Genomic DNA, 72,089 nt, shown 5'->3' on the forward strand with positions numbered 1-72,089 from the left:
GAACTACTCATAGAAGAAAATCTATGGAATTAGTCAGATCTGAATCCCATGTTCACTATCCAATTCAGGGATCATACCAACTCTTCAGAAACACAGAAATGAGAATAGAGAAAGATGATCACACACACACACACACACACACACACACACACACACACACACAGAGAGAGAGACAGAGAGAGATAGAGAGAGATAACAAGAATGGTAAATATGTACTATATATAGAAAAAACGAAGTCCATTGCATCCACTCTGAAGACAGCTCAACATTTTCACATGCCTTCTTGAAAAACATGCAAACACCTTTAAAAGTCCCACATCTATATGAGAATATGCATTGCAGCTGAAAATAGAATCACCACTTTTCTGAACAAAGAAAATTCCAGATATCAATTTGTTATTTGATCCAGTCTTAAACCTTGGGTCTTTATGGGATATATATTCCTCTTCAAAGAGTTTGGATACAGTATCTCATTATCTAAGTAAAACAATTAATCATTTCCACTACAGCTAGTATATATTGGTAGAAAAAAAAAGATGTGAAACAAATGCTGAGCAATTAAAAAAAATCAAACACTAATAATACCAGCCACCCTGGGATGTGCCAAAAGATTTTATTTCTTTTCAATCTAAAGGCGTACCTAATAAGAAGTATGTATGCTTCTTGTTTTCTAGCTGTCTATCTATCTATCTATCTATCTATCTATCTATCTATCTATCTATCTATCATCTATCTATCTATCTATCATCTATCTATCTATCTATCATCTATCTATCATCTATCTATTATCTATCTATCTATCTATCTATCTATCTATCTATCTATCTATCTATCTATCCTTTCCCCTTATGAACGCAGACATAAAATAATAGAGAATTTAGTTTCAGTTTTTCTACTTCCTTTTCTCAAAATAATACACAGTTTCATGGAACCTAAAGTCAGGGTCAGGAAGAGTACTTTAAAACTGGTCAGATGCAAACTTGAAATAAAATTATCTGTTTAATTTATGAACCAAAAGGTATGTACCTTATTACATTTATATAATCTGAAAAAGTTATATGTCACTAAATGAGTAACATCACACCACTCCTCTGCTTAATAGTCCCTAATAACATCCCATTCATTCCCAAATAAGGGCAACATCTTTACATTATCTATAAGCCCTACACAAACTAGACTTTTAAAATTTTTCTGACTTCTTACTCTCACCCAGCTACAATGTTGCCCAAGCCATTTCACACACTTGCCATGCTACCTCTCACTCAGGCATTTGCCTGAAGTATCTTCCTTCATATATTTGCACAACTACCTCTCTTGTTTTTCAGGTCTTTGTTCAAATGACACCTGCTCAGTAAAGCTCTCCTTGAAAATTAAATCTCACTTCTAGAAATCTTTGTTCCTCTAATATTCTCCATAATTCTTATCACCATGAAGATACTATACCTTTCCTTACTTACTTTAATATCTTTCTGCCTCCATTATACTGAAGCTTCTCCAGGGCACACGTTTTTGTCTATTTTGAAAATTGTTGTATCTACAGTGTCTAGAACAGTCCTTGAAAGAGTATTGATGTTCAATAAATATATATTTTTAAAAATTATATTATTGTTGTTTTATTGACGATTCAGAATTATGTAAGAATCCCTACATATAGTCTCATAAAACAGCAGGTTACTCAACTTTTATAATACTTAATTTTGATCTTTTTATAATGGGAATTATATTTACAATTTGTACAAATGTTAATGAGATATATTTAAAGCTTTTTGTGTAAAGGATATGACATAATATTAATAAATATTAGTAAAGTTTTAAATATTAATAGATTATAAACATTTTATTACTATAAAATTAATAAATATTAGTTTATTTTCTTTTTTCCTGCCCCACATCTATTAAAAATCATCTGTATTGATCACTTAATATATGACTGTTTTAGTTTGCTAGCACTGTCATAGACTTGTACCACAAACCGGGTGGCTTCAAAGGACAAACATTTATTTGTTTAAAGTTCTGGAAGTTAGGAATCTTAAATCACATTGTCATTAGGGTTAGTTCCTTCTAGATTCTTTGATAGAGCATCTGTTTGTACTTCTCTCCTAGCTTTCGGGGTTACCAGCAATCTTGGTATTCCTTGGCTTATAGCTGTACCAACATAATTTCTGACTTTATTGTCATACAGCATCTTCCCCGTATCTCTGTGTCTGAATCTTTCTCTGCTTTTTCTTTTAAAGATAGCAGTTATTGAATACAGTGCTCACCTTAATTCAGTATAACTTCACCTTAAATTAATTATGCCTACAGAGACCTATTTCCAAATAAGGTCACATTTACAAGTGCTGAGGGATAGAACTTGCATATATCTTTTTGAGAGACACAATTCAACCTACTCCACTGTCTTCGCCTGCGTATCTCTCTATTGCTGAATCAATAAGGTCACCCTCTCAGTATTATCCCTCTGAGAATGACTGTCGCTTCTCCAGGATGGTGAAACTAGAAAGTTAGAAAACTAGGTAAGATATAAATTCCTATCAGATACCATCAACTACATTTTGTATTCAAAGGAGCTTTTAAAATTCATGGCTGCCTTTGAGAATTTTTCTGATATTTATATGATAAACAAATTAAAAATTTTCTTACAAATTTAAATGTACATATCACCCGAATAAAATATAGGTAAATATTCAGCTTTGCAATTGTTAAAAGAAATACAAATGAAAATCATCTTAGTATGACTTTTTCACCAAGAAAATGGCCAAAGACCAAAAAGAAGAGACAGAATCTGCCAAGTTATGTAATCTTCCTCTCTTATACATTAGAGTTAATGTAGAACAAAAGGTTTGAAAAGCAATTTGACAATAGACATTGAGAATTTTAAACTGGAATCTATCCCAGCAACATGACCCAAAATTTACACAAAGGCACAAGATAGTCAGTTTGATTACAGTAGCAAAAATCCAGAAGCAAATTAAATATTAAAATATAAGAGACTAGTTGTATAAATTAGGTTAGGACTTTATGGTATGCTATTATGCAGGCAGAAATTTTATTCATGGATGCTTTATTTCAAAATAAAAATAACTTTATAATTTCCTTAGTTTAAATATATCTTTGTATAAAAAATACACACACAATAATTCTGTCTAATATTGAAATAGAAAAGTATTCATAATTCCATGTTCAGAAGTACTCACAATTAATACAGGAGACAACTGAGATGTTTAATGACCACAGTGGCCCTTGTTTTGGTACACAGGTGGATCACTTTGGTCTAAAATCACATCTAAAGAGTAGACACCAACTGAGTCAGCATTTAAGTGTTTTCTTCTAAACTTCTAGGAGTATTGTCTTTTAAAATTGACCTGTGTTTTAGCTTCATAGCTATTTCGTTTAGAAATCAGCTAAACGAAAGAGGGATTCTGCACCTCTGTCAACTTGAGCAAGGCCATCAAGACAGGTTTTATTTTGTTTATATGTTAGTTTACTTTGTTTTGAATATAAATGTTACATGAGCTCACATTAAAACATTTGGAAAGTATGTAAACTTCTAAAGAAGCAGAGAAAAAGATTTTGATCCTCATAATTAATAGATAAACAATGTGATAATTCTGCATAGCTGTTTCCTTGTTTGTGCTTATATTACCAAGTTTACCTTTCTAGACTATTAATGTCTTATCCTTTCTACTTAATATCATGGACTAGGAATTTTCCTGAATTTACACAAATTGTGCCATATCATCATCTAAAATATCCAGAGATTAGAATTTTAAATTCCAAAAAGCTAGAAAAAGTATGGTCATATTCATTTGGACATGAACATTTCATAAATATGCTTTATTGGATAAAATGAATACATAAGATAAATAGTTAAATAGTGCAAAGGGTATTTATTACGATGTTTTTCCCTATGATATTTATAATTAGAGAATAATTTTTATAAACACTAAATGTTCATAAATGAACAGTGCTTAGTTATGACAGTCTACATGTAATAAAATAAAAGATATTATAAATAATTTTATATTGTCAATGACAATCCTCAAAATATACATTGTTGCCTGAAAAAATCTGGCTGAAAAAACAGCATATACAGCTTGGTCTTACTTTAACATATGGGTTTAAAGTGTATATGTAGTCTTCATCAACCACTATTTTCTTCCAATTTTAGGTGATTATGACCTCGTTCTGCTTGACTTCACTTTTCTGATCCTTTCCTCCACTTTTGGACTTCGCCAAATTTACCTCATCGGTATTGACCTTTTTTTCCCTTCCTCCAGCTCTCCCTGTTCTGAATGATCCTGCTAACTACATTTGCATTAACCCACATCCATACTTGTGAACCCCGCCAGGCCATTAGCCTACATGCATGGCATTCCTTCCAGGATTGCTTCAACCTGTGTAGAAAGCTATTTTAAGAATTAAATTACTTAGAACAGAATTTATTTAAGAGATTGGACCCATACTTAGTTATCACTACCAACAGTAACTTTGTAAAATAGTTATTCAGAGTATGCTTCAATTAAGAAAAATATTGCAGCAATCATTGACAATTCTACATGGATGCCCAAACAAGCTAAATGTTCCAATTCAATCATCTGTGACATTTACACTGTGTTTGACAAACTTTTTCTTTCTGAAATTAGAAAATTACTAGTCTGAGACAGCTGATGAAATTCACTATAAGCACATTTTAAAGAATGCTTTTAGTCTTTCCTTCGACTATGAGTCCAGTCAGTATAGTGGACACCTTTTGATAACTTTTTATTAATGTAATTTGTTTATTTAACAATCAAACTTTGTAGAGTACAAGAAAAAACAACAGCATCATTTCTGCAATTTCTATGTTTTTCTTCCCTGCCTCTCACACACCCCATAGCTTTTCTAATTATTTTGTTGTAAAGGACCACTCTCATTGTTTAAGTTTCTAAAAGTCAACTCAATCTTACATCAAAGCTTCAGTCTCTTATTCAGTTTAAAGCTTCTCCTCATTCAGAGACTGATACAGAATGTAGAAGAGAATGGGTGTTGGATGTGTGATTGTCTTTTTTTGTTTTCACTATTTTATCATAATTGAAATAATGAGTAGTTTAAAAATGTTGGCTTTTCTTGTGCTTTTTCACTTGGTTCAAGCCTCCTTCCCTATTCAGTATTTGGTCTGTGGGTTGCTTGTGTCTTGAGAGGAGTGCTTATTTGAGAAGGGTGAGAATAGGAGAAGAAAAGATCTTACTTCACTGCTATAGTCATAATCTGGCATTGATATACCTTAGGTGTGAATGAAGCCTAATTTTTCTTCTCTCTTTCTTTCTTTGTAATACTCTTTTATGATTTTTCTGGTGGAGAAATAATGCATGTATGCAAGAACCATCAATACCTATTAAAACCACTATGTGATAGTTAATTCAGAATTTATCATAACATCCAAACCACTGATCCAACTTAACAAAACTCACAGTGGAAAAAAAAACAAAGCATTTTATGCCTTTTAATATGCTAGAAGAGAAAGTATACAGTATCATCTATGCAGTAGCCTTGAAAAAAAAATCAGACTTGAAATTAATTCAGCTCTTGCTTAATTTATTTTTTTAAACAGTAGAATCTCTATAACCATAAAATTCACTATTTTGGCAGATATTCTCATTCATTATTTTATTCTGGAAATTATTAGATCCTTTTACACTAAATCTTTTCTTAAAATATAAATTATGATTCAATGTGTCATACATTTAGCCCAGGAATCTGCATTTTAAGAGATTTAAAGGTATTTCTGATGCATTTGTATAATAGGCCTGATTTTGGGAAATGTAACCTTAAGCATTATCTGTTAAATTAACTGTATTTGGCTAAATTGCTTTGCATTTTGTCTATTAAATTTTTGGCTTGTTGAATTTGTCCATTTTGTTATAATACTCATCTCAGCATGTTCTCATCTTTCTGTTACCCAAATACCAGAACACCTAATACATATTTCAGCTGATATTTCTCTGTGGCCATTTAGAATTAGACTATCATCAATCTGCTCATTAATATAATGGTTTTTAATACATAAGGTAATATTATTCTGTCCCCAAAGTAAAGTCAATCTATAGATTCAGATGGTATTTGACGTTCAGTATTTTGGATTTCACCCTAAATGAGTGTTCTTTACGATTCACTTTATTAAGGATATTTACATTTCGCATTATTGGTCTCCTGATGCATGAGTATGCAGTTTTCCAAGCTAGGTTTTTTTTAAAGGGCTCAAGATGTACAGAGAAAGACTTTACTCATACCATTAGCAACACTGATCACATGAAACTGTATATAGGTGCTGTTCTTGTAGTTTTAAAATGTTTACTTTTTTGTGTTTTTTTTTGGTCTGCAATCGATAATTGATCCTTAACAACTAGATTAATCAAAATAGCATAACAGCTGATGATGGTCTTAAATGCTTCACTGATTATATTCTAAAATTCTTTTAAGCATTTTTCAATTTAATATTTGAAGCTCAGCGAACAAGACAGATACAAAGACATTTAGAAGGCTTCATTTAAAAAATATATATCGGCCAGGTGTAGTGCCTCATGCCTGTAATCCCAGCAATTTGGGAGGCCGAGGCAGGCGGATCAACTGAGGTCAGGAGTTCGAGACTAGCCTGGCCAACATAAAGAAACCCTGTCTCTACTAAAAATAGAAAAAAATTAGCCAGGCATGGTGGCGGGCGCTTGTAATCCCAGCTACTTGGGAGGCTGAGACAGGAAAATCGCTTGAACCCAGGAGGTGGAGTTTGCAGTGAGCCGAGATCATGCTACAGCCTGGGCAACAGAGCAAGACTCCACCTCAGAAAAAAAAAAAACATATATATATGTATTCACTAGTGAATTTCCCAACATATCATTTATACTGACAAAAAACAAATATTTGAAGTTGCATTATTTTAGTTTTTTAAATTTTTCCCATATGTATTTAATTATGTATATATAATTAAAATATTTAAACAAAATTTACTATACATTCATTGTTGATTTTTTATCATGATCAGGAGTTTTACTTTGAGTGGAATTAAATACTTCTCAGATAATGTCCCACTATAAATATGTCTTTTACTCAAGATGATAAGTGGTATTCGGTACATTCAAATACAAAAGCTCAAAGACTAGTTGAGCCACAGCCTTGATCTGAGAAATTGCTAACATTTATGTGCCCCTTATAGGGAACATTTAGAATTCTTTGATTTATTGAACAATGAATGAACATTTGAACACATGAAAATTCAATCAGATTTATTTCTTATGGCACTTGATATCAATGAGACCATATTGGCTTTCCAAGAGATTCTTAGCCAATTTGTTTTTTAGCCTCTAATTATTTTAGTTGCAGACTTAAAAAAATCATTAAATTTTGTTAATGAGGTTGATCTACTTTCATATCATGTAAGTGTCTGCATTAAGAAAATTTCTTCCTTAACTGATTCTGTTTTCGATTTTCAAACCTGGATCTGCATTCCTTATTTTATTTCCCCTTTCCTTAATTGATTCTGTTTTTGATTTTCAAACCTGGATCTGCATTCCTTATTTTATTTCCCCTTATGCATTTTGCTTTCTAAATTTTACTCTAATATCACTAGCAGTCATGATATAAACCAGACACCACAGTGCTCTGTTAAAATCTTTCCTTTACATAATCTTTCCCTATGGATAGCAGAGACAACTCATGTATAGGAAGTGGCAAAACTGTGAATTATTTGGTTAATGATTGTGAATTTCTCAACATATCATTTGTACTGACAAAAACCAAATATTTGAAATTGTATTATTTTAGTTTTTTTAAAAAATTTTTCCTGTATGTATTCTAATAACATGAAAGGATAATAAAACTGAATAGCAAAACATAATCTGTGTGCATGTCTAGCAAACAGTTGGTGCGCAGTAAATATGTTTTGAATAATTTTTCAAATTCTTTAGAACCATTATCAAGAATAACCATGAGTATAAACACTGATGACTTCAGAAAATTTATTATTTTCCTACAATTAATTCATATAAGTATTAATTCAAGGAGTATTTATTGATCTTTTTATGAGCTAAGACACAGTTCAAAACGTTGGTGAATGAACAAATAAACTTCCAACTCTCTAGCTTTCATTTTAGAACCCAGCATTGGTTATGTCTTATAAACTAGATTTATCTCATTCCTGTCCTCATGGAACTTAGGTTCTAAACATACCAGAAATCATGTAGCAAGATGTTACCCCTAATCACATGATTCACATTTTAATAACATTTACATTTACATTTAATAACATTACATTTAATGGTTAGGCTAACTGTGTGTTGGCCATTGTAATGCTAATTTAATATGTGGCCCATTTTCCAGATAATTTCAGTCAAATAAAATGTTCCACTTACACACCCACTTAATGATAGTCTACTTCCATTTCTTATATTAATGTTGAGAGAAAACATTTTGAGTTACTGTAATTATGAGCTGATAAGGTAACATTGGGGTCTCTTCCATTTCAGCTAGAATCTAATTGCAAAGTGTGATTCAGTGACCTCTGGTGTCTATTTACTCCACATGGGTTATAGTATGCATGTATGTATGTATGTACTTATGTATTTATATTTTGAGAGATGGAGTCTCATTATGCTGCCCAGGCTGGTCTCAAACTCTTGGCCTCAAACAATTCTCCTGCCTCAGGCTTCCAAGTAGCTGGGACCACATGTGTGAGCAACCACCCCTGGTGATCATCTAATTTCAATTAGTATTTCTCATAGAAATATTTAGTCATGTAACTACTGGAGAACAGTTTATCCACCATTTTTATTCATTACATATGAGATGTCATAGAGTGGCTTTTTTGGTCAAAGGATTTTGTGAGTGTGTCCCTTAGGTGAAATGTGGATATTTTTAGTGGTCCATAGCTTAAAAAGAAAATGAGAAAATAGCTTCCCAAGAAATCTATTCATGTATACAATCACCTGGCTCTAATTCTCTCCTTTAATGGGTTTAGTATATATCAACATATCAGAAGTACTTCTGTTCTATAGACAATTCATTTCTCACTATAGGTATGTTTTCATTTCAACACATTATTTCTTTTTTCTTGCCTTAAATGCAGCATGGATAGAAGTATAAGGAATAAGGCCAGGTGCGGTGGCTCATGCCTGTAATCCCAGCCCTTTAGGAGACCATGGCAGGGAGATCACTTGAGCCCAGGAGTTTCAGACCAGCCTGGGCAACACGGTGAAACCCGGTCTCTACAAAAAGTTTAGAAATTAGCTGGGCATGGTGCGCACACCTGCAGTCTCACATGCTCAGGGGGTTGAGGTGGGAGGAGTGCTGGAGATTGGGAGCTCGAGTCTTTAGTGAGCTGGGATTGTGCCACTGTACATCAGCCTGGGTAACTCTGTCTTAAAAAGGAAAACAAAATGAAACAAACAAACAAAAGAAATAAAAGGAAGCCTCATTGTCTTTATTCTGCAAGACCCGTTTCTCTGCAAGACCCAAGTTTTTAAAGAATGATGTTATATATTTTTTCTTCTCTCTAAATTACTTATCCTTTAAACATTCATGTTGACTTCTGAAAGAGCCTTTCAATACAATCTTCCAGCTCAGTAATTCATTCTTTGACTGCATTCATTGTGCTACTTATTCTTTATTCCAATTCTCACTGTATTTAGAATATTTCTACTTTAAAAAGTCTAATTTCTGTTTTGAGGATCGTCATTAAACCTTTTTAAAATTGCGGTTTGCCTCTATCAGTAATTCTGCTGCATGTGGCATATATTGTTCAGATTTTTTTGCTTGTTAGTTTGTTAAACAGGGATTTCTGTCCTCTGGTATATAAACTAAAGTTTACCTGGGAGAATTCAACTTCCATTGCACAACATACATTAAGTAAGGGTTGGAAGTTAAGGCCGGGCACGGTGGCTCACGCCTGTAATCCCAGCACTTTGGGAGGCCAAGGCGGGCGGATCACGAGGTCAGGAGATCGAGACCATCCTGGCTGACACGGTGAAACCCCGTCTCTACCAAAAATACAAAAAATTAGCCGGGCGCCTGTAGTCCCAGCTACGCGGGAGGCTGAGGTAGGAGAATGGCGCGAACCCTGGGGGGCGGAGCCTGCAGTGAGCAGAGATCGTGCCACTGCACTCCAGCCTGGGCGACAGCGAGACTCCGTTTCAAAAAAAAAAAAAAAAGAAAGTTAAGCTCCACTTTGCACTCCTACATGTGACATTAAGAAGAGATGTGGGGAGGATCCCCAGATGAAGAGGCTTGGGAAAAACTGAAGCACTGTTTATTGCCCTTGCCTATTGACCACTGTCAGGTATTTACCTTAAATCCTTCACCTGTGAGAACCTTAAATGTTTATGAAACAGTAGTATTGGGTAGAGCCAATCTTTTCAAGGTATAATCAACAAGTCATGGTGGGTGAAGGGCAAGAAGATAGAAGGGTAAATAAACATCAGAGGGAGGTTGTCTTCATCTATTTTAATCAGCCTCGCTCATTAGCAAGACTTTTATATGTTGTAATATTGTACCAGGGACACAATTCAGTCTGAACTGCTTTCTGTTTCTGCTGCAAAGGGGCAGCCTTCAATCATTGCAAACAATTCACAGGAAAGATAAGAACAAAGTATAAAAGTTTTTTCCTGATAGAGACTAAATGTCTGTGTCCCATCAAAATTCGTGCGTTGAAACCCTAACTTCCAATATGACTACAGTTGGAGATAGGTTCTTTACAGAAGTAACTAAGAGTAAATGAAGTCAAAAGGGTAGGGTCCTGATCACATAAGATTACTGTCCTTATAAAAAGAGACATTGTTCGCAATAGCAAAGACTTGGAACCAATCCAAATGTCTATCAATGATAGACTGGATAAAGAAAATGTGGCACATATACACCATGGAATACTATGCAGCCATAAAAAGGATGAGTTCATATCCTTTGCAGGCAGATGGATGAAGCTGGAAACCATCATTCTCAGCAAACTATCACAAGAACAGAAAACCAAACACCACATGTTCTCACTCATAAGTTGGAGTTGAACAAGGAGAACACATGGACACAGGGAGGGGAACATCACACACCCGGGCCTGTAGTGGGGTGGGGGTTAGGGGAGGGATACCATTAGGACAAATACCTAATGTAGATGACGGGTTGATGTGTGCAGCAAACCACCATAGCACGTGCATACCTATGTAACAAACCTGCACATTCTGCACATGTACCCCAGAACTTAAAGTATAATAATAATAAAAATAGTATGTGTAATATGGAATAAAAGTTAACACTAAAAAAAGAGACATTATATATGTATTTTTCTCTCTTTCTCTGTCCAAACCTACCAAAATGAGAAGTCATGTGAGCACACAGCAAGAAGGCCATCTGCAAGCCAGGGAGAAAGTTGTCACCAGGAACTGAATCAGCCAGCACCTTGATCTTGGACTTCCCAGCCTCCAAAACTGTGAGAAATAAATTGCTGTTGCTTAAATCACCCAGTCTGTGGTATTTTGTTATGGCAGCCCAAGATGGCTGATACATTCCCCTACCTGTCTTCCAACCCAGGCTACCACCAATGTCATCCCCTAAATGCCTTTGCTCTTCTCAGTGACTTTTTATTTTTTATGTTCCTTTCGTGCTTGCATTTATAGCAAGCTGCTATAGGAAAGAGAGCCAGCTGCATAGGCTAGTTCTCCATCTTGTCGGTGTCCTTTGCTTTCAAAGCAACAGTGCCTTGTGCTTTCTCCACATGTGTCATGGTGAAGATCGTATGGTCCTAATAAATTATTGAGCGTAGTGATTAAATATGCTTTCATTCCTGTCAGAAGCAAACATTTCAGCAACCCATGGACTTCAGCATGCTCTTAAAAGCTCTGGCCAGCATGATTCTTGTACTTATTCTTGTTATTATCCTAATTAGGAGGGTAGTTGGTTTTTATTTTCCTGAGAAAGACCATCTCGTTTAAGAACCATCTATGAAAAACACTCTGAAAAAATATAAATTATTCCTCAAGTGTTTTGTGTACAAAGGGACAATATGACTTTTATAACATAATTGCTACACATACAATTGAGAAATGGAAAGTTGTAATTTTAAATATAAACTCCTTATATTTCATTTGGGGATCAAATTCAACCATAATAAGTTGTCATTTATGTGGGAAATATATCACTCCTCTAGAGTTCTAATTCACAATGCCTTTGCATAATGGTCACTTGAGGGAGAGTATTCTTTTTTGATTTTTTAAGGCCATATTCTCATTTTTGTATATTCTTAAGCATATGTCAATGTACTCTTACCTTCTTTAGATTGCAAATATGAGTCCTTCTCTGGAGTTATGTGATATGAATATGTAAGCCAATATTATAAATACTGCATGCATTGATATATGTAATGGAATTCAAATTTTGCCTAACACATAGTAAATGCTTAAAATATATTTCCTCTAATATATCTTTTATATTTAAAATCCTAAAGACTGATGCTACTCTCCTCCCTTCGCCTTGCAGATTCTGAACTTTTGCTCAGAGGCAAAAGTTTGTTCTCCAAGGCAGAGACTCTTGTATGTTTCAGGAAGCCCATTTCTCTAACTGCTCTGTTCAGCTTCCTGCCTCTCCTGGATCTGAACTGATCCCTGCCAGGCTCAGATGTGTGGTAGGTGTAACTTTCAGATCTGAACATTATCTTCCTGATAGAGGCAATCTTTGCCTTTTCTGGCAAAACCAATTTTTATCCTTGAGTAAGTGGTTGGATATATCTGAAAGCCTTCTCTAGTCTTTATGTGGAGGGAGATTTGCTTCTCAAACTTTACAACCTCAGAACAGCTCAATTCATCTCTCATCCTGGGTGGCTGAAGAGAGACCAGGTTACTCTTCTTGCTTCCTCAGGGCTCAACATGTGCAAACACCAGGTGAGTTGCTATCTGTTTATATTTTTCCTGCTGGTAGAATGGATTAGGTACAGGCTCACAGTGATTATGCTAGGTATCTATAAGAATTCTTGCCCCATCCCCTCATCTGAGTAACCACCTTATTCAAACAGTGCACAAGGATCCAGTTATTCTTGTCATCTGCTTCCTAGTGTTTATCATCCTGGTGAATCAAAAGATCAAAAACTGCAGTAAGTTATTTATTTACTTTCTCTCTCCTCATACTATGTCCTCTAAAGACCTTCTGTGTTGGGTACCTGGGGGAGGAGGTTGTGAGAATGTTTAGGTTAAAATTCCCTAATTTCACCTCTATAGATCTAAGGCTCTACCTTTCACTCTGTGTATCTATTACAACCTGTTTATCGGTGAATGCTATAGAAACCATTCTTACTACTCTCCTCTGCCAATAACCATTCCAATCCTACATTCATTCACTAACTTCCATTAATAGATAAGAAAACAGTTAGGTAACTAGCTTGCTCGCTAAACACAGAGATATCTATCTATCTATCTATCTATCTATCTATCTATCTATCTATCCATCCGCCTTTAACATGACTTTACGATGAACATAATTTACATACTTTGCTCTTGATAATGTAATACTTGAATTTTTCCATGACTACAAATAGAAATCTACATTGTCATTTTCATTATTGAGTCATATTCATTGATATGATTATACATTTGCAATTTTGTAGGCAATCTGATTTTGTCGTGAATTGGTTTTCAATATCAAACTATTTAAAGAGCCCAACCAAAAACATTTTTCTACATATCCTCTTATACATTTGAAATTGTTTATTTAAGGTATATTAAAATATTAATAATGCTAAATATTGTGGTTTGTAATGTCAAATTGCCTCTAAAATGTGTGTATCAAGCTATATTCCCAACAGTAATGTGTGTTATCAATATTTTAAATTGTAGAAAAGATTGGAATATTTTAAAATTCAAGAAAGGAGCTTTACTGAACAATTAAAAGAAAAATAGGTAGATAGATAAATGTAGCTATAGATATAGATAATATGTATATCTATAACCTCTCAAGTGCTTAAGTTGGTTCAAGAACTTAAAATTTACTGAATCAAATATTTTATATATCCGTAAAACAGAAAATTATTTGACAATAAAAGGTAGAAATTGTTAATAAATGTTGTAAGATGGACAAACTTTGAAAACATTATGCCAAGTGATAAAATATACTTCTAATAGATAGCATATTGTATGATTCTATTGTGAAGCACAGGAGCATCTACAGAGATAGAAAGAACAATGGTTGCTATGGGTAAGTAGGGGTCAATGGGGAATAAAAAAGTGTTCTAAGATTAGATTTTGGTCATGTGGACACAAATTTGTGAATATAATAAACAGCATTGATTTGCACAATTTAGACAGGCGAACTCTACATTATATAAATTATATCACAACAAAGCTGTGAGTAACATTCTGCTTTGAATAGATTATTTATCACCCCAAGTTGTACTTAAAAAAAATCTTTTGTCTTTCTCCATTTAGAATGCAATGTATTTGACAGCAGAAACCACATTGATCCTGATCGTTTTAGTATCTCCAGCATCCTATACAATTTTGGCATGTAGTATGAGCTTCATGAAATTAGTCGAATAAATCTGTTGAGTGAATGTCATTAAAAAAAAAAGAAAAAAGAAAAGGATACCACTAACCAGTAGGAAAGTGAGAAGGTGGACTAGGTTGTCAGTGGAGAGTCAGTAAGTTAAGATTTAAACATATTGTGTTTACAGTGTCTATTGTAACTCACGTATGTCTACATCTAGGTGAGTTGTTCAATGGAAATTGTAATTATGAATCTACATTTCAAGACAAGACTAAGAACAGTGGCTTCTTTATATAATGACTATTTGAGGTTACAAAACTTAGGCACAGATAAGAGAGAAAAGAGGCATACTATGACTCTATGCAATATTATTTTATGATAAAACATAATTATTTTGAAATCTGCACTCTTAACTAGATCATCCAAAGGCATATCATAAAAGATTAAATCATCATGATTGAGGCATTAAATTACTGATATTGTATTGTCGTGGTCATGAATGATATCCTATTTAAAATATTTCAGTTTTGTTGAGCTTATAAGATGAAGAGATTTAATCCTGGAACACTAACTGACTTAAGGCAGACCAACTTTTATAAGTTGCCTAACCCTGCGTGGAAGTGATAGTTAGATTGGTAAAAGGCAATAATATTCACATGGAGAGCTTGCATCAAAGTTTGGCCTGAAGTCATTTTAGCACCATTGTGCAATCTGTTTATTCTTTGAATCAACAGTAGTAAAGCCAAAAAAGTCTTAACCACGTCTTACACATTTCTATTCTTTAATCCCATCTACCCTCTTTAGTGAATGCCTTTCAATTTCAAATGGCTTGTGTCTGCATAATTTGGAGCAAAGTCTTAAAAGCGCTGCATTCTTAAGTAAGATTCTTTACTTGGTCTATGGGAAAAGAACTTAGAGTTTGAATAAATTGAGTGTATTTCCAAGGGAAATGAAGTACTGGGAGATATATATATACATATATATATATATATATGTATATATATATAATCACATTAGCTTCAAATATTTAAAGTGAATAAAACACATACAAAAGCAGATTCTTAGTAAATGTCATTATGGGCTTACCACATGCTTTGAATTATGCTAAATACTTTACAAACATTATTGTATTTAATCCCATTAGACCCCAGTAAATTATATATTTTTAGATAAGAGAACGCAAAAACAGAAATGGTAGGGGAACGATAATATCACACACTTACTGAGTGTTGCTTCTAAGAACCAAACATAGGTCTTGTGATTTCAAAGTCAACACATTGCCAATAATTCACCAAAAAGTTGGCTAGAAGGGTTTCTTGAATTTGATGGAGGTTTGGAAGTTTCAAACCTACAGACTTAAAAATATTATTGTCCTTTGGATGAACCAGATGGAGGACATTATTGAGGCAAAATTCAATTGAAGAATATAGAGTCGTGACAAAACAAGCAAAATATGTTTGCTTTTATATGTATATAAATGCGTGTATATGTATTATACATATTTTTAAATTGACTTTTATTTGACTTCATTTATAAAAGAATTTTCATGAATATAGTTTCAAATGATACTCTACATTTGTTATGAAACAGGTAGTAGTATTTTCATAAATTCCCAACCTCCAGAAGGCTCATGTCATCAAGTGATCACATTCCTGTACCTTCCCTAAATAAGGCTAGCAAACTGGGGATGGCAGGGAGCAGAGCCCAGAGCACCTTGGTAGTTTTGCACAGATTTTTTAAAAGCCAGTAACTTCCTTCTGGCCTTTCTAAAAGACAAACACTTTGGAGAAAAGTTGTGCAGTAAAGGAAACTATCAAAAATCATTCTCGTAGAACAGTGAGGCAGTGAGGCAAACACGATTTCCCTCGTGATTTTACAGTCTGTAATAGAAATTAACAGTGCCATCTGCAGCCCGATTATGCACTTTAAGATCCCCGCATGGTTTATAGCATGCATTATGGTATACAGCAGCAATTTTTGCAAAGCTAGTCACAATTATATTCGTTTCCAGAAAATTAAAATATCCTAAGGACATAAAAAATAATAAGACAGAGGTGCGGGGAGAGGCTATGTGAGCATAAGAAAACCTTCTTTATCTGAGTATCTGACATTCTCCAAGCCACTGGCATCGATTCTCTCTAATTCTTTCCTGCTATCTTCACCCTCTTTTAGAAATAAATTTTGTGCCGCTAAACTAAATTATATTATCTGCTCCAATGGCCTAAGTTAGCAACTTATTCCATATGTTCATCATCTTTGTGTGAAATAAGTCTCTAAATTTCCTACTTGCTGTTAAACTCACTAATTATCGAAGATAGCCCAAAACTCAGCATAGCTAGAATAGGGGAAAAACACTCAGTGGTTCTGTAAAAGATTCACACCATGATCCACAGATAGAAAAACAAATAAACAAACAAACAAAAAAACAAGAAGTTTTCTTTTAAACTTACTTAAAAATTAATTAACTAGTTTATTTTACCAATTTTGCCAGAAGGTTTTTGATCATGAATGTTCATTTATGATATGAAGTAATATAGTTATTTAAGAATTAAAGCATAAACAGGTATGTTAGAGTACAGCATTACCTGTATTCCATGCTCATATCATAAAATTTGCACTGTAGAGAAGATTTTGCCCAACGTTTTGTGCTCAAAAAGCAAAATATATATTATAAAGCATATCTATATGAAACAATCTGCTTTACTGAGAATGGGAGAAAATTAACTTATTGGACTCCCACTCTATAAGCACTTGACAGGTATTTTCACATTTATTTAGTTTAAAATGCATAGTAATTCTCTTAGGTAAAATTATTAACCTCCACTTTCCAAATGAAGAAAATGGAGACCCCCGCAACTTGCTGTAATATTCTGCACCACGTTGCTCACCAGTGTGGTTTGAATTTCTGTGTGCCCACTTACCTTTCCGTATTTTAACTTTCCTGAAGTTTCAAACCTAGTGAAAGGGGACCATTTTCTTTGATGAGCTTTGATGAAAGCTGTAACACACAGCTTATACCTTTATTTATATACTCTTTAGACAAGAGTACGTAATAATTAAATACTCTTTAGACAAGAGTATATAAATGAAGGTATAAGCTGTGTGTTACAGCTTGCAAATAATTTACCTAAGATTACATCGCTAGCAAGGACTGGCCAAGATTGGGTGGCAATTGTAACCTTGATCAGAAACTACAGTAATCAGAATGATCTTGAAGCCATACAGTAAAGAAAACAGAGTTTTCTTCTATCCTTTCAAAGAAAACATCAAAATTATGTTTGAAATCTTGCAAATGCAGAGAATTAAGTAGCTGGAGATATTACAGTAATGGCAAGTCTCCAATATCAAGTGATGAATTCATAATCAAGTTATGAATTATAAATCAAGTTATGATATTATATTAATGGCAAGTCTTCAATAATCAAGTGACGAATTTCTACCTTAACTTTCCAAATCCCAAACAACACTAACATTTGTCTTTTGTTCTGTTTTGCCTTTTTTTCACACGCTCTCATACCGTACCTAGGTTGGAGAGCAGTAGCGTGATGTCTGCTCACTGCAACCTCTGCATCCCAGGTTCAAGCTATCTTCCCACCTCAGCCTCCCAAGTAGTTGGGACTACAGGTGCCTGCCACCACACCCAGCAAATTTTTGTATGTTTTTGCAGAGATGGGATTTCCTCATGTTGGCCAGGCTAGTCTCAAACTCCTGAGCTCAGGCGATCCACCTGCCTCGGCTTCCCAATGTGCTGGGATTACAAGGGTAAGCCATCACACCTGGCCACATTTGTGTCTTAATAGCTACTCTGTAGTAGTTAAATGCTAAATTGAGAGAACACTGGTTTCTAAATATATCATATTTATAGTTGCTGCTATGTAATATCATGACATAAAAATGATTTTTAAATGCACAATAACCTACCATGATTAATATCAATATTTTAAAAATTTTCAGTAAGAAGACAGATTCATATGCAGTAAATAAATTTCTCAGGGGAATATGGAGAGTAAATGGTAAACCTTGGATTTGAATCCAGGTAGGTTTTCTTCCAAAAACAATTTGTCTTTTTATTATACATGTAATTCCTTTGCTTATTACTGAATGAAATTTTACTGATTTTGCACGTGTAAATTTCCTCTTCATTTGCTCAGAAGAATGAGAGTTGAATATTCTGGAAGTATGAGAATCATACATCATGTTTTTTAAGTATCCAATTCTACTTTGTTGCAATATTAATCCATAAATGTGAGATATGTTAACTATTTAACCATAAAAAGAAACGAGATGATGTCCTTTGCAAGGACATGGATGAAGCTGGAAGCCGTTATCCTCAGCAAACAAATATGAGAACAGAAAACCAAATACTGCGTGTTCTCACTTATAAGTGGGAGCCGAACAATGAGATCACATGAACACAGGGAGGGGAACAACACACACTGGGGCCTGTCAGGGGGGTCGGGGGAGGGAGAGTAGCAGGAAAAATAGTTAATGCATGTGGGGCTTAATATCTAGGTGATGGGTTGATAGGTGTAGCAAACCACCATGGCACACATATACCTATATGACAAACCTGCACACTACACACGCATATCCCGGAACTTAAAAATAAATTATTATTTTTTGTTTTTCTTTTTTTTAATTATACTTTAAGTTTTAGGGTACATGTGCACAACGTGCAGGTTTGTTACATATGTATACATGTGCCATGTTGGTGTGCTGCACCCATTAACTCGTCATTTACATTAGGTATATTTCCTAATGCTATCCCTCCCCCACTCCCCCCACCCCACAACAGGTCCCTGTGTGTGATGTTCCCCTTCCTGTGTTCATGTGTTCTCATTGTTCAATTCCCACCTACGAGTGAGAACATGTGGTGTTTGGTTTTTTGTCCTTGCAATAGTTTGCTGAGAAAGATGGTTTCCAGCTTCATCCATGTCCCTAAAAAGGACATGAACTCATCCTTTTTTATGGCTGCATAGTATTCCATGGTGTATATGTGCCACATTTTCTTAATCCAGTCTATCATTGTTGGACACTCGGGTTGGTTCCAAGTCTTTGCTATTGTGAATAGTGCTGCAATAAACATATGTGTGCATGTGTCTTTATAGCAGCATGATTTATAATGCTTTGGGTATATATCCAGTAATGGGATGGCTGGGTCAAATGGTATTTCTAGTTCTAGATACTTGAGGAATCGCCACACTGACTTCCACAATGGTTGAACTAGTTTACAGTCCCACCAACAGTGTAGAAGTCTTCCTATTTCTCCACATCCTCTCCAGCATCTGTTGTTTCCTGGCTTTTTAATGATGGCCATTCTAACTGGTGTGAGATGGTATCTCACTGTGGTTTTGATTTGCATTTCTCTGATGGCCAGTGATGATAAGCATTTTTTCATGTGTCTTTTGGCTGCATAAATGTCTTCTTTTGAGAAGTGTCTGTTCATATCCTTTGCCCACTTTTTAATGTGTTTGTTTTTTCTTGTAAATTTGTTTGAGTTCTTTGTAGATTCAGGATATTAGCCCTTTGTCAGATGAGTAGATTGCAAAAATTTTCTGCCATTCTGTAGGTTGCCCGTTCACTCTGATGGTAGTTTCTTTTGCTGTGCAGAAGCTCTTTAGTTTAATTAGATCCCATTTGTCAGTTTTGGCTTTTGTTGCCATTGCTTTTGGTGTTTCAGACATGAAGTCCTTGCCCATGCCTATGTCCTGAATGGTATTGCCTAGGTTTTCTTCTAGGGTTTTTATGGTTTTAGGTCTAACATTTAAGTCTTCAATCCATCTTGAATTAATTTTTGTATAAGGTGTAAGGAAGGGATCCACTTTCAGCTTTCTACATATGGCTAGCCCGTTTTCCCAGCACCATTTATTAAATAGGGAATCTTTTCCCCACTTCTTGTTTTTGTCAGGTTTGTCAAAGATCAGATAGTTGTAGATAAAACCACAAAGATGGGGAAAAAATAGAGCAGAAAAACTGAAAATTCTAAAAATCAGAGCGCCTCTCCTCCTCCAAAGGAACGCAGCTCCTCACCAGCAATGCAACAAAGCTGGATGGAGAATGACTTTCTCGAGTTGAGAGAAGAAGGCTTCAGACAATCAAACTTCTCCCAGCTAAAGGAGGAAGTTCAAATCCATGGCAAAGAAGTTAAAAACCTTGAAAAAAGATTAGATGAATGGCTAACTAGAATAATCGATGCAGAGAAGTCCTTAAAGGACCTGATGGAGCTGAAAACCATGACAAGAGCACTACATGATGAATGCACAAGCTAGAGAAGTTTAGAGAAAAAAGAATAAAAAGAAACGAACAAAGCCTCCAAGAAATATGGGACTATGTGAAAAGACCAAATCTACGTCTGATTGGTGTACCTGAAAGTGACGGTGAAAATGCAACCAAGCTGGAAAACACTCTGCAGGGTATTATGCAGGAGAACTTCCCCAGTCTAGCAAGGCAGGCCAACATTCAAATTCAGGAAATACAGAGAACGCCACAAAGATACTCCTTGAGAAGAGCAACTCCAAGACACATAATTGTCAGATTCACCAAAGTTGAAATGAAGGAAAAAATGTTAAGGGCCGCCAGAGAAAAAGGGCTTCCACAAAGGGAAGCTCATCAGACTAACAGCTGATCTCTCAGCAGAAACTCTACAAGCCAGAAGAGAGTGGGGGCCAATATTCAACATTCTTAAAGAAAAGAATTTTCAACCCAGAATTTCATATCCAGCCAAACTAAGCTTCATAAGTGAAGGAGAAATAAAATCCTTTACAGACAAACAAATGCTGAGAGATTGTGTCACCACCAGGCCTGCCCTAAAAGAGCTCCTGAAGGAAGCACTAAACATGGAAAAGAACAACTGGTACCAGCCAATGCAAAAACATGCCGGATTGTAAAGACCATCGAGGCTAGGAAGAAACTGCATCAACTAACGAGCAAAATAACCAGCTAACATCATAATGATGGGATCATATTCACACATAACAATATTACCCTTAAATGTAAATGGGCTAAATGCTCCAATTAAAAGACACAGACTGGCAAATTGGATGAAGAGTCAATGCCCGTCAGTGTGCTGTACTCAGGAAACCCATCTCCCGTGCAGAGACACACATAGGTTTAAAATAAAGGGATGGAGGAAGATCTACCAAGCAAATGGAAAACAAAACAAGGCAGGGGTTGCAATGCTAGACTCTGATAAAACAGACTTTAAACCAACAAAATTCAAAAGAGACAAAGAAGGCCATTACATAATGGTAAAGGGATCAATTCAACGAGAAGAGCTAACTATCCTAAATATATATGCACCCGATACAGGAGCAACCAGATTCATAAAGCAAGTCCTTAGAGACCTACAAAGAGACTTAGACTCCCACACAATAATAATGGGAGAATTTAACACCCCACTGTCAATATTAGACAGATCAACGAGACAGAAAGTTAGCAAGGATATCCAGGAATTGAACTCAGCTCTGCACCAAGCGGACCTAATACATATCTACAGAACTCTCCACCCCAAATCAACAGAATATACATTCTTCTCAGCATCACACCACACTTATTCCAAAATTGACCACATTGTTGGAAATAAAACACTCCTCAGCAAATGTAAAACAACAGAAATTATAACAAACTGTCTCTCAGACCACAGTGCAATCAAACTAAATTTTAAAATACATATATGAGAGGTATTTTATAATTTGACTTTTGATTTTTTCAGATGATTGTTAATAAAATAATGTAATAAATACATTTTTTCCTCTAATGCTTTCCAATTATTAATACAAGAAAAAATATGTTAATTAGGACAAACCATTAGTTTTTTATCTTCTATTTCTTACCCTATGTTTCCACCTCTTTTTAAAATTCAGATATATTTTACATTCAACAAAATGTAGAGATACTAAGAGTCTAGTTGGGTTAGTTTTGAAAATTTTATGTACACAAAATAATATAAACAGTTCAATAACCCACAAAGTTTCCTTCATTTATTTTTCTAGAAATTTTGACTATAATTCACCTGTTATCCAACCACTTTCTGATTTCTATCACCTCAGACTAGTTTAGCCTATTTTTCATGTAAATATGAATCATACAATGTGTTGCGTCCAGCTTCTCTTGCTTAATCTAATATTTTGAGTAATTTTATGTGTCAATAAGTTGTTACTTTTTATTGTTGAGTAATTTTCCATTGTATGAATGGGATGTATCAGCATTTTCCTATTCTTTTGCTGTTAACAGATTTTGGCTATTATGAATCAGTCTTATATAGATAATTGTATAGAAGTCATTTTGTGGATATAGCTGTGAATTTCTCAAGTAAATACCTAGGAATGAAATTGTTATAGAATATGTGTCTATTTAGCTTTAATAGAAACCTCCAAATAATTCATCATAATAGTTTTACTTTCCCATCATTAATTTATGAGAGTTGTAATTGCACCATATATTTGATATATTTGCCAACATTTGTTATTTTCAATATCATTTTTTATTTTGAAAAGCCTCATAAACATTTATTGGCATTTCATTGTTATTTAAATTGGCTTCTTTTTGGTCACATGTAATCTTGAGAAGTTGAAGATTTTTTTTCTTCTTTTTTTAAATTATACTTTAAGTTCTAGGGCACATGTGCACAACGTGCAGGTTTGTTACATATGTATACATGTGCCATGTTGGTGTGCTGCACCCATTAACTCATCATTTACATTAGGTATATCTCCTAATGCTATCCCTCCTGCCTCCCCCCACCCCACGACAGGCCCCAGTGTGTGATGTTCCCCTTTCTGTGTCCAAGTGTTCTCATTGTTCAATTCCTACCTATGAGTGAGAAGTTGAAGATTTTATGTATTTATTGGTCACTTGTCTGTCTCTATTTTTCTACTGGACTGTTGCATTTTCATTATAGATTTGTAGATATTCTTTGCATTTTCTATAAACACATGCATTGAAATATATATGTGTTGTGCCTTATATGTATTTCTCACAGTGTGTTACGTGATTATACAACTTCTTAGTCATGCTTTTTTTTCAGAAGTTTTAAATTTTAATGCAATCCAATTTATAATTTTTTTATTGTAAGTGCTTTCTGGACTCTAAGGAGTCCCTATCTACTACAAAATCACGTATGTTTTTCATTATAAGCTATCAATTTCTAATGAGCCATTTAGGTATGTGATGAATTTCAAATTTATATTCATATATGGAGTAAAATAAAAATAAAGATTATTTTTTTTCCACAGAGATATCCAGTTTATTCAAAGCCATTTGTAAAATAGGTTTTTCCCCTTTTACTTTGCATTTGAAAATAAAAAGATTATATACATATAAATCAATTTCAATATTCTCTATTCTGACACATCAATATATTTGTCTATCCTTCATACAATACTACAGTGTTTTGGTTACTATAGCTTTATAGAAAGTCTTGGAATCAGATGGTATAAGTCCTCTAACTTAGTTCTTATCAAAACTTGTTTTGTGCTTTCTTGACTTTTGCATTTTTATATACATTTTAGAATGATTGCATGAATTTCTTCACAAAGGCCTGCTACAATGATATCAAATCTATAACATGGATATATAGAGTATCTTGAGTCTTCCAATCTTTTGACATGTTTTAATTTTAAGACAAATTGTTTCAGCAATATTTCAGAATTTTCAAGGTGAAAACCCATTTTTATTAGATTTATTTCTAGAAGTGTCAGGCTTGGATACAATTTTAAATTGATTTATTTTTAATTTCAAGTATTTCTTGTTCATCACTAGTATACAAAAACCTAAGTGCTTGTTATATACTGACATTGTATCCTTCAATTTTGCTATAATTTTTTATTGTTTCTAATATTTTTTCAATGAGAACACTTGGACACAGGAAGGGGAACATCACACACCGGGGCCTGTCGTGGGGTGGGGGGAGGCGGGAGGGATAGCATTAGGAGATATGTACAACATCATATCTTCTGTGAATAGCAGCAATTTTATTTCTTCCTTTCTTTTTTTATGCCCTTTATTTTTTCTTCTTTTATTGCACTAGCTATGACTTTCAGTATATGTTTGTCTACATATATGGGAATAGATATTTTTAAATTTTTTTCCATTTATTTATATAATCATGATTTTTAAAAATTGATCCCTTTTATATAGTGAGTTACATTTTTTGCTATTTTTGAATACTATATCTTACATTACTAGAATAAACTCTATTTTTTTATAGTACCAATTTTATATATTCTGGATGTAGAATCCTTTTGTATATTGCTGGATGTGATTTACTAATAGTTTTATTCAGAATTTTTGCATGTATGTCCATGAAAACTATTGATCTATAGTCTTCTTTTCTTATATTTTCTTATGATTGCCAAGTCTAGTAAAAAATTAGATTATTATATATTAGTGAATCTCAGTTATATGAATAATTCATCTATGTTTACTTAGGTAATTTCCCTTACTAATCCTAAAATAATACTTGAGGTAGCAGGAGATAACCAACTTTAAAATTCTGTATCTGTGTTATGATTTCCATTTCTTATATAAGATATTTAAATATAGACATCTGAGATGCAGTCTTGCTCTGTCACCCAGGCTGGAGTGCATTGGCATGATCTCCATTCACTGCAACCTCCACTCCCTGGGTTCAAGCAATCCTCCTGCCTCAGCCTTCTGAGTAGCTGGAATTACAGGTGCATGACACAACACTTGGCTATTTTTGTATTTCAGTAGAGATGGGGTTTCACTGTGTTGGCCAGGCTGGGACTACAGGCACACACCACCACGCCTGGCTAATTTTTGTACTTTTAGTAGAGATGGAGTTTCACTATATTGGTCAGGCTGGTCTGGAACACCTGACCTCAGCTGACCCACCTGCCTCAGCCTATGAAAGTGCTGGGATTACAGGTATGAGCCACCATGCCAGGCTACAAAAATGTAAAATATATTTTTAAAAAGCAAGACTTGATAATCATTTAAGCAATGCTGTAACAGCTGCTGACATCATTATCTCTTTGTTGTTAGTATTTTTGTTATTTTGATGACTAATATCTGCCTAATTATTAGGATATATCGTACAGCTGACATGACTTGGATGATAAAATGCCAAAATATTACTTTGTTTTAAATGACTCTTGCTTTATAGTCATAGCCTGCACATAGCATGAACTAGTCACCAGTATTCACTTCAAAAATTCATGTCAACACCCGATATAAAAATCAATAAATGGAACATAGAATTGGAAAAAAAGTTTCATCTCTCACGTATTTTCTAACTTTGTTTTGATAATCTGCTCTGGGTGAATGCTGATACTATCCAGTTTGTTTTGAGTTTGCTTGATGTGCCAGACTTTGGTTAAGTGGTTTTCAAGCACTAATTAATTTAAACTAACAAATTCATGAGCTTGGTGCTACTATTATCCCCATTCCTCATGACAAAACTTAATATCAGAAAGCTTATATACCTCAACCAAGGTCACACAATAAGTAGTAGAACAGGAATTCAAACCCAGGTCTTTCTGAAATCAAGTCTGTGCTTGAAGTGTCTCTAAAAATTACTAAGAGATCATATTGATCTTATGATTTGGAAGGTCTAGAGCGCAGCATGAATTTCTTTGTTTGTATCAAGCTCTCATGTGATGTTGATGCTTCTAGTTTTTAGGCATTTAAAAAAAAAATGTTTCACCTTGTCTCTCTGTCTCTCATCTCCCACCCTAAGTGTTTTGTTCACCTAGTTTTATTGAAGTATAATTCATTTTTTTATGCCTCAGACTACATTTGGGGTAGTAAGGCTCTAAAGGTACATACTATCTCCACATTTCTGTTACATGTATCAACAGGAAAACAATTGGCTTTTCTAGGTGAAAGTAAAATAAATAAGAATTACCTTTTTATACACTTGCTTTTACTCCAATACGCCAACAAGCCCCTCCCCATCACCACCCACCTCATCTGTCCACCTTTAATCACTGAGGAACCTAATATCCCTACATTATCATGCTTTTGTTTTTTAATTTGTAGTTTTCATTTTGTTTTGCTGACAGTATACCTTGCCTCTCCTCTGCAAAGACTTAATCTCTCTGGTCATTTTCGTATATTGAAAAAACAATTGATTAATGCCTCAACTTCATCAAAAACCCCCTTGTTTACCATGGAAAAACTGATATTTTTTAGCAAGAAGAAAAAGCTGAATATAAATCTATTCATTTTAATTACAATGAACAGAAATAGAATTAACAAGTTAATTCTGTAAGTTATGTTAGCATTTGTAAAAGGAGGCTTAAAACTGAGTCTCATGAGATTTGTCCTTGCTGGAGTTGTTGGAGATGAGGTTAATCCACTAATTCTTAATGTACATCATGTGAAGTACCACGTGGGTCAACTCTGATCATACTTTATCCACAGAAACAGATTTTCCTAAAACTGAATCAGAAAAGAAGTAATAGAGGGAGAGTTTAATCCATACTTTTAAGTTTTTAACTGGTGGATATAAGCTAATCTGTTTAACTTCAATAAGATTCTGCTTACCTGCCTTGTTTTTTGTAGATTTCAACAACTCTATTTGTTATTTGGCCTCTAAAGCATCACTGGACGTTTTTCTTTCTTTTTTTTTTTCAATACAGATAGACTTTAATAAAATGCCTTAAGTAATATTCTTTGTCCTTTTCCTCTTAGTTGTTTGATATGTTCTTCCTATGTCATTTTCTCTTTTGATGGATTCTGCATATACCACGTTTCTGATAAGCATTCTCTAAATCACTTTGTCCTCTCCCACAGTTGGCATTTTTTTTGAAGTCTGAAAATTTTCTGTTGCTTCCCTTGGAACTCGGCCTCATGAGCATTTTAAATCTAATGATGTTATGATCACTCGATCTTAGATGTTCCCAGTGTGAAGCTTATTTAACATACTTGGCACTCTTTCAGGGACGAATTCCAGAATTCACTGGAGTCATGTTGGCTGCTCAACAGACTACAGAGAAAAGTAATCCTGATATACAGGCCCTGAGGAAACATGGAGTCTCTTCTTTCTCTATTGCTGCCAAAGCTAGTTTCTCTAATAATATACCAGCAATGGAAATTCTCATGCAGATCCTATTTTTAGCATGAATCTTGGAATATAACCCAGTTATCTTGCTCTAAAATCTTGGGTGGGATTCCAATGAGGAAGCCAGTCCTCTGCATCTGTTTCTTTATAACCATCTGTTGTTCTGGCTGGCCCTGTATCTTTGATCTCCTTTTTAGTTTTCTTTGCTTTTCAGAATCAACAGTCCTGCACTTGAAACAGCTTTTCATGCCCCTTGAACTCTTAAACGGCCAGTGGCATGGGTTTTCAAAAGTGGGTTTGAGGAAAATATGCATGCAATAGTTATATTGACTTCATTATTTTCCCACAAATTCCAATGAACACATGCTGTCAATAGAAATCCAGACTCCAGTCCATGTACTTGAACATTTAATTGTTTGAAAGTAACACATTTTATTATGAAGAAAAATAATCTATATTCAAAATTTAGCAAGTATACCCTGGCAAAAAAAAATAAAGTTGTTTTCAAATTTTCCCATTCAAGAATGGTGATATTTAAATATATTTTCTCCTTGACTTTTTCCATATCTATTAATTATATTAATGAATATATTAATACCATATTATTACATATTATATCATGTTATAATAATATATCTTGTAATCCCCATGCCTTTAAAAATGCCTTATTGTTCTGTCACTCAAACAGTTATTTTGGACTCTCAATTGCTGTTTTGACTTCTAATGTTGCAAAATCATCTTGAGCCAATAACATTCATAATTAAGGGAGCAGAGTTCTGAAAATTGAAAATGAAACCTGTTTGGATATGAAAAATCAGAGAGTTACAACTTTTTCCTTAAATAGATGTGAGTTGACTTTCATTAAATGGGGAATAAAAGAAAGAACAAACATTTTAAGCAAACGTTCTAAACAAAGGTTGCAAAATCTTATTATCTAAGGCATGGCTGCTCAATTGGATCTTATTGAGATTTACTGATAGGTCATAAAGGTCAGGACATATTTGAAGAACTTCCTGACATATAGATAATATATTATGTTTAATGTAATACTGGATGATATAATAAAGATATTTCAAAATGTTAGTAGCTTGACACAATAAAGTAAGTTTATTGTATTAAAAAAATGTGGACTTCCACAATTGGACAAGTTGGAACAAAAAAAGAATAGATTCTTTGGTGATCACCATTCTAACTGGTGTGAGATGGTGTCTTATTGTGGTTTTGATTTGCATTTCTCTGATGGCCAGTGATGATGAGCATTAAAAAGTCAGGAAACAACAGGTGCCGGAGAGGATGTGGAGAAATAGGTACACTTTTACACTGTTAGTGGGACTGTAAACTAGTTCAACCATTGTGGAAGACAGTGTGGCAATTCCTCAAGGATCTAGAACTAGAAATACCATTTGACCCAGCCATCCCATTACTGGGTATATACCCAAAGGGTTATAAATCATGCTGCTATAAAGACACATGCACACGTATGTTTATTGCGGCACTATTCACAATAGCAAAGACTTGGAACCAACCCAAATGTCCAACAATGATAGACTGGATTAAGAAAATGTAGCATGTATACACCATGGAATACTATGCAGCCATAAAAAAGGATGAGTTCATGTCCTTTGTAGGGACATGGATGAAGCTGGAAACCATCATTCTCAGCAAACTATCACAAGGACAAAAAACCAAACACCGCATGTTCTCACTCATAGGTGGGAATTGAACAATGAGAACACTTGGATGCAGGAAGGGGAACATCACACACCGGGGCCTGTTGCAGGGTGGGGGGAGTGGGGAGGGATAGCAATAGGAGATAAACCTAATGTAAATGACGAGTTAATGGGTGCAACACACCAACATGGCACATGTATACATATGTAACAAAGCTGCACGTTGTGCACACGTACCCTAGAACTTAAAGTATAATAATAATAATAAAAAAAGAATAGATTCTTTGGGAGGCCAAAGCAGGCGGATCACAAGGTCAGGAGATTGAGACCATCCTGGCTAACACAGTGAAACCCTGTCTCTACTAAAAATACAAAAAAATTAGCTGGTCATGGTGGTGGGCATCTGTAGTCTCAGCTACTCGGGAGGCTGAGGCAGGAGAATGATGTGAACCAGGGAGGTGGAGCTTGCAATGAGCCGAGATCATGCCACTGTACTCCAGCCTGGGTGACAGAGCGAGACTCTGTCTCAAAAAAAAAAAAAAAGAATAGATTTATTTTACCATCTTAAATAAACAAACAAAAAAAACCATATAAAACAGTGGTTGTTCAGACATGAGCCATCAGGCAGTACAGACTAACGACCTCTGAGTGGGGGAAACCAACAAATCTGACAATCCTCAAATTTGCCTCTCTATAGAAAGATTCCAGATGGTGGTGAAGTGAGATAAAGCCCAGACTCAGTGAGTTATCTATGTTAAGAAGACAGAGCTGATAGTTTAGGAAGGCTAAAAGGCTAGAATTCATAGAGCACAGTATTGGAGAACAACTTAGAGTGATAGTTCCAGAAATCTGCAGAGCATTCTCCTTGAGTCATCAGCTAAATACAGTTAAGTGGGTGCATGTGGGACAACTATTTGAGGCTAGAAAAGAAATGACAGAAAGGGAGCAGGATGAACAATATATGCAGCTTACACAGTGCCAAATATATTTCCCTTTTCTAACTACTAGAGTAAGGAAATCTCATAATAATAAACTATTCAACAGAGTAGTCAGGATCTTACTTCCTCAATTTTGGGACCAAAAAGACCCACAATTAAAGGTTGCTCTGGTACCATGCAAGAATAATTTAAAACAAATTTTCAAAAAGTAAATTTCCTTACAATTAAGTTATCTTAGACCCAGGGAGAAAGCTCAAAAACACTTATAGTAAAAAGACATCTAGAGAAAAATAGAGTAAATTCACAGTGTTTAGCATCCAATCAAAGAACATCAGAAATATATAGAAGAAAAAAATAAAATGAATGAGGAGGAAAAAAAGAGATCAATCAAAACCAATGAATAACTAACATAGATGATAAAATTGGTAGATGAGGATAGAAAAACAACTAAAATGAATGCATTTCATATTTTATTATGTTAGAGAAATCATGAGCCTGTTAAGAAAAGACATGGCAGGTATTTATTATAAAAGGAAATTCTAGAGATAAAAACTGTAATGTCAGAGATAAAAAAATACAATGATAAGGCAAATGGCAAAAGAAATGCTGCAGAAAATTTAGTGAAATTGAGAACATTGCACTATATATAATCTAAAATGAAAGAGAGAAGACCAAAAAAGTCATAAGTTCAGAAAACTATAGAAATCTTAAATAACAATATGTTTACATGTAATTTAAATTTCCAGAGAAGAAAACGGACCAAAAAATTGAAATAAAAGTAACCACAATTTTCCAAGTGTGTTGAAAATGATAAATATATAGATTTGAGAAGCTCAACCAACCCCTAAGTCAAAGAAACATGAAGAAAACTATACCAACGAGCATTATAAATAGATTAAAAGCAGGCATAAAAAGAAAAATGTTGAAATATTCAGAGTTAAAAGAAATATTTTATACAGAACAACACAGATAAAAATGACAGCTGACTTTTTCTTTTAAACAATGAAAGCCAAAAGGCAAAACAGAATAATCATTAAAGTATTGAAATAATATTTTTTAAAAAACTCTGTCAACTTAGAATTCTGTTTTCAGTGAAGTTGTCTTTCAAAGAAAAAGGCATCCAAAAAATACGGGCAAGGCCATATCAAAATCACAATCGCACACTACTACCACTACCCACCTACTAGAAAGAATAAAATTTAAAAGACCAACAAAGGATGATTGACAAGAATGTGGAACAACTAGAACTCTCATTCACTGCCCCTAACAATCTAAAATGATAAAACCACTTTTGAAAACAGTTTGAAAGTTTCTTAAAATGTTGACCACATATCTCCCATTGGGTCCGTTCATTCCACTTCCAGATATTTACCCAAAAGAAATGAAAGCAAATGGAGTGTAAAAGTTGTAGATAAATGTTTACAGGAGCATTATATATAAAAGCCAAAAGAGGCAATGGCCCACATCAACATGGAAATGGCTAAACAAATTATGACACATACATACAATGAAATTGATTCAACAATGTAAACAAATAAATACCCAACAGTATAAGTGCCATTTTCATCATATCATATCAAGGATACATATTATCAATATGTATTAGTGTTTATGTCAACCTTTGTCACCTGGGAGACAGAGTTCTTCATTGTAATATTACCCTTTCCCTCCCTTTCCTCTTTTTCTATACTTGTTGGAAGAAAGTCATGATGAATAGCTAACATTTACGGAGTAAGGAGTTATGCTTCACCTCTTTTAAGGCAAAAATTTATGAAGTTATGTTTAAGTTATGGATTTCTTCTGCATGGAAGATTAGTACACTCTCTTGCATGTATTTTTATTCAATAATTCATATCAGTGTGGTCTCATGTATATATATTTTATACCCAATACATTTTACTTATTTTTAAGTTGCTAAGATTTTTTCCAGTTTTGGCCATGGGAGCTTTCATTGCCTTTTGTATCTCTTTGATATAGCACCATCATTGTGGGTATATTGATGTATTCATTTATTGGCTGAACTTTTTTGAGCACTTCTTTATTGTTTAGCACAAGACATTCCAGGACCATCTTGTATATTTCCTGTTCCAGTCCTAAAATTAGCCAGTTCTCCAAGTAGCTTTGGTTTCTTCTTATTAGAGAATGTTATTAGAAACCAAAATTTAGGCATTAGGTAGACTCATTCCACTGGAGTGTGATTGCCTCTAGGGCCTCTCAGCTAACAGAAAAAAGATATATATGTGTGTATACTAATCTGCATGTTCACACACAAACACACACACTAATTATATATGTGTGTGTATATATTATATATAATCAATCTTTATTATACAAAACATGAGTTCACAATGATGCCTCCAACTCTAACCCATTACTGCATAGATTATTTCAGTTGTCTCCCCTTGTTTATCTGTAAACTCCTATTCTAGAAGTGAGAAACATGCCTCCTACCATCTGATATACATGCACTTAATTGTTTAATTCCAGTATACATGTATAGCAATATCAGCACTATTAACTCTACTCACATGGGAAACAAGTTTATCATTTAGCACCCAGTACACCTTTCTCCCATGATTCTTGTCAATGAGCTTGATAACATATAATTGTAACACAGTCAGTTATGTCACATTGTGCATTCCACGCTAGGATCTCCTGACCTCCTAAGTGAATTTATTTTTAAGCTACATAAAGTTTATTTTTCGTAATTTAAAGTTCTTTTGGCTTGACAAATGAATGGTACCATGAACCTTTCGTTATAATATCATACAGATTGTTGCACTACCCTAGTTAATTCCCTGTGCTGCACCTAGTCACTGTAACCACCCCCACACCCCCACACGTACACACACATTGAACCCCTGACAATCACTGATCTATTTACCATTTCTATAGTTTGACTTTTCCACATCATAGCATACGTAATCATTTCCACTGGCTTACTTTTTAATCATTATGCACTTAAGTTCTCTCCATATATTTTTGTGAGTTGATAGTTTATTTTTTTAGATTGTAGAATAAATAAGTCATGGTGTGAATGTACCATAGTTTTGCTTATCCATTATCTATTGAAGGATACCTTGGTTGCTTTCAATATTTCATGATTATAACTAAGCCTATTATTCATATTTAGGCATTGGTTTTTGTTTAGACTTGTGTTTTAAAAAACGTTAGGAAAATATCTAAGATTGCTATTGTTAGATATTATAATACTATTAGTGTTGCAATAAACTGTCAAACTGTCATCAAAATGGACTGTGACATTTTGCATTCCCACCAGCAATGAATGAATATTCTTGTTTCTCTGCATGATTGCCAGCAAGGGGAAGTGGCATTTTATTTTAATTCTAATCGATGTGAATTGTATCTTATTGTTGATAATATCTTTTACTTATTTTTTATTAGGTGGTTTGTTTTCTTATTGCTAATTCTTAAGGATTGTTTCTATATTTTGGATATGAGCCACTTATCAGGTATGCATTTTTAAAGTATGTTCTCTTAGTCTTTGGCTTGTGTTTTCATTTCTTAATAGTGTCTTTGATATAAAAGAGATTTTTAATTTTAATAAAGTTCAAATTATCATTTCATAGATTGTGTTTTGCTGTTTTATCTAAAAACTCATTGCCAAATCTAAGGTCACTAAGGTTTTCTTCTGTTTTCTTTTAGAAGTGTTACAGTTTTGTATTTTACATTTAGGTCTATGATCCACTTTGAGTCAAGTCTTGCGTAAGGTGTAAGGTCTGTGTTTAGGTTCACCTTTTTGCATATCAATATTCAAATATTTTCAGTGCCATTGGTGAAAAAAACTTTCCTTTATTCATTGATTTTTCTATGTTCCTTTGTCAAAAATCAGTTGCCTAAAAAGGATACATAACACAAATGTCCTTACTAGAGTTTTCTCATTTCTTGTCATCACATTTTAGAGTGATAATGTTTAAGAAAAATAAGTGACATATAATGATTGATATTTTGAAAAAATAATTTTCTGGACTCTAAATTATATGGGTAGTGCCATTAGAAAAAAAAGATTTCCTTACATAACTGGTATTGCATTGTATTACCATAATTTCACACTTTAAAAAATATTTTTGACATATTTTCAATTCAAGGGGTACATTTGCAGGTTTGTTACATAGTATATTGTGTGTTGCTGAGGTTTGGGGTACAGTTGATCCCATCACCCAGGTAGTGAGCATGGCATCCAATAGTTAAGTTTTCCAACCCCTTCCCTCTTTCCTTCCCCCTCTGGTAGTGCTAACACATCATAGGCATGAACATTTCTAAAGGACCTAGTACAGCCTGTATATGATTAGATGTTAATTACAGAGTATAGATATCTAATTATCTATTGTTATATTTATGGAAAAGGTAGCATCTTATAGAAATGTGGTAGATGTTAGGAAATTGTAACAATAGTGAATAATTTTATATGCAATACAAGATAAAAAATACTTATACTGTGAAATTTTCAGAGACTGCAGAAAATCTACTTTCCAAAACAATCGTGAGTATACAAAAATAAAGTGAAGACTGCTGTATCTTTTCTCATAACTAGAGAGTCAACCATCCTGTTACAAATATAGTAAGAATCCATTTACTGAACACAGATAGAAAATGATAGTGACTCTATTTTTCCACCAGGAATCAATGGAAATGCAGAAGTTTAGGAAGTACTTTGTCAATGAAATAATATCGAGGTTGAAGTTGAACTGCTTGAAGGAAAAAGCTGTCACTTTGAGACATGTACATTGAGGAAAGGTGTTTCAAAAATGATATATATAAAGTAAAAATTACATGTTCAGGAAAAAAATGAAGCTGAAATATAATGTGAAGAATTTATCAGATCTGAGATATTGATCCTGATAACACACATTTTGGCAAAATATTTTCCAAATTATCTTTTGTTATATCTAGATAGATAGATAGATACATACATACATATATACATATTTGGAATATCTATCTATCTATCTATCTATCTATCTATCTATCTACTTAAAGAGAGGGAGTGGATCCAAAGAGAAATTTCAAATAAATATTCAGATGTTACTGATTTTATTTATTTATTTATTGCTCAAGCTAGATCAAAAGTTTGAAATTTGTTTAGTATTATTTTGCATGAAAATTGTTGCAGATCAAAAATTCCAACACTTCTGAATTAGAATTTTTCTTTCCATGTACTTATTACAATTATTTTTTCCACAATACAAATCGATTCAGTTATCTCTCTTGCTTAAAAATCATCTATGCTTACTTAATGTTGACAAGGATTATATCCTTAGTATAGCCATAAAAGCTCTTTCGATCTTGGCTGTAGTTGATCTTTGAGGAATAAATTCCAGTCATTTTCAGTCACAATCAAATATGCTCTAGATCATAGATTCTTTACTTCTTTGGATATGTGGCACACTCTCAAAATCAAGGACTCTTGGTAGGACTTTCAAATAAATGGAATATATTTAAAACAACACTAACATCGGCGATAATTATAGTTCAATCTTCAATGTAGTATAAAGATGTCTCAAACACTCTATAAAAACTTTCACTATCATGACACAAGTTATTTTTTTCACTTTTAGCAACAAGCTGACCTACTGTGCTACTTAAACTTCTAGAGGTAGAGCTTATCCTACTTAGATATGCCACTTTTTTTTTGTCAGTGCTCGATTGCATACAGATTTACAACTCTTGCTTCCAGAAAGCTTTATCTTACCCTTTAGTGAAATAAAATCTGGAGATATGACACCCTGCCAGAACACACTTAGTGAGAACAACTATTCCAGACAAATTGAACTGCTTAGTTTGGCTTAAAAATATATTATGTTCTTTCTCTGCCTTGAGCTATTGCTTGAATCAATGTCCAGTCTTTTATATCCTCATCCAATCAACAGAGACCTGTGATTTGAATGAATAAATGAATGACTAATGATAGTATTTTGAGTGAAACACATATTGAAGCACTGAGGTAAGAAAAAAATTAAAAGACAAAAAGTTGACCAAAAATATTGTCCTGAAAGCTAAAAAGTAGTTAATTTAAAGTAGTGATTGAGTGATTGTCACTGCTTTATCAGGTTGAATAATTTAATGACTTAGAAAATACGGTTTTTCTAACAAAATGATCACTGATCATGGTCAAAGAATAGTGTTCATCAAATAGTGAGAGGAAAATTAGATTTCAAGGGATCTGGAAGGAGATCCTGAGCATGAAAAGGAAAAATAATTCTCCACTGCTAAGGTTCACATAAGAGAATTCCATTGCGAATAATTAGAATTATTCTAATTTATTCTGCTACAGAGTCAGATACATCTTGCTGGTGTCTTGCCTCAATTTAGGAATTCATAGACTTTTGATTTTGTATACATTTTTCTTCTCAAACACTACACATTCTTTCCACAAACTATTCCCCCATGAAGCACTAAAGATTCTGTATACCATCATTATTGAATGATAATAGTCTATAAAATTTGTGGGAATGGCATGTTTTCTCCAGATTGCCTTTTCTCAACATGTGCTTTGATCTTTCTTTTTCATTACACCTTCAGATTCATTTTAGGCAATTCCTCAAGGCTCTCTGCTACTTTCTGTGGAAGCTTTGTTCCTTTTCAAATTACTTCCAAGACAAGAAGCGAAGAAGACCAAGCCAATGACCTACCTACTAGCATGCATTTTTAGGATAAAAAATAAATTGCATCTTACTTGGGGTAATATTCTAAGTCAACCAAAAAATGGGGGAAACAAGCCTATGATCAAAACTACCATCGAAAAATCCCTTATGTAGCAAAAGAGACTTAGTTTTGTATAGACAATACATATGGAGACTTAGTTTTGTATAGACAATCTTACAAAATAATATGTTAGTATGTTTTAAATGTATCAAGCACTCATTAAAAGTGTGTGACCTTAGGGTTATAGCTAAACACCACATTCTTCAATTTTTTCCATATGCAAAATCGGGTTAATAATAAGAATATATATCTCATAAGACAATTGTGGAGATAAATTAGCTAATGGGTATAAAAACACCTACAGCAATGCTGAGCACATAGTACATCCTCAACCTATTATTTAAAAATATATAATAAAGGGTATCTAATGTAAAATGTAAAAAAATTACACAGTATTTTTATCACATGGAAATGACATAGTTAAGTCCATATGTTGGAATTTTTGTAGGCTAATACGAACCTAATGTGTTGTTAGTTGGTAGTTAATAGAAACCTAATATATTGCAACAATAGTGTCTTCTTAACAAATTATTCTTTTCTGAGATGGATTTTCAAGAGAAATAATTGAAATTTGTCAGCTTAGAACTATCTGTCTCTAGGCCTGTGACTTTCTCATTGTTAGCTTTATGCGTACAGAGCGCAAAAGTCCAAATTACAGCTCAGATTAGTGAAGGAACTAGAGTAAGTCCAAATTACAGCTCAGATTAGTGAAGGAACTAGAAAGTCTATGATTTGATGCTTTTTAAAACTACATTGAAGTTGCATTTTTTTCTATCTTGTGGGTCCTCTTCTTTTGACTATCATAATTTTTGCATATGTCCAATTCCCTATGCTTTAATCACACACAATTTATCAGTGTTTTCAGTGCACAAAGGGCAGAAGCAGCTTCTTGATGAAGTGCATGGGGTTGTCTCTGCTATGAATTATTTTCTTTATCAGAAGAAACGATCTGTTTAGCATTTAGGAATAATGAAAAACTCAATGATCTGTTTAGCATTTAGGAATAATGAAAAACAGAGTTCTCCATGCCTCTTTCAGAACTCCTTCTAGGAGCAGATCAATGGCAAAGGGGAAAAAGAGGATTTTTATCCTAGGACATGTTTGTCAACTCTTGAGAAGATTTCTAGCTTAGTGTACATACTTCTAAAATTCTAAGAAAAATTTTGATGTAATGGTCTTCTCTTTTACTCTTTGCTTATCTTTTGTGGAATTATATGCCATTATATATACCAGAGTTGAGCTGTTCTTACCATTTGTAGCATTAGAGTACTAGCTATAAGTAGATGTCATGCACAAATTAGGATAAGTTGAAGAAAATATTACATTTAATAAAGGAAATTTTGCAAAGTTTTAAAAGATGTGAGCAGAAATAGCAAAAGCACTAGTAATGGGGCAGTTCCCAAAGACTTATAACAATGAGTCTCTGCTGTCATCGTTAGCCTGAAGGAGGAGAAGAAGAATCGCTACCACAACTGACAGACAGAGAAGTACAAGTGGAGGACGACTATGAACAGGAGTAGCCTCTCTGGCAAGGGACCCAGTCAGCCTAAGGCCATCCTGCACGGAGGGAGCCAGGAGCTGGGCTAAACAAGTAATTTGTGGGTGCAAAATGAAAATGAGAGGCTCCTTGTTAAAAACTATAAAGAATTTTAAGATGGTACCAGCAGAGAATTAAACCAAGCAAGGAGCCTTTCTGAGTGTGAGGAGGCTCTGAAAGACTGCACAATTCTAACAAACCCATGAAGCCAGGCTTGGGCCAGAGAAGAAAACAAACAAACAAACAAACAAAAATCAAAAAATAACACACCCAAAGCTTCACTTTCTTCTCTCAGAATCCTTTCTGTTGTTCCTACTTGCTGAATGGAGTGAGGATCTAGAAGGCAAGTGAACCCATTTATGTAGGCAGGCCAACATGCTGAGACAGAGTGGAAAGCGGGGATCCAGAGGGACAGAGATGACATTCAATACATTCAGTCTTTTCAATCAGCGAAAGCTGTTTATCAAATACCAGTTTAAAAATTTCACAATCCCATTGCAAGTGGTGAAGAATTGACTTCTGTAGATCTGCTTGAAATAAATAGAAACGAAATAACATGGCTGAAGCAAAATGCAAATTAAATGTTGACAAGAGAGATAGATAGAAGCTCATCCTGCTAAGAACAAGCTGTACATGTTCATCAATTCATTATGGCATCATAACTTCATGTTTTACAACCTCTTGTTTGTATACAATAGAATCTTTACAAACTTTGTTGCTTTCATTGTATTGTACGGAACACTAAATAATCCTTTAATATAGACACATTTATTTTGTGATCTCCTCTAACAGAGTAAGGATTAGAGAATTAAATGGTGAATTTTTTTTTTTTTTTGAGACGGAGTCTCGCTCTGTTGCCCAGGCTGGAGTGCAGTGGCGCAATCTCGGCTCACTGCAAGCTCTGCCTCCCGGGTTCACGCCATTCTCCTGCCTCAGCCTCTCTGAGTAGCTGGGACTACAGGCGCCCGCCACCACGCCCGGCTAATTTTTTTGTATTTTTAGTAGAGACAGGGTTTCACCGTGGTCTCAATCTCCTGACCTCGTGATCCGCCCGCCTCGGCCTCCCAAAGTGCTGGGATTACAAGCGTGAGCCACCGCGCCCGGCCTAAATGGTGAATTTATATTTTCAAAACCATAAAATGAGGGAAAATCAAACTTTTATTTTTTCACGTGGATAAAAAATAATCCACATGAAAATTGATGACTACCATACTGATTTGTCTTTGTACATTTCAATGTTAGCTTAATGGTTAAGTTAGTTAAACCCATTAACATAAACTCTGTAGGAAATAATCCTTTTTATTTCACAGATTATATTTTTCTGGAATTATGTGTTCCTGCATAGGTACCTAAAAATCTATATTTATGTGCAGATTCAGAAATACCTGCTGAAAATTTAACCTAGTGTGTAATGTTTATAGCTCTTCTATAATCCTGTTGTACATATAAACTTATTATAAAATAAACGTATTTTATATAGGGTTGAGAGGTTACCAAATATACACTTGGGGATAAAGCAGGAATGGTATATTTAAAATGTTGGGGAATGTCTATGGTCCTGAAGCTGCCATTCATTCATTTATTCAGTTATTCAACAATTATTTATTGGATGCTTACTATGGGCAAGGCACTGCGAAAACAAATGAAGGAAAAGAGGAATAAAATTGTCCCTACCCTGTATGAAAAGAATTATCCTTCAGTGATATTAATAGAAATGTGAAAGCAAAACAAGACAAAATACTATAAGAATGGTAAAAAATTAATAGAAATATATATATTAATTTGTTATTTGTTGAATACCTCCACTGCTAGAATGTAAGTTTCAGAAGAGTAGAACATTTTCATTTTATTCAGTGCTGAATCTCCTGTGGATCAAATGGTATCTGGTACATACAAGGCCTTCAACAAATTGTTGAATTTTTTAAAAAGTGAATGAATAAATGAAAGAGATTGTGAGATCACAGAAAGTAAGGGTTAACTACCAATGAGACAGAGCCTAAATAATAAAATCATAAGAATGATAAAAATAATGACAAGTAAAATTTATTGTTTATGCCAGACAGTGTGAAGTATTTTACATACAGTTATTGATTAACCTTTATCATTGTCTCATAATAGAGTACTGTTTGTTTTTTTTTACTTTATAAGTTAAAAAAAAGGAAGAAGAGAGGGAATAAGAAATCTGCCCAAGGTCGGATAAGGGACAGAGTCTTGTCACAAGTAGACTATACATTGTTTGGTCTAAACCACAAGATCAATTTGTTACTGAGAGAATTCTCAGAGCATGTGAGAATTAATTATTAAAGGATGAGTGGTAGTAGACCTGGCAGACAGGCGGAAATTGTTGTCTCTTTTAGAGAACCACAGATTTATTAGGATACTGGAGACAGCATGCTTTTAAGAAGGTATGAGGATAAGTGTGAAAATATAGCTTAGATTACAAAACATATGAGGATTATCCTAAAGAATCTGTATGTTATCCCAAAAGTGATAGAGTCATTAAAATATGTATTAAGGAAATAACAGACGGAATGGTGCACGTTTACTGATTATCCATTCTTTCTAAGTTCCTCCAAATATTATACTTCAAATAATATGTCAAAAATCTGGAAAAACAGACCTTAACTTATTTGGAAACAAATTTACTTGAGTGCAAATTTATTTGTTACTCTCAATACAAATTTATTTGTCTCCCTTAATTTACTTAAACACTAACTTACTTAGTATAATATGTTATATCATCAGATATATTGCCACAAAATTTGCACATATTTCTAAAAGGCAGAGATAACACAAGTTAAATAATTTCTCATATTAGAATGAGAAGAACAAAGCTTAGAGAAACATGGCTGAATGCATGTTTACATTACATATTTCAGATGCGAAATTCTTTGGTGACATTTGATAGCACATTAAATTGAAACCTATCAAGTTTTTAAAATTTACATTCATTGAAACACACTACTTATCCTCAGATAAGGAGCAGGTATTTTGTAATAATATTTCATAAAACTGTCAAGAAAGCTGTTGTGCTATTTACTGCACAGGAAATATCATCTGGTGAACAGAAAATAATTGTAGCAATATTAAACAACCCATGATTCTGTCTAACAGCCAGGCCTATTACATTCTGTAGCATCTCACTTGCTCTATAGCAGAATTTATATATATAATAATGGAATACAGCAGGAGTGATCTATCTATCTATCTATCTATCTATCTATCTATCTATCTATCTATCTATCTATCATTTTTCCATCCATCAATCATCAAAACTTCAATAAGAGAAATATACTTCAATAAACTTTTTTTTTTTGTAATGCTATTGCTGTTTTTGTTGAAAAGTGAGAAATGTTTGGAACTACTAATTTTAACTAAAAATTACTGTATCAATTTTGTTAAGCTATAAAGATGTCTTCCAGAACCCCCTTCCCTGAATTTTTGCAGCTTAGCGCTGGAGGCGTGAGGGACATTTGTGAGATTTGGGAAGCAGAAATAAAGCAACAGTCCTTGATCTCTGGAGGAAATGGTAACTAGTCGTGATGACACACAGAACCAGAAGTGCAGGCAGATTTTGGTTCATGTTTATTTTCTTCTTCTTTGCTCTAGGTTTTCTTGAGGACCACTGACCTTGCTGGCCAGTAATAGGCCCAGGCCCATTACAAGATGCTTTCATGCATATCAACAGACTTATGCCTTAAATTTCTCCACCACTTCCCCCTTTACGTTCTCAAGTGACCTCTCAGACTTACTGACTGGTGGCTACTTTGATATTCCTCCTACCCCCTGCACAATTTGACTTCCCTAGCTTTTTTGTACATATGTGAAAAACTCAATTTCTATAACAAGAAATTATATATACTTCTCCGAATGAACATAGACTGATACTACAAATTTTTTTCCAACTAAGAAGTTAGAAAAAAATGGGGTGGTAAATGTAAGAATTACTGAAAATAAATATATAAAGATGAAATATGGCTATTAGTTCATCAAATCTGTCCTGTTTAAGCCTCTCACACCTCAGCATACACTCTGGAATTTTTATCAAATTGAATAGAAAGACTGGTGATTTTATTGTTTCCCTTCAATGTTGGATTTACAGTGTGTATATGTCATCATTAGGAAATTGTTATGAAAATTCAACTAAGATTTTATTTGCACGGTTTTTATCTCATTAGCCTTTTTGACATCCTATTTGATCCACCTTTGTATATCCACCTTTATTCTCAAGTATTTATATTCTTTTAATGAATTGCCTCTACAAGTATCCAGTTGATTGGAAAAAGGGAAAGAATCAAATAATTAATTTTCCATATATAGCAATATAAATGTTGATTTCTATAAACCACAAATCTAATTCAGAAAAAAACTTTTATCTTTTCGTAAATGGGTTAATAATTCAAATTTCATACCTTAACTATAAGTTTTAAAGCACTAAAACTTGTAGCACTTTTTTGACATTGGCAATGACATTCTTTTAAACATCTCCTACAGTCTTATGGTTAAATAGATGCTCTTTGAACAACTCTACAGATGCTACCATGGATAGGACATGCATGTTGGAGTGTTACTGTCTCTTAAATGGTAGAGAAGATCTGTAAAGAATATTATCTTTCCTTTTCCCCCCAAACTTTTCTGGTGGTAGAGGTTTGGTTGTCAGTTAGGGTAGGATTTCCTCAGAGGAAAATGCTAATAGCAGAAGTGCATTCATATATTAGTTATTGGATTAGCTACAAAATAGAAAAGCTAACTCTGGAACCTAACACAGATGCATACATCTTGAAGGAGCCTGAAGTACTGTCTACTGGTAGAAGTAAAATCAAATGCTCTCTGGAATGTGGTTTTCTTCCTTTAATCTCACAGTATTGAGCAAGACTAAGGTCAAGTAATGAGTTCACAATCAAAGCCCACAAGCACACCAGAAAGCAAGCATCTTGTGTCACAGGCAATATAAAAACCCATAAAAACCATAGAAGAAAATGTAGGCAATATCATGCAGGACATAGGCAAGGGAAAAATTTTATGATGAAATCGCCAAAAACAACTGCAACAAAAGCTAAAATTGACAAATGGAGTCCAATTAAACTAAAGAGCTTCTGCACAGCAAAAGAAGCTATCATCAAAGCCAATAGGCAACCTATAGAATGGGTGAAAATTTCTGCAGTCTATCCATCTGACAAAGGTTTAATATCCAGAATTTACAAGGAAGACATTTATGCGGCTAAAATCATGAAGAAAGCTCAACATTACTGATCAATAGAGAAATGCAAATCAAAACCACAGTGAGATATCATCTCACGCCAGTTAGAAGGGTAACTATGAAAAAGTAAAGACACAATAGATGCTGGCAAGGCTGTGGAGAAGTAGGAGAAATAAGAATACTTTTTCACTGTTGGTGGGAATGTAAATTAGTTCAACCATTGTGAAAAACAGTGTGGCGATTCCTCAAGGAATCAAATACCATTTGACCCAGCAATCCCATTTAATGGGTATATACCCAAAAGAGTATAAATCATTCTATTGTAAAGACACATCCACATGTATGTTTATTGCAGCATTATTCACAATAGCAAAGATATGGAACAAACCCAAATGCCCATCAATCATAGACTAGATAAAGAAAATGTATATTTTCAGAGAAATAGCAACAGAAGCTCAACAGAATTGCATAAGAATATTTTAAAAATAAATTGTATGCTAACAAATAAATATTTTCTAGATGAAAATAAAATCATTAGAAAAAATCTCAATGGCTGTTTTAATTTGTAGATAAAAAAACTGAAGAAACAATTAGAAAATTAGAAAATTGCCTCTAAGGAAGTAACCCAGATTTGAGCCTCTCCCAGATAAGGAGATGAAAATCAGGAAAGAATTTTGAGAGATATGGATGACAGAATAAAAATGAATACTATTAATTTAGTTGATGTTTTAGGGTGAACAAATACAAAAATGAATTGGGGAAAAATGGCTGCAAATGTTCCAGTAGTGACAGCAATGGTAATACTAATAGAAATGTTTAAATTTGTATTATAAGGAGGAAAAATGAGAAGTAATTCAGACCCAAATGCACTATATTGAAACTTCAAAATACATAGTAAAAGAAGCTTATAAATGGACATAGAGAAAATTCAGATCAATTATAAGAGAGCAATGATTAGAAAGCATATTATTTTAGCATCAGCAGTTGATAATGGAAGAAACTAGAGAAACATTCCCGCAGTATTAGAAAAATAAATGTCAACTTGGAATTGTTTACCTACTAAAAGTGTTTTATAAAAATGTATGTGAAATAAACAAGACATCATTTTACATCTACTAAATTGTCCATAATTAGGAAGTCTGACAATGCCAATATTGGAGAGAATGTACATGAACAAGAATTTACTGATTTGGGTGAATCATACAATTTCTTTGGAAGACCTTAGTATTGCTGCACGATATTACATATTCACATATCCATTTGCCTATAAAGTGTACATGGACACAAAAAGATAAGTACAAAATATTTATAGCAGCACTGCTAATTTTTTTAAATAGAAAAAACCCTCAGAACCATCTTTCATGCGCATCCGTGTGAAGAGACCGCCAAACAGGCTTTGTGTGAGCAACAAGGCTGTTTATTTCACCTGGGTGCAGGTGGGCTGAGTCCGAAAAGAGAGTCAGTGAAGGGAGACAGGGGTGGGGCCATTTTATAGGATTTGGGTAGGTAAAGGAAAATTACAGTCAAAGAGGGGTTTTTCTCTGGCGGGCAGGAGTGGGGGGTCACAAGGTGCTCAGTAGGGGAGCTTTTGAGCCAGGATGAGCCAGGAGAAGGAATTCCACAAGATAATGTCATCCATTAAGTCAGGAACAGGCCATCTGAATGTGTACCTGCAGGTCACAGGGGATATGATGGCTTAGCTTGGGCTCAGAGGCCTGACATTCTTGCCTTCTTATATTAATAAGAAAAATAAAACAAAATAGTGGTAAAGTGTTGGGATGGTGAAAATTTTGGGGGATGGTATGGAGAGATAATGGGCGATGTTTCTCAGGGCTGCTTCAAGTGGGATTGGGACGGCGTGAGGACCTAGAGTGGGAGAGATTAAGCTGAAGGAAGATTTTGTGGTAAGGGGTGATATTGTGGGGTTGTTAGAAGAAACATTTGTCATTTAGAATTATTGGCGATGGCCTGGATATGGTTTTGTATGAATTGAAAAACTAAATGGAATAAGAGGAGAAAAACAGGTATTAAAGGTCTAAGAATTAGGAGGACCCAGTACATCTAATTAGAGAGTGCCTGAGGAGTTTCAGCACAGTCCTGCCAGAAAAGATTATTTATTTACTTCAAGAGTTAAGAGTGGGAGTTTGGGGATAGCACCAAGAGACATCAGCTGTGCTGACTTGGAGAAACAGTGTAAACCGGCAGTGTAAACAAGAGCAGGGCATGTATGAGTAGTTGAGAATGGTGAATAGGAGTATGACTACACAGAAGATAGTAGGGATGACAAGTTTTTTGGGGCACAGTCCAAGTTGGTCTGGTGTCTGGAATGAGACTGGGGCTTAATAAAAAGGAGCATCCATAGAGGAACTCAAATGGGCTGTACCTTGTAGCATTCCGAGGACAGGCCTGAATTCTGAGAAGGCAAAGTGGTAAAAGTATTCTCCAGTCCTTTTTAAGTTGGTGGCTGAGCTTGGTGAGGTGTGTTTTTAAAAGACCATTAGTCCATTCTACCTTTCCTGAAGACTGAGGACCCTAAGGGATATAAAGGTTTCACTGAATACCAAGAGCCTGTAAAAATGCTTGGCCGATTTGACTAATAAAGGCTGGTCTGTTACCAGACTATATAGAGGTGGGAAGGTCAAACCGAGGAATTATGTCCGACAGAAGGGAAGAAATGACAGTGGTGGCCTTCTCAGACCCTGTGGGAAAGGCCTCTATCCATCCAGTGAAAGTGTCTACCCAGACTAAGAGATATTTTAGTTTTCTGACTCGGGGCATGTGAGTAAAGTCAATTTGCCAGTCCTGGGCAGGGACAAATCCCAGAGCTTGATGTGTAGGAAAGGGAGGAGGCCTGAACAATCTTTGAGGGGTAGTAGAATAGCAAATGGAACACTGAGAAGTGATTTCCTTGAGGATAGATTTCCAGGATGGAAAGGAAATGAGAGGTTGTAAGAGACGGGCTAGCAGCTTATAACCTACATGCAAGAGGTTATGAAATGACGCCAGAATAGAATGGACCTGTGAGGCTGGAAGGAGATATTTTCCTTGGTCTAAGAACCATTTGCCTTGTGTGGGAAGAGATTGATAGCTGGAAGTTTCAGTGGGGGAGTAGGTGGGAGTGACTGATGTGAAGGAGGAAAGCTGGCCGTGAAGGACAGAAGTTGGAAATCTAGCTGCTTGTCTAGCCACCTTATCAGCATAAGCATTGCCTAGAGCAATGGGATCTGATGCCTTTTGATGGCCTTTGCAGTGAATGATCCCAGCTTCCTTTGGAAGTAAAGCTGCCTTGAGCAGAGTTTTTATTAAAGAGGCATTAATGATGGAGGACGCTTGCATTGTGAGGAAACCTCTTTCAGCCTATGTAACAGCATGATGGTGCAGAATATGAAAGGCATATTTAGAGTCGGTATAAATATTGACGGGTAGTCCTTTTGCAAGAGTGAGGGCTTGAGTTAAGGCAACTAATTTGGCTTGCTGAGAGGTAGTGGAGGGGGGCAGAGCGGTAGCCTCAATGATAGATGTGGAAGATACTATAGCATAGCCTGCCTTTGCTGGTGAGTGGCGATTAGGCCTGGTGGAACTGCCATCAATAAACTAAATGTGATCAGTGTGAGGAAAAGGAAAGAAGGAAATATGGGGAAATGGGGTGAATGTCAGGTGGATCAGAGCGATACAGTCATGAGGGTCAGGTGTGGTATCCAGAATAATGTGGGAGGCCAGATTGAAGTCCGTGCCAGGAACAATGGTAATTGTGGGCGACTCAACAAAGAGTGAGTACAGCTGAAGGAGCCGGGGGAGCAGAAAGTATATGCGTCAGGTGTGAGCAGAAAGTACGTGCGTCAGGTGTGAGGAAGAAAACAGATTTTGGAAGTTATGAGAACTGTAGAGAGTGAGTTGAGCACAGTTCGTGATTTTGAGGGCCTCTAAAAGTATTAGGGTTGCGGTGGCTGCCACACGGAGACTTGAGGGCTAGGCAAAACAGTAAGGTCAAGTTGTTTGGATAAAAAGGCTACAGGGCGCTGTCCTGGCTCTTGTGTAAGAATTCTGACTGCACAGCCCTGCACTTCAGCTGTGGGTAATGAAACAGGTTGAGATGAGTCAGGGAAAGCTAGGGTGGGGACAGTCTCTAAAGCTGTCTTCAAGGAATGGAAAGAGGAGTGGGGAAATGATTTAGGATCTATGGGGTCAGCTAGGTTTCCTTTTGTGAGTTTATATAATAGCTTTGTTAGGATGGCAAAACCAGGTATCTAAAGTTGAAAGTATCTAACCATGCCTAGGAAGGAAAGGAGTTGTTGTTTTGTAGAAGGTGCTGGGGTTTGAGAGATCAGTCAAACACGATCAGCAGGGAGAGCACGTGTGTTTTTATGAGAATTATGCTGAGATAGGTAACAGATGAGGAAGAAATGTGGGCTTGACTGAAGTAAAGGGGGCTGTCTGTGAAGCCTTGCAGCAGTACAGCCCAGGTAAGTTGCTGAGCCTAATGGGTGTCAGGGTCAGTCCAAGTGAAAGCGAAGAGAGGCTGGGATGAAGGGTGCAAAGGAATAGTAAAGAAAGCATGTTTGAGATCCAGAACAGAATAATGGGTTGTAGAGGGAGGTATTGAGGACAGGAGACTATATGGGTTTGCATCACGGGGTGGATAGGCAAAACAATTTGGTTGATAAGGTGCAGATCCTGAACTTATCTGTAAGTCTTGTCTGGTTTTAGGACAGGTAAAATGGGGGAATTGTAAGGAGAGTTTATAGGCTTTAAAAGGCCATGCTGTGACAGGCAAGTGATAACAGGCTTTAATCTTTTTAAAGCATGCTGTGGGATGGGATATTGGCATTGAGTGGGGTAAGAGTGATTAGGTTTTAATGGGATGGTAAGGGGTGCATGATCAGTCGCTAAGGAGAGAGTAGAGGTGTCTTATACTTGTGGGTTAAGGTGGGGAGATACAAGGGACGATGTGAAGGAGGCTTCGAACTGGGGGAAAAGCAGGCAATGAGATGTGGCTGTAGCCCAGGAATAGTCAGGAAAGCAGGCAATTTAGTTAAAGTGTCTCAGCCTAATAAGGGAACTGGGCAGGTGGGGATAACTAAAAAGGAGTGCTTAAAAGAGTATTGTCTAAGTTGACACCAGAGTTGGGGAGTTTTAAGAGGTTTAGGAGCCTGGCTGTCAATACCCACAACAGTTATGGAGGCAAGGGAAACAGGCCCTTGAAAAGAAGGTAATGTGGAGTGGGTAGTCTCCGTATTGATTAAGAAGGGGACGGACTTACCCTCCACTGTGAGAGTTACCAGAAGATCGGCATCCGTGATGATCTAGGGGGCTTCTGAGGCGATTGAGCAGCATCAGTCTTCAGCCGCTAAGCAGAGAAGATCTGGGAAGGAGTCAGAGAGCCTTGGACCAGAGTTCCAGGGACTCTGGGAGTGGCTGCCAGGTGAGTTGAACAGTCTGATTTTCAGTGGGGTTCTGCACAGATGGGACACGGCTTAGGAGGAATCCCAGGCTGCGGGCATTCCTTGGCCCAGTGGCCAGATTTCCAGCACTTGTAGCAAGCTCCTGGGGGAGGCGGGCCTGGAGGAATGCCTGGCCACTGTGGTTTAGGCGTTTGGAAGTTCTTGTGTGCTGGAGATATGACTGGGGTTTGTCTCACAGTGGAGGCAACGAATTGTAACTTTTTTCTATTATTGTACTCCCTGAAGGCGAAGTTAATTAAGTCCTGTTGTGGGGTTTGAGAGCCGGAATTTAATTTTTGGAGTTTTATTTAATGTCGGGAGTGGATTGGGTAATAAAATGTGTATTGAGAATAAGACAGCCTTTTGCCTTTTTAGGGTGTAGGGCTGTAAAGCATCTCAGGGTTGCTGCCAAATGATCCATGAACTGGGCTGGGTTTTTATATTTGATGAAAAAGAGCCTAAATGCTATCTGATGTGGGATAAAGAAAAAGGAGCATTAACCTTGACTATGCCTTTAGCTCCAGCCACCTTTTTAAGAGGAAATTGCTGGGCAGGTTGGGGAGGGCTAGTCGCAGAACGAAACTGTAAGCTGGACCAGGAGTGAGGAGGGGAGGTGATAAAAGGATTACAGGGTGGAGGAGCGGAGGCTGAGGAAGAATTGGGGCCTGACTCAGCCTGGCAAGGAGGGGAGAGGTCAGATGGGTCTGTAGAAAAGGAAGATTAGAAAGACTCAGCGACGCTTGGGGTTGGGACTGAGGGGACAGGTGGGAGGGAAAGAAGGAAGATTTGGGATGAGTTGCATTAGGAATAGAGACTAGAAAGGGACTGATGTGTAAAAGAATGCCTGGACGTCAGGCACCTTAGACTGTTTGCCTGTTTTACGACAACAATTATTTAGATCTTGTAGGATGGAAAAATTGAAAGTGCCGTTTTCTGGCTATTTGGAACTACTGTCAAGTTTGTACTGGGGTCAAGCAGCATTGCAGAAGAAAATAAGGCATTTAGGTTTTTGGTCTGGTGTGAGTTGAAGAGGTTTTAAGTTCTTGAGAACACAGGCTAAGGGAGAAGAAGGAGGAATGGAGGGTGGAAGGTTGCCCATAGTGAAGGAAGCAAGCCTAGAGAAAAGAGAGAGTAGAGACACGGAGGGAAGGTGTTCAGGGGTTCTTACCCTCCAGAAAAGCAGGAAAGTGGTCTGGCGCTGAAATAAGGGGTTGGGGTGGTGCCAAGACTGAAAGGAGAAAGTGGTTGAGGGATAGTGAGAGAGGTTGGGGACGAGAGTAAGAAGAGGCCGCTTACTGGATTTAAAATTGATAAGATGTTCCTTGGGCTGGTGGGTCTGAGGACTCGAGGTCGTAGGTGGATCTTTTTAATGGATCAAACAGCAGGAGGACAGGGGATTGATCTCCCAAGGGAGGTCCCCCGATCCTAGTCATAGCACCAAATTTCGTGCGCGTCCATGAGAGGAGACCACCAAACAGGCTTTGTGTGAGCAGCAAGGCTGTTTATTTCACCTGGGTGCAGGCGGGCTGAGTCCGAAAAGGGAGTCAGCCAAGGGAGATAGGGGTGGGGCCGTTTTATAGGATTTGGGTAGGTAAAGGAAAATTACAGTCAAAGGGGGGTTGTTCTCTGGCAGACAGAGTGGGGGTCACAAGGTGCTCAGTAGGGGAGCTTTTGAGCCAGGATGAGCCAGGAGAAGGAATTCCACAAGATAATGTCATCAGTTATGGCAGGAACAGGCCATTTTCATTTCTTTTGTAGTGGAATGTTATCAGTTAAGGCAAGAACTGGCCATCTGGATGTGTACATGCAGGTCACAGGGATATGATGGCTTAGCTTGGGCTCGGAGGCCTGACACCATCCACAAGAGAATAAATAAATAGTGATATGCCCCAATACACTGGTACACAAGAGTGCAAACAACTGAACTACAGTTACAACAAGACAAACATGTGAAATATAACAGGGGAAAGTGCAAGTGCCTACAACTGTATAAAATTTGATACCATGTTTATAAAGCCCTCAAACAGGAACTATTCCACAATAGATTGTTTATACTTACACGTATGACTGCTAAAAGTAAAGCAAAAGCAAGAACAGAAACACAGAAAGCAAAATATAAAATACAATATAGTTGTCCCCTCTAAAGGCAAACATGGAGGTAGTACAAGAAAAGAGAACAGGAGTAGGCCCAAGTTACAGATAATTTTCTCATTCTTAACCTGAGTTAATATGCATTCATTCAATTATTAATTATTATATCTATATCCTGACACAAGAGAGCTAAACTAAGACACGTGATTCTTAGGGATCTACTTCAAACTCCCTCCCTTAATGTACAGCAGGTACGTTTTAGAATGATGTTTATATCTAGTAAATAGATTAGTATTCATAGATACTATCATTTCATAATGAGCTAGGAGGTAGCAAGAGAGCAACTAAAAGTTTGTCTGAATGATCACAGTTGGCAATATAAGTTGAAATCATTTTCTGTTTCTGTCTTAAAACTGAGGTTGGATCCAGGCCTGTGACGCTATGTACTTATTTCTGTCTTGAACTCCGGTTGGGTCTGAGAATCCTTCCAGAAATGAACACTTTTACTATGTTGAATATACAGACACTCCCTTTTAATATTCTGAGGATAAAGGGAACAGGAATGAATTAGCAACAAGATTTATAATTTATTCATTCATATAATTATGGTCAAATACTCTTGGTTCTGTAAAAAGTCTCTAAGTTTTATTTTTCTGTGGTAACTCCTTTCTGTGTGTCCTTTACATTTTCTCTGTGTTAGAAGGCAAATACAGGCAAATGCGGAACATGATGTATCTCTATAATTGAGCATAGGTCAATTCACTAATAGCTTAGGTGACACTTGAAGCTTGGTAGAGAAGGAGTAAAACTTCCATAAGTCCTTGCATGTATAAGTGTGGGCATAAAGCTACCCTAGTGACAACAAATCTGGGGTGTGAGAAATGTCAAAAGTGGGTCAAAATGGGGTGTAAAGAACACAGGGTGACTACATGAAGTATTTGGAACCTATTCATTCAATGACAAAACAGCATACCAATTCACTTTGAGTCTTAAAATGGTTTTTATGGTTGTTGTATTGTAGATACAGGTATCATCTGAGTCTACACAGTATAAAAGGAAAACGATAGCTAACCCATCTTCTCAGTGAGAAGTAGCATTCCTGCCTTGGCCCTTTTACCAAATATACATTTATTAAAATCCACATAATGATAAGAGTTCCCAGGCCTAACTTTACCTTAATTAGACAACATTGGAGCATCAGGACAATTTTTTTTCTCATTTATAAAATGATAATAAAATATCTTCCCTGTCAATGTAACTGGAATGCGATGAGGTTTTAAGTGAGCTACTCAATAAAATATAAAGCTTTGTATGACATAATTTATGACCAGTAGTGAGTCTTTATCAGTTTGGGCTGGAAGAACTCACATTTTTGACAACCTGATAGCATATATATTTTTATGTGCTTTTTCATATCTGAACTCAGAACATGCTAAACATGCTAGATTAAGTTCCTTTATACCCAGAACTCAGGAAAGATGTGAGAGATCATTGTTTGAGAACTGGGATGGAAATACAACAAGGTCAAAATTATAAGACTACTTCAGGAAACTAGGTTCAAATTTATAAATAAATTGTCTTCCAGATATCTTTGATTTCTTGAAGTAAAAAAGAAACTTTGTGGCTGCAGTCTCAACCAGGTATCTATCACTGATTCTCTTAGATTAAAAATGATTTTATGGTTGAGAAAGAAAGCTTTAGCCCATGACTACTGGACTGACTTATGCCAAATTATAGAGTAAGAATATCTATCTATCTATTCTATCTAAACAGATTAAATAGGTAGATTAAATAGATAAAATAGAATTGATAGACAGGATATCTATTATCTATCTAGATAGATAGCTAGAATATCTATCTGATCTATCAATCTATTTAGATAGAATAGATAGATAGATACAATAATAAACTATCAAAAAAGGCCAGAGCAGGGATTATCCTCAAATGTTAGATATTCCCATGAAACTCAAGAAAGCAATAGGTGTACAGTATAAGGGCTTCAGAAGAAGAAATTACCTGGGTTCAAATTTGAGGTTCATTTCTTACAATTTTGAGAATTTGGGCCCAGGTGTTAAAACTCTGTTTTTTATGGACTTCATCTATTAAAGCCGGGATAAGAACCATGCCACCTTTTAGGGTTGCTGTGAGGATAAATAAGAAACTATAAGTAATATTATTAATTCAGTGCTTGAAATGTTGTAGTTTGATGAAACAAATACAGAGTTTGAAGCCAGATGGTCTTTGTTGGAATCCTGGCATTGGCACTTACCAGATGTGTGGCCCTTGGCAGTTGGCTTAACATCTCTTTGGTCCAATTACTTAAACTGTGAAAATGGCAAGGGTAATAATTGTACCTACTTCATGAGGATTAAATTACTTAATATTTTAAACTGCTTAAAACAGTACCTAGTACTATAGCACACAGTAAGTACTAGAATAAGTTATTTTTAAATAAAATAAAAATTTCTCACTATTAGCAAAACTAGGCAAATGCATTTTGTATATTTTCACTTGTTCTTGGGACCAATAGTTGAGAATGATTTGCTGATGGAATAGTTGCTACTCAGAAAATCAAATTGTTCAGTTAATATTCTCTGAGAAATCAAGGGAAGAAGTTTCCACTAAGCTGAAACCATAGACTATGGTCTATCTGTGAATACTCACAGCTGGCTCACCTTAAAAGGTTAGAGGATTAAAATGTTAATAATTTTGTATTTCTTAAGCAAATATGTTCAAGTATGTAATGAGCAGCTGTTTCCATGGACGGATGAGCCAGTGACAAGTTTTGTCTTCTAAAAGAAAAGCTATTTTTGGGCAAATGATGGTGCAAAAAAGTATTTTTAAAATGCTTTTTAATGACAGGAATCATAAATATCTTTTGCAGCTCTTTAATTCAGAAAACAGCTTGCATAATTTTTTTGAACTTGAGAAGAATAGATAGAAAGCTGTTCTCAAATCCTGATTATCAATTCTTAGGGACTTTTTTTTGTAAAGAAAAAACAGTTTGTAGCATGATGGAAGCTGAAGTCAATACATGTAGGAGTTATCTTGGTTTGTTTATAGCAGAATTTCTCAATCATTTTTTTCCTTTTCTTTATCACCATCCCCTCATAGTCTTTTTAGATTTTTTTTCTAGTTGATACTCTCATGAAATTTTGATGCCATAGATACACCGTACATATATTTATGTACTGCATGGATATTCGTGTTTTATATAGACAAAGGTAGGACTTTTTTCATCCCCAGGAACCAGTTGTCTTGTCAGTGGCAGCAGTATCACCCACCCTCTTTGAGAATGCTTGGTTTAAAGTGGGAGTTTGCGAATGATGTGTCTTGGTTTCTGGATTTGGTATAGGCCAAAGTGCCATTAGCTTTAAATAATTATATTCACTAGGTTTCTTCATTAAGAATGGTTCTATTTCCTTTGCTTGTTTTATTTTTTACTTTCAAGAAACCTACTTCAGGCTTTCTAGCCATAAGTATAGAAAGTCTGTGTTTAATTGAGCATGGAGAAAAGTTTTTAATGTTTTCAAACACTTCATTATACTTTAGATAATTTTTGTTCAGTTGCCATATACGAAAGAGGCATAAGGTATTAGTAAGTTAAATGACCTCTTTAGGCCTCAGTCTTCTCATCTATGAAATGGGGATAATAATAAATAATACATAGGGGTTGCAAAGTTTAAATGAGTTAATACATATGAAGCTCTTTGAAAAATACCTGGTAACTAGTAAGCAGTACATCTTTTATTCATTTTTATTTTTTATTAAAACTAGCTTTGGAGCGTATAATATCTTATAAAGCTACATGTTTAGCTCATAATAACAATTAGGAGCAGAGTCAAGACACACAGGAGTGGAGCAAAAAAAAAAAATTAGTTAGAAACTAAGGCAGATCTTCTTTTGGGTGCCCACAGGGTCTCTCTCACATCTGATTCTTTTTTTAATAGACAGATTATCTTAGTTTCTCTATTCACAAAACTGGCTTCTTAACCTTAACATGTACGAGTCTTTATATCTACTGTTTCCAATTTAATTTCAAATTTCTTTCAGAATGTCTGATTGACCCAGCTCATTGGACTATCCTTTCTTCATCTAAATTTCTGTTGGTTAATGGAGTTGAGAAATGTAGAGAAAACTTGGTAGAGAGATCCAGATTTTGAGGACAAGTGACAATGAGATAGAGTTTCCTGGCATGAACAAATACTCAAAGTTATCTGCTACAGTTGGGTAAGAGATAACAGCCATCAAATTAACATTGATGAGGTGTTAATTTCAAATTTTTTTCTCATAAATATTCTCAAGTGTAGGGTAAATTAATAATGACAAAGGAAATTGAAATGTACTAGCAAACAGTTGGAATATTTGTTAGGAAACCTTTCACACAGGTCAACACTGATGGTTTAACTACACAATGATCCTGATATCACAAAAGCATATTGCCTCTTTTGTATAAAGCAACTGAACAATAAAAATATCAAATCCATAATAAACCGATACTTTAAACACATTAAAAAAACTTTTTCCATGCTTAGCTAAACATAAAGTGAGCCCCCAGAAATATCATGGCTCTCTTTAAATATCAGGATCTTATTTTATTTTAGTGGCTGGCAAGTTGTGAGCTAGCTGTATGTGTCTTCTTTAATTTTTAAAATATCCTGCATAAAATATCTACTGTGGAAATAATTTTAGGAAAAATGTGACTGAATGCTACTTGATATTTTGCATCAATTAAACATGTTTACTCTTGTGGTGGTGAAAAGATTTTACACTTGTGTTAGAAAAACAACATACTGTGAAAGTTCAAAATGGTAATATCTTAGAAACATATTGCCAGATAATGTTTTAAAATAGTCTCAAGAAATAGAAGATCTTGAAAATAAAATCTTGTTTGGGAAGACAGTGCTTCTCTTATTCACATATACTGGGCATCAAGCATCATGATATAGAAAATGTAGTTAACATCTCAACAAAATCAAGGATTGTATTGCTATTTCGTGACCTCGCGTGCTCAAACACTGTTGGCATCAGGGTAGATTGTATGACTTCATGGGAAAAGTACTTAACTTTTAACCACCCCAGTTTACTATCACAATAGCTTAATGAAAAACAAATAGGTTTTTATCATCCTGTACACGCAGTCAAGTTTATTTTTTTCCAGCTGGGATTATGTCTAGTGTAGAATTCCGTTAAAGACAGAAGGGCTTTCTGTTTATAAATAAGATTGCCAAGCTAGTGGGTATCAAGGTTACTCGATTGCCAATAAAAAATATTTATGCAAAATTTTACTGGTATTCTTAGACAAATGGATTGCAATAAATACAAATAATATAAACTCCACGAATTTTCAAAACATATGCCTAAAATATTCATGAAAATATTCATCATGAAAATCGGATCACTACAGCCTATATAATTAGAGATAATTCATATAACAAAACTAATCAGTTTGACAATTATTTTATTCATTTAAGAAACAGCATTTTGTCAAAGTGGTGATATTGATATGTGATCATTTTTTGCAATTAACATGTTAAAGTTCGTTTAGACTAGCACTTCATGTTCTTACACGTTTTGTTTAAAAAAAAAAAAAAGGTGGTTTGCTGACAACTTATATCCTGATGTTCATTGATCCAAAACTAGCCCTTAAATGTGTAATCCACTGATTGTACAAACTCTGGTAAAATAATTTAATAATTGAAAAAACTGATCATCTAAAAAAGGTTTATTAACACAGATGATAGGACTACAATATTCATATTCCACATACTTTCGAGAAACATAGTATTTTAGAAGTAGATGAAATTTTTAGTCATTATCTTATAAAATTCATTTTTGTGGAAAAAGAAGCAACTTGGAGATGTTAAGGTTTCTTTCCCAAGAATAGACAGTTATTAGCAGAGCTCCAAGGATACCACTGACTTCTAATTACTTAGAACAATGTTGTCCACCACACATTTTATCTTTCTTTCATTCTATAACAAGTTTCAAACTACATGAAAATCACCTTCTTAAACTTTCTCAATTCAAATAAACATATTGCCACATTATCTCCTCATCTCTCATTTAATATCAGGTCTTCTTTCAACTTTTATTTTTCAAAATGTGAAAAATTGGCAAGAAAGTAAAGCCAATTTTGCTTCTACTTACTGCTGTGAAAACTTTTTTATATTTTCTAGAAAAGTTGAAGTAGGCTTTGAAGGAAGATATTTCTCAATTTTATCTGAGAAAGTTAATCTTAATTAGCATGTCTCTGCCTAAGTAAAAGAAACCCCTTAAGCATAAGTGTTCAGCAGCTAAAAAATGATTCAGGACTAAAACCCACATCGTATCTTACTTTTTTGAAGTCATTCCTCCTACTGTGTGAAACTCTAGATGGACATTTTAGCAGCTTTACTGAGGCATAATTGACATATGGTAAACTGCACATATTTAAGTTGTACTAATTAAGTTTTGACTTATGTCTATGTCTATGATGCTATCACAACAATTGAGATAATAAATATATCATCTCCCAAAGTTTCCCTGTGGCCCTTGTAATCCCTCCTCCTTTCCCCATCCCTAACCCTCCCCTCTGGTCCTCATGCAACCAGTGAGTTGCATGTTTTTTGTCAATATAAATTGGTTTGAATTTTCGAGAATTTTATACACATGGAGACATACAGTATGCTCTCTTTGTTAACTGGCTTTTTTCACTCAGCATAATTATTTTGAAATGCATCCATATTATTACCTGTATCAGTAATTCCTTTTTATGACTAGTAGTATTACATTGTATGGATACACCATGATTTATTTGTACATTCACATACTGATGCAAACCCAGGTTGTTTGCAATTCTAGGCTATGAAGAAGAAAGCTCCTATCCACGAGTTTACATGTTTCACATGTTAAAAAATATAAAGCTGTACACTTTTGTATGAACATAGGCTTATATTGTCTTGGGTAAATATCTAGAAGTGAAATGGCTGTATTCATATGATATGCACATTTCAATTTTTTTTTTTTGAGATGGAGTCTCTCTCTGTAGCCCAGGCTACAGTGCAAGTGGCGCAATCTCGGCTCACTGCAAGCTCCGCCTCCCGGGTTCACGCCATTCTCCTGCCTCAGCCTCTCCGAGTAGCTGGGACTACAGGCGCCCGCCACGACGCCCGGAGAGTTTTGTTTTTTTTTTTTTTTTTTGTATTTTTAGTAGAGACGGGGTTTCACCGTGTTAGCTAGGATGGTCTCTATCTCCTGACCTCGTGATCCGCCCTCCTCAGCCTCCCAAGCACATGTTTAATTTTTTGAGAAAGTGCCAAACTATTTTCCAAAGTAGTTGTAGCTTTTTATATTCCCACTAGCAATACATGAAGTTTTCAATTTCTCCATGTTCTTTAGTACTATCTGTCTTTTGAGTATAGCCATTCTAGCAAATATTAAGTGATCTTATTGGAGTTTTAATTTGTAGTTTCTTAATGACTAATAATATTGAGTATCATTGTATGTGCTTATTACTCGTTTTTATATGTTCTTTGGTGCAATAACGGTTCCAATTATTTCCCCATATTTCAATTGGGTTGTTTCCTTATTATATTGTGAAAGTTCTTTATATGTTCTGCCTACAAATTATTTATCAAAAGAATGATTTGCAGTTATTTTGTCCCAGATTATGTCATTTTTCTTTATGGGTTTTTGAAGGACAGAAGTGTGTGTGTGTGCATTTATATATTATATATGTTGATATCCAATTGCCTCAGAAAGATTTGTTAAAAAGACTTTTTTGCATTAAACTGTTTTGCACTTTTACAAAAATCATTGATCAAAAATGTAAATACGCTTCTTTACTCTCAATTTTGTTCCATTGATCTATATGCTTATTTTTCACCAATACCACACTGTATTGATTACTGTGGCTTTACAGTAAGTTTTGAAATAATATAGTATAAATTCTCCAACTTTATTTTTCTTTCTCAAATTTGTTTTAATGATTCTTGGTCTGTTGCATTTCCATATGCATTTCAAAATCAGCTCGTCAAATTCTACAAAAGTCCTGCTGGAGTTTGGCAGAGATTGTAATGCGTTTGTAAGTCAATTTGTAATTAATTGCCTTTCTAACAATATTGTTTCTTCTGATTCATGAAAATGAAAAGTTTCTTCATTTAGATATTCTTTAATTTCTCTTGGGAATGCTTTGCATTTTTTAATGTTCAAATCTTACTGGCACTTTTTTGTCAAACTTATTCTTAAGTACTTTATTGTTTATAGTGTTCTTGTGAATAGAATTGTTTTTCTAATTTGTTTTTTAGATTCTTTATTGCTAGCACACAGAAAATCAAAGGATTTTTGTGTCTTGATGTTGTAGCCTGTGAACTTGCTAAAGCTGTATGTTAATTCTAGTGGTTTTGTTTTGTTAAGGTTTCTTAGAATTTTCTATATATAAGAGTATGTCATCTTAAAATAAAAAGTATTTTATTTTTCCCTTACTAATCTGGTTATCTTTAATTTTCTCTAAATTTTTAATTAAATTATCTAGAATTTTCAGCACAATTTCGAATAAAAATAGTAGAAGCAGACATCCTTGCCTTGCTCTTGATATCAGAGAGAAGGAATTCAGTCCTTTACTCTTAAATATGATTTCAGATTTGGATTTTTCCTAGACTATATTTATGAGATATACAAAATTTCCTTTTTACTTTTGTTGATAGGTTTTATTATAATGGGTGTTGGGCTTTGTTAGATAAATTTGCTGCATCCATTGAAATTATCATGTGGTTTTTGTTCTTCATTCTACTCGTGGTATGTATTACATTGGTTATAATGTTATAATGCTAATCTTACCTCAACTTGTGGCAAAAATCTCCCTTGGATATGTCATATGACCCTTTTTATGCATTGCTAGATTTGGGTTGCTTACATTTGGTCGAGTATTTTTGTCTTTATCTTCACATATGGGTCTGTAATGTTCTTTTTGTGAAGTCTTTGGCTTTTATGTCAGTCTAATACTGCTCTCCATAATCTGAGCTTGCTAAGGATTAGTATTAGGATTATTTCTTTATCATCATTAGTATCATTTATTTTTTAAACATTTGACAGAATTCATCAGTAAATTCTCTGTGCTGGACTCCTATGTATGGGAAGAGTTTTAATTAGTAATTTATTGTTTTTACTTATTTTAGGTCTACTCATTTTTATCATCTCGAACAAGTTTTGGTAATTGGTATCAATCAATGGATTTGCCTGTTTTATCACATTGTCCAATATGATCTCCAAAATTATGCATCGTAATTCCATATGTCTTTTCCATTTGTAGGGTTTGTAGTAATGTAGACTCTTTCATTCTTGATTTTGATAATTCATGTCTTTGTTTTATTGTTGATTAGTTTAGCTAAATACTTGTCAATTTTGTTGATCTTTTCAAATAATCAGCTTTTGGTTTAATTGATTTTCTCTAGTGTTTGGTTTTATATTTCACTGATGTCTGCTATAATTTTTATTATATTTTTTCTGCTTGCTTTGGGTTTAATTTAATCTTATTTTTCTAGTTTTTAAAGTGAAAGTATAGGTTATATATTAGAAATCTTCTTTTATCTTTTCGGGTATAGACAGTCAATGTTGCACATATTTTTTTCTAATTACTGCTTTAGCTGCATCTCATGGGTTTTGATCTGTTGATGTTTTTCATTTCAAAAAGTTAAAATTTTTTTTATTGTTTATTTGACCTATAGATTACTTAGAAGTGTGTTTAATTTCTAAATATGTAAAGATTTTCAAAAAGTTTTCTATTATTTCTTTCTAATTGAATTCTATTATAGGCTGAGGACATACTTTGCATGATTTATGTCTTCTAAATTTATTTAAACTTGTTTTATGGCCTAGTATGTGTTTCATGCAAGCTTGAAAATATTTTTGTTTTGTGGTTGAGTGGAGTGTGCTACCTATCATTGACGTGGAATTGGTTAATAATGTCTTTCGAGTTTTCTATATATTTTCCAATTTTCTTCCAACTACAATTGTTGAATTGTCTTTTTCTCCTTTCATTATTTTCAGTTTTTCATCATATATTTTGGGGCTCTGATTTTAGGTATATATGAATTTATAGTTGATTTAACTTTCCAATAAGTTTACTCTTATCATTACAAAATGCTTATTTTGGTCTCTAATAAAATTATCATCTTAAAGTTAATTTGTGGCATACCAATTAAATTAACTTGTTGATTTTATTTTTAGTACATTTTTGAGTTATTTTCTTAGACATGATATATTAAGGTGCATCTGATCACAAACTAATGTTGACAGCAATTATTTATATTTGGTAAAATGTAGAAAATTTGCATAAGTGTACCTCAATTTCTTGTCACATGCTTTGTGCTATCATCATCATACATATTAAATTTATATATGTTAGAATTCCAAAAACACAGTATTCAAATTATTGTTTGGTATAATCTTGTGTCTATTAAATGAGTAAAGAGAATAAATTTTTAAATTTATATAACTATTGAGTCTATTGAGTATTCTATATTAAATCATATTTTATACATATGATTTAATTAATTAAAGACTTACAATGCCTTTTATTTTTTGATTGAATAATCACCTGTTCCCATTTCTTTGAGTCTGAGAGATTTCCTTTATTAATTATTGTAGGCAGGCCTGGCAACAATGAATTATCTCATTCTTTAATGTTTTGGGAATCTTTTTTATTTCACTTTCACTTGAGAAGGAGAATGGAATATAGAACTATTGGTTGACTTTACTCTTCCCGTACAATATTTTGAATATGTCATCTCTCTCTTGTTCCTGGCCTCCTTGATTATGATGAGAGCCAGATGTTAATCTTATTGTGACTTCTTTGAACATAATTTGTCCTTTTTTCTTTTGAGAATTTCAAATTTTTTACTTGTCTTTCAACTCTTTGCTTCAGATATATGTATCAGTAGATATCATTTTATTGATTATACCTTTTTTACACCTTCTTGGATGTGTACATGAATATTTTGTATCAGATTTAAGAAGAGTTCATCCCTTATTTCTTCAATTTTTTTTTTCTGCTCCTTTTCCTCTCTCCTCTCCATCTTGGCTCCAATTGCATACACGTTGGTCTACATAATGGTATCAAATTTCTGACTCTCTGCTCATTTTAAATAATTTTCCAAATCTATTATACATATCAGATTACATAATTTCTAATGATCCATTGACAATGCCACCGTTTGTATCACCCACTGCCTGAAATTTAGTGAATATGCTTCACACTTGACAGAGAATGTGCTATTCTTTATGGCCTATCCCAGCATAGTAAACTTCCTTCCCTACCTTACTGGAGAAAACATGGGTGCAGCTTCAGAAAATGATACAGATTCTCATTGTTCTTACCTCAAGTTCAGAAACCTTACAAACACAAATTCTTCTTATATTGTTGTCCACCTCGCCTGATGTTCAGAATGTCAAATGGTAATTTTTGTCAATTTTGTAGAGTTTTAATATTGGTGTCGAGGGAGAGAATTTGTTCTCTAAAAGTCCTGCCTTGAGCATAACTATGGTCATTTATAATAGTTTTAATGTTCTCATCTGCTCATTTTAATGGCTATGCCAGTTTCAATTGATTAAAATTTCTCATTATTTTACTGCTTTTGATTTCTGCTAATTTTTGTTTATATATCAGACTTAATGAATTTTACCTATTTGAGAGATGGGTATCTTTTCATTTTATTAATATAGTTGAGCTTTGTATTTGAAGTGCATATAGTACTTATTTGAAGTAATTATTTGAAAAGAGTTTGAACCTTCCGGGTCTTCGTTTCAATATTTGTTATAATACACTTCTGAGTAATATACCTAATCCATATGAATCCAGTGAGTTTCCAGTCTGACAGGTGAGAATATGTAGGCATTATTTCTAGCCCAATGCAAGTGCCTGGCACTATTCATTATTTCAGATTTTGGGTTTTGTTTTGTTTTTTCCAGGTCTCAGGTAGTTTCCTCATATAGGTTTGCTGCTGATCACCACTCTGCTGAATAATTGAGGCTATCCTCTGCAGATATCTAGATGTATTTCTGTTTACTGTCTCTCTTTTCCAGGACTCCTTCCTGTGATCTCTCCCCTCTTTGTTTTCTCAGGCTCTCAGGTTTGTCTTCTTAACTTAGAAAGTCTGCTGAACTCTCTCTAAGCTTCTCCTCCTTGTACCTTGGCCAGGAAACTCTATCTAGGCAGTAAGCTGGGGGCAACTGTAGATTTCATATCATTTACTTTTCATTAGGGAGCTGTCTTTGTTGCCTAATGCCCAGTTTATGGAAAAATGTTGCTTATGTATTTGGTATAGTATTTTGTTTGTTTCAGACATAAGGATAAATTTGGTTCCTCTTAAGCCATCATGAATGGAAGAGTGGAAATCCCTAACTAGTTTTTTTTTTTTTCAGAGGAAAATCAAAATCCCTTATTAGCTTGAACAAGTTTACATCAAAGAAGAAGACAACCCCCACCATTGTGGCCAGGGTGTGAAATTAGAATTTAAAGTGTGATCCCCATTAAATTTGATACCAGTGAGCAAAAAAGAAATCAGCAGAGTAGCAGATGGTATTGTTTGCAGCTCTGGGAGATACTTGAGGCTCATAGTTACCATCTGCCTGCACGGCATGTTCTCAAACTTAGTATTTAGCAAAGTTTATTGCTGCTAAACTTATAAGCATTATGAGACAGATTACCAAAGTCCTTCATTCTACCATGTTTTAATTAAAAGAAATGTATATCATGTGTTAGACAGTTATAGAAGCTATGTGAAATATAACTACCATTGCCTACTACTCTTCTTAATAGTCTCTGGGTTTTTTTTTTTTTTAAGTTGAATACTTTCTTTCTTTTTCAAAAAGAGGCATAAGTTATACAACACACTTTTAAGAGGTCTCTGGGATCCTTTGTCAGGCTTCGTGCAAATTCTTACATAAATCCTAGCCCTGAACACCTTTATTAAACCTAACTCTTCATGGTTAGGGAAGTTCTCATGAATGCAGTTCGTGTTTTCTTTTATAGGTCGTAAAATGCTGATGGTTATATATTTTATATTCCCAGAAACACGTTTAGTTAATTTCAGAGCGTTCATTGGCTAAAAGCATCGTAACTACACATACTGAAGTTGAATCATTTGTTAGAGAAATTTCGTGAAATATAGTAAGGGATAATTAATCTCTGCTTTAGATAGAGTTGCAAATTGCCCATCTAAATCTATGGATCTATTCCACAACTTGCATAATTCCTATTCAGTGTATCAGGTTGAAACATAAGAAGGTGCCATTCTGTGGGTTAAAACTTGTCAAATTGCAAACTTATACAGTTCAAACTTAGACTCAAGATAACTCTGATTACCATCTTTGCCAACACTGAAATGATGCTCTGCTGATGATCTCCAGAAAAAGAAAACATAGGTATTTCTTTACCATTATTGCTTTTAATATAAAAATGCACAGTGACTACCTTAGTAACTTCCATAATATTTCTGATTATAAAACTCTTAATGTGAACTGAATAAAATATCTCATGATTTCCAACTAAATTTGTAGGCTCAAAAATGTATTTCAAGTGATTTGTAAATTCATACATAGGAATAAAAATATTAGAATAACTAAGATAATTTGGAAAATATTAAGGGCAGGGTGTTTGCTCTAGTTCAAAGCTATAATTAAAGTTGTTCATGTAACACAATGAGGAGGAGATTGCCAATGTTTTTTAATAGGTTTGCTATGAAATATCGATGTGTTGTGCTAGGCATAATTCTTCACATTTCTATGTTTTGGAAATTTTTTAAATCAGTAAATTGAAGATAATATTAGTGCTTATTTCTAAGAGATGTTGTAAGGGTTAAATGAGTCAATGCATGTAAAATATTTCAAAATCTGTTAGACATATTGAAAGCTTAATAAATGATGGTGGTGGTTGTCACTATTGTTATTTTAGGTGAATATTTAGTATTTAGGAGTCCTACTGCATGGATTTATATCCTGGCTTGGTAATCTTTTCTCTGTGTCTCAGTTGTCTCATTAGAAAAATGCAGATAAAAGTATTACTTATTTCACAGAGCTGCTGTATCAGTCCGTTTGCATTGCTATAAAGGAATACCTTAAGCTGGGTAATTTACAGAGAAAAAAGGTTTCATTGGTTCACGGTTCTGCAGGCTGTATAAGGATGGCTGTAGCATCTGCTCTTGGTGAGGGCCTCAGGAAGCTTCCAATCATGGCAGAGGTAAAGGGGTGGGGGCAAGTATATCACATGGCAACGCAGGAGCAAGATAGACAGAAGGGTGGGGGGGGGGTGTCCCAGAATCTTAAACAACCAGATCACACAGTAACTAACTGAGCAATAACTCACTTATCACCAAGGGCATGGTGGTAAACAATCCATGAGGGATCCACCCCCATAATCCAATCACCTCCCACCAGACCCAGCTTCCAACATTGGGAATCACATTTCAACATGAGATTTGGAGGGGACAAACATCCAAACCATATCAGTTGCTATGGGGATTAAGTGAGTTATTAATGTAAATTACTGAAAGAAGTGACTTAGTAAAAAACCTCACTAATTCTTAGCTCTAATTGTTACTATTTTCTTTATCATTGTTATCTCTTAACATGGTGTAGGTAAATATTAATGAAACAGAATAGAAAGAGATGAAGCAAACACATTTATATATGATATTATTATAGGATGACATAATTTGAAGTCAATGGAAAAAAGATAATGGCCAGAAAAGTGAACAACAATCACAGGAAAATAATCAGCATCATTATTAATCAAAGAAATGTTTAAAAGCCAGTACCTGGTGGCTCACGCTTGTAATCCCAGCTCTTTGGGAGGCTGAGGCGGGCGGATCACGAGGTCAGGAGATCGAGACCACGGTGAAACCCCGTCTCTACTAAAAAATACAAAAAATTAGCCAGGCGTGGTGGCAGGCGCCTGTAGTCCCAGCTACTCGGAGAGGCTGAGGCAGGAGAATGGCGTGAACATGGGAGGCGGAGCTTGCAGTGAGCCAAGATCGCGCCACTGCACTCCAGCCTGGGCGAAAGAGCAAGACTCCGTCTCAAAAAAAAAAAAAAAAGCCAGTACCATATGTTTTATAATAAAATTGGCGAAGAAGAAAATAGATATTATACCCAGTGTATTAGTTTGCTAGGGCTTCCATAACAATCTGCCACAGACTGTATGAGCTAAACAACAGAAACATTTTTCTCACTATTCTGGAGGCTAAAAGTTTGAGATTGAGGTGTTGGAAGGGCTGGTTCCTTCTGTGAGCCATGAGGGAAAGCTGTGTTCCAGATGTTTCTCCTCGGCTTATACATTGCTATCTTCTTCCTGTGTCTTTGTATTATTTTCCCTCTATACATGTGTGTATCCAAATTTTCTATTCTTAAAAAGACACTTATCATATTGAATTAGAGTCCAACCTAATGGCCTCATTTTAACTTAAATACCTCTTTAAAGATTCTATCTCCAAATATGGTCACATTAGGAGTACTGGGGGGTTAGTGCTTTAACATAATTTTGTGGGTGGACATGATCCAACTAATAACACCCAGCTTTTGACACGGTGAGAAATTGATATTCTCATACCCTGGAAGTCTAAATTGCTACAACCTTTAAAAATAATAATTTGGAAATTTGCATCAAGACTATTATAATGTACTCACTTTGGCCATACAATTTTATTGCTAATAATTTGTACTAGAAAAATTTAGTAACAAGATGTTATTGCTGTATAATTCATATTGGCAAAAATGGAAATAAGATCAGTGTCTAAAATATGGATTTTTTTTTCAAAATTATGACCTGCCCACGCAATAAGATAATTTATTGGCATTAAAATGAAAATGAGTATTCAGTGATACAGACTGATGTGGGCAGTATCTAGGTAAAGGGGAAATATGTTAAGAGTGGTATTTACTTTTGATAGTATAAATATAATTCGAGTGAGGTGTACATAAATGCAAACACATGAAATGTCATAGAAAGATTTATAGAAAATGTAACATGAGAAAGATATACTTTTAAGGAATTGATTATATAGGATAAGTGGAAGTTATGAATGCCTTTGAATTTGAAGACTGCAACAAGAAGAATCTCTGACAACTGGGTGGGGGGCATCATACTTGCTCTGCACAGGAGACTAGCCACATAGGTATCTCTGAGAATTTGGAAGTAAGGACTGTAGCCTTTGAGACTTCTTCACAAAGATAGGCAAAAATATATCCTATTGTTGCTTTATTTGTGACTTTTCTGATAACCAGTGAGAGAAGTACCTCCTCTTATAACCACTGGCATTTTGTTGCCCATCTGTGTTAATTGCTTCTTTATATCCACAGCCAAATTCTTTTTGATTCCCCGTTATTTCTCATAACCTAAATGGTAATCTCTTGTATTTATCAATTCTTTCAGGCTCTCAACAGTCAGTTATTACTATTTTTCATCTTTGAGCAGAATTTCCTAATTATTAATTAATCAAATCTTCATTTGATTTCTAAATCTTTACTTATGTAGCAATATAGAAAAAGCATTTTTTGAGGAGAGCAACATTTTATTGTTTATTTGAAAACTGTATTTGAAATGTAGTTTTTGTCATTGCATGCAACAGCCTGAGCCAGAAAGAAGGCATAGTAGCCATACCATTCTACTCTACATAAAATGGACCCTTATAAAATGAATAAAATGACTTGAACATGCTGTGAGAGTGTGGAAAAACTCAGACTTGGGCAACTCGGCCTGTTATATCTAATGTCATAGAGGACTTCTCTGTCATTCTAATATCCTGATTTGTTCTTCCTTATTTTCATCTTTTGAGTTCTTTCCTCTTTTGGACATGTTATAGAACTCCTCAGGGAAGGATATAACAAGATTACAAACTTTGTTTTAGCTGATAACCACAGAGATAATAATATATATAATTCACATTCTTTCATATTACTGTAGGTGTTCCTTACTGTAAAGAGACGGACTTGCTATCCTCAGATTACCTCTTCCTTTGTCAGAGCCATTTGTCCTAGAGTCTCACCCAAGTCTATTAATAGAAAAATTCAAAATTATACTTTTTCTCTCTGTCTCATAATCAAAACTCTTGAATTCCCAGAACTCTCTTGAAAAAGTAATGTAATAAAATAATTTTATGATGTTATTTTAGACTAACAGAAGATTAATATTTTAGTACACTTAAGATAATTTATATTTATCTTGAACTTATAATTGACAGATTAATTTGAGTAAAGTAAATATCTTTTAAAGGAAAATAAAGCATTTTGTGAAATCATGAAACCTAAATTGTTTTTATTTAAATACCACTTAAATATGCACAGACATGACCTGGACATAAAGTTTTACTGCTGAGCTTCAAATTTCACTTATACATTAAATATAAGCCAAACTGCAAACCAATGGAAATTTAAATTTAAAACGTTATTCAATTACTTAATAAATAATTTAGTTTTCTAGAAATTAAGTTAATGCCCACAATATGGGCAACTGTGCTTCTGCATCTTAGGCTCTTGAGTTTTGTTATAACAATAGTGTTCAATAGTATTATTTGTGATTGTGGATTCATATGTCCCATCACTTTTCTGAAAGTGAACTTCTATAATATCTGTTTGTACTATTTGCTATGTGTTCGTTAATTCATTCTCTCTTCTTTTATTAGCCCATGGCAAGTATAATGGTATAACTTGACATCAGTGTAATTGTAGATGAAGACACAGAGTTATTAAAATTTCTTACCAGTATTTGATGATTATTGAGATAATCTAGGTGGTATGTATATTACTTTTTAAGTTGTCAACATAAAAACATAAAAAAATTCTCTCAAAGAGCTGGAAGACCTCTATAAATATATTTGCTGGTTTGTAGAATCAGTGACTAACTAAATCACAAAGCATATTTTCCTTACTCTGGAGGTATAGATTAATGGTGGGTCAGACTTTAGACAAAGGTTCCCCCTTCTCCAATTTGCGTGGGATTCATAGAAGATGAATAAAAATATTGAGATACTGATATAAAATGTCAATTTCTTATTCAGCTGAGAAACACTCAAATTGGCCTTTTTTGCCAAATACAATTTATGAATAAGGGACATTTCTACGTTAGAAGATTAGCATTTTTAAAATTGCATAATCTTTTTAGAAAAGATATCTGGCATTCTCACGCTCTTGTCTCTCTCTCTCTCTCTCTGTGTGTGTGTGTGTGTGTGTCTTTCTCTGTTTTCATATGTCTATATGGATTTATATATTTTTCAATGTTTGTATTTTCTTATTTCACCAATGCACAGTGAAAAATTTGTCACAGATTAGCATTAGTCTTTGAGACCTATTAACAGACATATTATTCTTCTACCTGTATTTAACTTACACATATTTTAAGGAAATTACTGTAATTCAGGAATTACTGTAATTCAGGAACCATGGAAGACTGTATAACTTAATCACCCCATTGTCAGTCATAAGAAGGTTTGGACACAAATATCCCCAAAATCAATACATTCTTCATTTCTCTAATCTCTAGGACAAATGTGAACCAAAACTACCATATTTACTCATTGAACATAGCAGTTGTTTTGGAGGTTGTGGGGCTAAATGTGTAGAAACACACAGTAGCAAAAAAAGATTAAGAAAAAAATATTTAAGTATTTCTTATTCCCATATTGTATCTGGCTGCTTTTCATAGACCATCCTGGTCTACTGACTGGTGAGTCTGGCCCCTCTTTGGACTCAGACGCCAATCCTTGACAATCTCATTCTTTCTTTATGTTCTCTGTAAAATCTTCCTGATTCCACTAGAAATACTCGGTAGGCTGTACCTTGTGTTTATATCATGGTAACATTCCCCAAGGGAAGAATAGGGCAACAATTGGAGTAAAAAAGAGAGATAGTAAATGTCAGTGAGGCCAGAAAGGGGCAGCATCACCATTTTCTGGATGATCAAAAGTACAATTCACCTCAATTTTTAGTACGTCATGAATTTTATGAAAAATGATCATTTTTAATATTTTATTGGTTGCATTTTCTACACTGAAGATAGATAAACAAGGTGATGTTTTATTTTCAGTGAATAAATATTATACACATTTTCCCCTTTATTTAATTTTTGAATAAATATTAATCTGAACTTTGGTATAATATCTGTAAGTATACGAGCTAAGGCAGCCTGGTTAAGAAAAAATTACTTGTTTTAGACGGTAGGCAATTTTATTATCTATTTTACAGAATACATAACTGCATCTATTTTCTAGATAAAGCAATCAGGATCTTAGTGGCTACACTAAATATGTAATACAATATCTTATTTTAAAATGAAATTAAGAAATTTTATTTGCTTCCTATGGAAAATCAGCACCATTCTTGCCTTAAAGTTGTACTTAAAATATTTTAGAACTAAAGCTATAAATCTGAGAACAAATACTTTAAAGGAAACATAAGGCCATTTCAGTTAAATCAAGCTAAAAATATTCATTCTTTGTAAGGTAATATTTATGATTTATTTTGTTTCCTCTTCCATGTAATAACCTTTAGGAAGCCATGATAATCCATTTCTCTGGTAATTTTAATTCCTACAGTAGATCTGCTCCCATTATTTTAGACATAATGTAAGTATTTGCATATTGCTATTACTCTTCTCACGTACACAAAGAAATAAATATGAAATAATAATATACACTCCCGATTTCTATGCCACTAAAGTTCTATATGTTTGAATAAATACTTTTTAGGCCCAGTACAGATATGCAAAGATTTTCAAGCATATTTTTGTATGAACTCTGATCTATGGATTTCTGAGTTAGGAATGAGAGTGAGAAGTTTGCCCAGTCTTTCTGCTGTCCTAAATATTGCTCTTTTGACATGTTTTCAATATTCAAAGGTTATATTCAAAGAGAAAAAAGAAGAGTGGTGGTGATTACAGAAGCTGCAAGTAAGAAAATAAAGAAATAAATATACCTTAACCTAGTATTTTTACTCTAGGAATTTATCCTACCAAGGCAGTCAGAGATAGGAACAAAAGAGTCTTTGGGAGATATTCCAGATTTACTTACACTTGCAAATAATTAGAACAATGTACAATGTGTGTAAATGGCCATGAGGAATTTAAAAAATAAATTACAACATACTTCTATGTTAGAATACTAAAAATAATGGTGTGTAAGTATATAGTTAGGCATTTATAACTGAAAAAAAGCAGAGACAAACGGGTTTGGGTAATGGATGCTAAGAGAGATGGAGAGAAACACAGAGACACAGAATATCAAACTTGTTCAGAAAGAAATGTTAATAGTCATTCCTTTGTGTAGTGGAATTATGTATGACTTTTTCCTTTTTGCACTCTGTATTATGTTTAGGAATGTATATAGTCCCTTAAAAATTCTCTTATAGAAAAAGATAGGTAACTGCTATCAATTAGCCACACAGATCAACTACAATAAACTTGATGTATTGCCATCATCAAACATATGCTGAGAGCTCTTAATATGTAAGACGTTTAACTAGATGGTCAAAATTGCTCAATCTTTGTGTTTCTATACTTGAACACCTAATGAAAGAGAAATCAGGGCATAACATGGAATGGCATATTACTTTTACTTTTGTGTCTCTGCCTCCCTCCCTCTCTCTCTCTACCCGTCCTTCTCTCTCACACACATGCACGTGCACATGCACACACACACACACACACACACACACACACGCACGGGGCTAAATGATCATTCCCTTAAATAGAAATATCTTACAATAAACTACCATTTTAATGGTACACCTATGAAAGTGAAAACTCTACCAAGAAGCTACTGTTAGTGTCCAGGTAATTGATCTCTGACAAACATATGGCTAAGGTAACTTATAGAGAAGATACAGCAATTCAACACGGTTTGATCATGCTGACTGAAATCATTAGGTTACCACTCTATGGTTTTAGCAGCCTGAATGCTGAAATCCTTTAAATTGAATAAAGCAAGTTTATTCTGGATAATCCAAAT

This window comes from Hylobates moloch, unplaced genomic scaffold (genome assembly GCF_009828535.3).
Source record: "Hylobates moloch isolate HMO894 unplaced genomic scaffold, HMol_V3 SCAFFOLD_19, whole genome shotgun sequence".
NCBI classification, from domain to species: Eukaryota; Metazoa; Chordata; class Mammalia; order Primates; family Hylobatidae; genus Hylobates; species Hylobates moloch.